Consider the following 69899-nt stretch of genomic DNA (forward strand, 5'->3'; position numbering starts at 1 on the left):
TTCAGCCTATCGGCTTTTCTGCTAATTATCATTAGAACATTTGGTATCTAAAGTTAAGAGCAAAACGTTTTCTGCAAACTTTCAAATGCAATAGAAACATGCAATAGAAACAACACTTAATGCTAGTATCAGCAGAAGATACCTTGACTGTTATCATGAAGCAGGAAACCTCCCTCAGCAGTGTCATGTTTTTCATAACTCCTTTCATACAAAGCAGAGCAGATGTGCTAGGGAGAGGAGGTTATGCTAAGGTCAAGGTACCTGGGTGTGTGTGTGTATATATATATATGAGAGAGAGAGAGAGAGAGAGAGAGAGAGAGAGAGAGAGAGAGAGAGAGAGAGAGAGAGAGAGAGAGAGAGAGAGAGAGAGAGAGAGAGAGAGAGAGAGAGAGAGAGAGAGAGAGAGAGAGAGAGAGAGAGAGAGAGAGAGATTGTTTTATACATTATTCTCACACTTTCTTTCTCTCATCAGATTTGTGATTCGTCTGTTCCTGCCTGCAACCAGAGTTCTAAGTAACACACAGCAGAAGAACATTCCAGATTAAGGTTAACCTGACACCCGGCAAACGCCAAGCGTTCTGCAAGTCGCAGAGACATTAAAGCTTTAACCCTTAACTCAGTGCACTTTCTACAGCTAGAATCAAATCCACACACAATATTGTTTACATAGATAAATGTACAAGGGTGAGTCCACGACTTGGATCACATTTATTACTCAGAGATATTACCAAATTTCCAAATATGTATGAAATAAAATTTTACTACAGTGGGTGTTAAAGTCTACACACCTTTATTGAAATTGTAGGGTTAAAAAAAAAGAAATGATTGCGCTTGTAATACATTACACTTTTTAGATAATGTAGTATACAATGCCTCGACAAAAGGTTTTTTCTAAATAAAAATAAATTCTTTTTCTATATTTCTATTTTCTCATGCTATTCCTCCGTTGACTTGACCTCATAGAGTTGTGCTTGACCTCAATGAAGTTGAAATCATTCTTCATCTTCATGCTTAACAGATGCCTGCAAGCTTAATATTTAAAGCTATTCCTGGTTCCTTCTATCATGACTAGAGCCCCAGGCCCAGCTGCCACCACCATGCTTCACCATGGGCATGTGTTCTTAGGGTGATAAACTGTCTTGTGTAAAACATATTTTTAGAATGATACCTCAAACAGATCTACACTGGTCTCTTCATACCATAATGTAATCATTTTATGTATTTTTCTTACATATAAATAATAGAATTTATTATATATATATATATATATATATATATATATATATATATATATATATATATATATATATAATAAATTCTATGTTATGAACAAATTCTATTCTATATATGAACAAATTCTATATGTTCCCCCCAAAATAAGCAAAATAATAATAATAATAATAATAATAATAATAATAATAATAATAATAATAATAATAATAATAATAATAATGCTAGGTTAGGTAATTTATTAGCTTTATTAATTTAAATAAATTTTACTGAACAGAATATTATGAGGGGGGCACGGTGGCTCAGTGGTTAGCACATTCGCCTCACACCTCCAAGGTTGGGGGTTCAATTCCCGTCTCCGCCTTGTCTGTGTGGAGTTTGCATGTTCTCCCCGTGCCTCGGGGGTTTCTTCCGGGTACTCCGGTTTCCTCCCCCGGTCCAAAGCAATGCATGGTAGGTTGATTGGCATCTCTGGAAAATTGTCCGTAGTGTGTGAGTGTGTGAGTGAATGAGAGTGTGTGTGTGCCCTGCGATGGGTTGGCACTCCGTCCAGGGTGTATCCTGCCTCGATGCCAGATGATGCCTGAGATAGGCACAGGCTCCCCGTGACCCGAGAAGTTCAGATAAAGCGGTAGAGAATGAATGAATGAATGAATGAATGAATGAATATTATGACACACTGAAACAAGACCTATTATTTTAATTTAGGAACATAATGTTTCTTATTTTATATCTTTTTTCTTTTATTTATTTATTTATTTATTTGTTTTATTTTTTTATTTTAAAAGAAATAAAAAAAATGTAAAATTTTGCAGCATTTCTGAGAATGTCCCTCTGCTGCTCTCCACCTGTTGTAAGCATTATGTGTAATGTAGCACTGTGAGGTGCATGTGAAGTGTTGAACTGATTGTTTATTTATTTATTTATTTTCATTTCTTTTATAAGTGTATAATCATTTATGTTCCATGTCAGTAATCAGTTATAGCGTTTTGTTAGCAAACTAAATCTGAATTCCAGCTTTGAGAACCTGCGCTATGGATCTTAATCTGCGCTATAGCCTCTTTAATCCGATTAGAAGAAGAAGAAGAAGATTAAGGTGTTTATTCAGAAGTCATATGACTAGATGTACCCGGATATAAACATAGAAAGAGGAGCTTCTTCCCACAGGCCATCTGAGCCCTTAACCGGCAGAACACCTACAGCCTTGTCTCTATAGACTCACTCACTCACACACGACACCAACTACCTCAGACGGACCTTTTGCACACTATTGCACATTGCACACTTAACGTCCCTTATTTTTTATGATATCTATACTTCTATGCATCTTACCATTTCCTTGTACTTACTACTTTACTTACTTTCAATAAAGTAAAACACATTTCACTACATGTCATACGGTGTATGCTTATGGATGTGACAAATAAAATTTTAATTTTCTATGGTCTTGCAGTTGTTGGATTGTCGTGTGAAAATTGGGAATCCTATTATGGAAGGCTTGTCATGTCACCACAACACAACACTGACTCCTATGATACATAATGATGTTTTATTCTAGTCCTAAAATAAACGAGGCATAATAGAGCTTTGTAGATGGATGAATGGCAATTCATGAACCTTAAATCTCTACTGGTACTCTATCTGCTATGTTGACTCTAAGCAAAGAATGTTTTGGTTAAATCATCCTGCCCTGTAACAGTAAACATATAGAAGCAAAACACACACAGAGGAGTAGTGTAGCTTGGACTGTGAGCTTGTTGGCAGTTAAAAGGTCAGCGATGTTAGTTAGGTAATCCGAGCCACTAAGCACGAGAGAGAGAGAGAGAGAGAGAGAGAGAGAGAGAGAGAGAGAGACAGAGACAGAGACAGAGACAGAGACAGAGAGACAGACAGACAAAGGTTCTTCGTGGGAGTGAATCAAACAAACATGGTAATTGTGGATGCAGATACAAATACACCTGTACCTACATGTTGTTGTTGCTGTTGTCTTTTAGCTGCTTCCTGTTTGGGGTCACCACAGTGGGATATCCTCCCATTTTATTTGAGCTTGGGACCAGTATTGAGAGTTGGCCCCTTGGTGGCTAGGTTGATTCCCTGCCCGGGAATCGAACCTAAGCTACGGCAGTGAGGGTATTCTGGACCGTCACCTGTTCCTACAGAACTTGTCTAAATTTGTTTTACATAAAATACAATGTTTTAAATTTGTGCACTAAAAGATGAATTTCTGGCTTTCCTTTATGTAAAGCAGCAGAACATCCATTAGTGAGAGTTCTATCCATAACAAAAAGGGATTGATGGAGAGAATGGCTGTATGATGCCAGAACTAATTCTCAGGTGTGCACATAGGAGCAAATGGCCAATGACAATCTTCCCAAGATGCCACTTTGACTCCCAGCTTTTCCAGTTTTCCCTTGAAAAGCTTTGATAATATCTGATGATGGTATCATCAGAAATGATGATGACAGTACAGAGACGGGTGCTAAAGAAGCTTAAGCAGAGATTTTTGATAGTGGAAATATGCTAAAGCAAGAAAGAAAACAGGAACATCATCAGAACTAGGTCATTTTATGGGTAGATTATAACATGAGCTCCTCACCTCCTCCCAGCTAATTGTGCACAGGATTTCAATATTCAGAGATAGGAGTGAGATCATTTTCTTAACATTGTATTTGTTGTTTAAGCATGTTATATATATAGATTTTTTTCATGTTCTCTCATACTTTTAGCTTTTTTGATAATGTTAACTATTATTTCACTTTATACATTTTTTAATGATTTATAAATGATCGTTTAAATAAATAAATAAATAAATAAGGTGGGCACATGTGACATCACATCGGCTGATGAGAACGAGCCCAGTTATTCTTCTCTGGTGATAAGGTTTCACCTTTACTCTCATTCCATCCCATAATCTACAGGTGTGTTAAAGTTTCACAGATTCTGGAACACGGCTGATGAATACAATAACGTGGCAAAAATGAGACAAATCAAGGTCTTAGTTTGCAGAATATTAATTTTTATTTTGATGTTTTTAACCAGCAGCCCACAAAAACTGGGGAAATAATAAACAAGTGATTGCTTTTTTTTTTCCTTCAGTTTATAACAGTAATTACAATCACTGTCGACATCTATGGCTTTGGATGCTGTGCATTAACATCTTATTCGATCTCTTTAAAAACACAGCACACTTTCCTTAGTGTGTGTGTGTACTCGAGCTGGGAAAAGTTCCCAAAATACAGCCTCAAAATGCCCCAGACTTTGGACTTGTGCGACAACCAAAAGTTCTGTTTATAAATAGCATTAAAAGCAGTTAAGTTAAACTCATGATAGTAATTTAAGTGCTGACATAATATAGGCAAATAATTTTGCCCTATATTAATAATCTATGGTTTAGAACCATATGTCCTTAATAATGCACCCTTTTTAAAATAATCCACTCAACATGAATGACTTTTAAAACCAATCACTGCTGTGAATATTACTGAGATTTCAGTATCATACGTACCAACGACCGAGTGGTCAGTGGCATTATAGTAACTGCCTATGTGGGGTGTTAACAAAAGTCCTATAATGAAGCAGCAGCAGATTGGCTATTGAACTTTTTCATCCAGTGGTACTGGTGGTGCACTGAGCAATTCACACATGTCATCGATGATCTGCCAAAGACAGCTTTCCAGGGGGAAATCATTGTCCACTAGGTTGACTAGGAAGTAGTTATCGTGGATGTACTGGATAATCATTCTGGAAGGGGACTCATCCTCATACAGCTTCCCCCACTGCTCAATCCACAACGCAAACGCCTCGTCCTAATGAGAAAAGAAAACTGCATTATCACTGGCAAGTGTAGCTACAGGTGATTTCCCTTTCAGATTAGGTCTTTTTTATAGAACAATAAAGATAAGAAGTTATGCAAAAGGTGTGAAGCTTTCAAACTGGGCAGGAGAGTAAAGATGTATGTGACCTTTAAATCTAATAGAAACACTGTCCTGCATTATTATGTTTATAAGCAGTAGGTTATAAACCATAAAGCATATTACGAACATTTGAACACCTGCTCATTAGTGGAATTGCGCAATTAACAAGTCATGTGGTAGCAGTGAATAGATTCTTGCAAAAACTATAATATAAAAACTCTTTGTGGCATTTTGTTGACTTGACCATTTCAGTATTTTAGAAACTGTTGATCTGTGATTTTCACACACACAAAAATAGCTGCTCTTTATAACTGCTGAGCAGAAAAGCAGCTCAGAACACACTAAGGTAGACGGGTCTATAACGGCACGATCCTCTCAGCCGAGCACAGAAATCCGGAGCTACCCGGGCACAGGCTCACCAAAACCTCATTTTTTGCTTAGCCTTTTTTCTAAAATGTTCAACTACAGACTTGTCAGTAAACAGATGGGTTTTTTTTTACCATGTAAATTCTAGACACTGTGGTGCATAAAATTCTCAGATCAGCATCTGGTGAAATACTCAAAGTAGCCCCACCTGGAACCATCCACCAAGCCAAGGTCAGTGTCACAGATCACACTTATCCACATTCTGATTATATGTATTGTGCTGTTATTTGTATTTGGCTGATATGAAGCTACTGATATTGCAAAAAACTATAGACAGACATTTATCCATCAATCAATTTCCATCTATCTATCTACTGTAGCTCTCTCATATATATACACACATATATAAAAAGGGCATTTCACACTATGCTGAACCTTGGGATATCATCATCATTCTATACTTGGGTAGAGGAACGTTTAACGCTTTAGGCTTAGCACGGCTTTTGCAGGGTTAACCTGAAACTCTGGTGCCAAATGTGTACAATCCGGTGTTACAGTTAGATGCTTCACAACAGATGACAGAAACTGAACAGAGCATGCGTCATATCACATGCTTTGCACAGTCACAGAAACACAGCATGCTGTATAAACAGTAGTTGCAACGTTCGAGGGAAAAATAAAACAATGTCAAAAGGTGATAAAACACATCAGCTGGAGCAAACAGGAGACAAGTTTATTTATAGGGTGTCCTGAATGTCTGGATCGCACAATGAGAAATTAGAAAAGGATTTTAGGAACCGAGTGAATGTTATGTACGGAGATTTGAGACAGATGCAGGTGCAGTAAGAGTATTTTATTGACAAGGGCAAGCAGACAGAAATCAGAACTGGAAACAGGCAGAGGTCGGCGTTTAGCGAAGAAAGATGAAAGGGATAATGCAAAATAGACAAAAAGAAATCAACAAAAGATCAAAACCAGGATGTAGTAACAACAAAAATGACTCAGGAGCATCAGGCATCAAATCACTGAACATCACACAAATGCATGCAGTAGCAAGCGGGCAAAAAACATGACACTGAAGCTAGATATCAACAACCTGATCCAACTACGTTAAAAAGATTAAAAAGCTGTGAAAGATCGCGCATGTTCAGGCACACAGAATAGCAGACCGGTCCTTTTTCCCCCCAAACTGATCCAAAAATGAGACAAGCCGTTTATTTAAACTGGTCACATGCTGTATTTATCCAATCCTGATTGTTGACACTACAAACATGCAAACAAGATGTTAACCCATGGTTTAGGAATGTACAGTGTTTTAGTTGACAACAGCCAGGATTAGTTGTTAACCCCGGGTCAAGTATGAGCAGTGAGAAATAGGAAACAAGATCATCCAGGATTCCTTTTATCCAGAGTTTACAAATCACCCAAGATTAACTATTTCAAGTGTGAAAAGCCCTGATAAAATAATCATATATAAAATTGGTCCTCACCTTCCAGGACATAAAGCTGACTGGGTCCACCACCGTGGGTTGAACAATCTCTCTGCCAGGGAAAATCCCCCAGGTTACAGCATTGGGTTGCATATCAGGAGCATTTGTAATATTCTCACCCTGTAAGAAGAGAAAGTCATGTAACGATGATTATATAAAGGTGGAAAACCGTAGTATGAACATGCATCAGTACGGAAAATGCAGAGAGAACGGGAAGTTTGTTTTACCCGCACGTTGACGATGTGATAGTTCACACGTGGCTCATATTTCTTCAGCACTTTTAAAAGGGCACTTGCATTTTCACTTGATGTGAAAAACTCCAGGTAAGCCTTTGAATAAAAAAAAATTAATTTTTTTTTAATAAGAGTCCATAGTTGAAAATTAATATCTAGTTAAAATAATGTAGCTCAATACTCCATTTCCCATTAAAAAAACAAACAAACAATGAAACTGAAATACGTAGAAATGCTACATAATCTGATCACTTTTTCTTGAAGAGTAATGATGTATATGACTTAAAGTAAAGATGATGAGCCTCCAGAACACAGCTATAACACTTTTCATGATTTGGCTACCTTTTGGAAGACGTATCCTCCTGGTGGTCCCCAACCTACGACTGGGTCAGAAGAAGGCTTGCCGTTGATGTTGGGCTGGGAGTTGATTGTGAGGATACCTCTACGATTCACTTTGGCTAATGCATCCTTTAGCATGTTTGTTTCTGGAGCCAGAGGGTCATCATTCCATGGTAGACAGATCACCTTATTAAAATGAAAACAATATAGTGTATGTTACTACTACTACTATTACTAATATCTACACATTTTTAAATTTAAAAACATAAGCTTGTCATTTTTTCAAGGTCATAAAACCTACAGAACTGATTGATAGACATGTGCTTTGTAAAAGACACTATAATCTGTTATAGGTTTTGGAATAAAGGATCTACAATCACGGTCCTTCTACCTTGTGTCCATTTTGGTTGGCCTGTGCTGTAATATAGTTGGTGAAGACTTCATACACACTCTGTTCATTCATTAGCTCCTCTCCCCACATTTTTAACAGGGCTTCTTTTGGGGACTTGCTCTTCAGGTAGAACAAATAGTAGTCAGTCAGTTCACCAAAAGCTGGAGATGAGGAGTTCCCCCTATAACAGAAGAAAGTTATATGTACTGTGTTATAAGTGTTTGATTGAAAGTGTTTTGCTAAATCTATTTCAATTATCATTATAATAGTGCTAAAATATTTAAAACACGTATAATACACAAAAATCCAGGTACCATCTTCCGTTGGGAAAATCATCCCAGTCCTGTGTTCTATAGATGTAGCTTTTGGACCTTGTGGACCAGAAGATTGGCCTGACGTCCTCCATCTTCCGTTTGGGATTAGCACTAATAGCCCAGGGTAGAGGTCGCCTTATAAAAAAGATTACCTCAGAGTCAACAATTTGATTACAGTTATTTTTTTAAACTGTTATTTTCAGGATGAATGCACTATGGAGCTAAAGCGCCAGCTCTGCTTTGCTCACCGAGGGTCCTCAGCCCATAAGCCAAGCTGTCGGAGTACTTCAGTTGTAGCCACCTCTCTGTTGAGTGTATAAAAGTGCAAGCCAGGTACATCACCGCTGTTCAGCAGCACCTTGCACATTTCTACGGCCTGCTGCACACCATAGTTACGGATGGCAGCATCATTGTCTTTGATGGGCTCGATCACTTTCATGATTTCCTCTGGCACCTCCAGCTTTGATAGTTTGACCAGTTGACGTAGGGAGTGATAACCCTGTGAAGACAAAAATGATCCTCAAATACAATCAGGAACTGTGTAAGAACAACTGTAAGACGTGCTATTATAGAATATTAATCAGCACTTTCTGCCCAATCTGATTAGAGAACTCAACAGCACTGTGTTATATCAACTACTGATTCGTTTAAGGAATACATACATAAAATAAGGAATTTCTGGACCCTTCTGTAGATACATCTATATGACTCAATAATGTGTGAATTCATTCAGTCTATAATGCTTTATAGCCTAAGGTACCGAGTCTGATCTAATGAGGGTGAACAGTCACATGGATTACATTCAGATTAAAACTAATTTTAAGTACCTGAAGGGGGAATATTCCAGGCAGAATAGGACACGTGATACCAATAGCTCTGCAGTCCTTAAGGAACTTCAGAAATGTTTCAGCTCTGAAAAAGAGCTGAGTTACAATAAAGTGTGCTCCTGCATCCACTTTCTCTTTTAAGCGTTTCAGGTCCTCTTCGTAGCTATCAGCCTCTGGGTGCCCAGTTGGGTAGCCTGGTTATTATAGAAAACAAGGAGGGAAAAAATATAAAAAATCACTGTACATTTTCCCTACTGATCCAACATATAAAGGGTTTGATCATTAGCTGACAGACTGGTTCAGGTGGTTTGAGATCAGTGAAAACACAACACTGTACAGAACAGAACTCACACTGCTGACCAATACGTACCAGCGACACAAATGTCAAAGTAATCATCGAATTCACTGCGGATGTGCTTCACCAGGTCTACAGCATAGTTGAACCCTCCTTCTTCTTCTTCCCAGTCTGCTCCAATGGGATCTGTATAGATATGTTGTTGTCATGCACTGCGTGAAGGATACAGTACACACAAAAGTCTGATACAACACTTGAGTATCTAACCTCCCCTCAGTGCCATGATGTTCTTCAGTCCTAGGTGCTTGGCCTTGCTCAGATAGAATGTGAGCTTCTCTTGTGTTTGCTTGCAACAGGTCATGTGCAGCACACTCTCCAGGCCACAGTAGTTGACTGCTGTGCTAGCAATCATCATGGATGATGTCTCTTTGTCTGAGCCAGGATCACCTGCTGGATGCCAAGTGATGTCAATGAAGAGAGGTCCACCAGAACCCATACGGTCAAATCTAAAACAGAAAGCAAATTAGCCCAATCAATACCGCTTGGCTAACTAATCAAGTTCTACGATAATATTTATTTTGCTAGTCAAGATGACTGTATACAGTGACGATAAAAAGTCTACACACCCCTGTTAAAATGGCATGTCTGTGATGTAAAAAACATTTTGGGCAAAAGTCTATCAGTTTGGCACCTCCTGACTTATCAATATTTTGCCACTTTTTCTTCCAAAAGCATGTTAACGCTGTCAAATTGGCTGGGCATCTCCTGTGCACAGACCACTTCAAGTCACCATGCAGACTGGAATCTGGAGTTATTCATCATTCTCTTACCCTAACTAAAGCCACTTCCAGCTCCATCATGATGCTGCCACTGCCATGCTTCACTACGTGTTCTTTTAATGATGTGCTGTGTTTTTATGGGCAAAACATTCACAGTGATTTACTGATTCTGAACACTGCCACATTCCTAATTATAAAAAAAATGAAAAAAAAATTCCCCTAAAATCATTCTTTTTGAATTCCACATTAATGTTTGTTGCAATTTTACATCAAAGTTGGAAAAGGCTCTGATATGATTTAATTTTTTTTTACACAATAAAAAAAACCTGCCAAATTAACAAGGGTGTGGAAACCTTTTATATCCACAGTATTATGTAGCATTGCATAAGACTTAAATATCAAGGTAATCACTTCATCTGCTTAGCACCGGTTGCCAAGGGCAAGCATTATGAGAAAAATAAATATATAAACTTGCCGCTTAGGAGCATACAGCTAAAAATAAGGCCTTGTTCTTTCTCTAAGAAACAACATGTATAGCCAAAAGTCTGTGGACACCTGACCATTACACACGTCATTGAAAAGCTCATTCCAAATGTAGTCCCCTTAGCTCTTATAAAATACCACCACTCTTCTGGGAAGGTTTTCCAATAGAGTTTGAAGTGTGGCTGTGAGAATGTGTTCTTTCAGTCACAAAAGCATTTGTGATGTCAGGCACTGATGTCATGTGAAGGGATCTGGGGTTTTCAGTTCATCCTAAAGGTGTTCAGTGGGGTTGAGGTCAGGGCTCTGGTTCGAAGTTGCTGGTTCGAAGTTGGTTCCACTGGCAAGCCTTCTAAGAACCGGTTTGCCTTTCCTTTTTGCTCTATGTTTATGTCCTGTAACTGCTTTGAGACAATGTCACTTGTAAAAAAAAAAAAAAAAAAGCTCTATAGAAATAAACTGCATTATTTAATAAACTGAATTGTCAGCTTTGGATGTGGAAGGAATTGTAAGCTTTGGAGCAGTAGGTGGATCACCTGTAGGTGTGTGTGTGTGTGTGTGTGTGTGTGTATAAGTATATATACACGTGTGTGCGTGTGTGTGTGGGCAGTAGGTGGATCACCTGGAGATGAGATTGACAGCACCACCAGCTGTGCGTGGAGGAAAGAACTCGAGGGAGAACCAGCGATCCCCAGACTCCATACGCTTCCTCATCTTGTCCCTCAGTCTGTCTCCGCGGTCTGTGTCCCCCACAGGGGTCGAACACCTGGAGCTCTCCTTGGAGCTCTCACCGCTGTTACTCGCCCCGCTCGAGTCGCTTTTAAACGACAAGCACCCGTTCTCCTCCCTCTGGTTCACCATCACTGCTACACTGTCGTGCACAAGCGGAAACAATAAACAGCTGAATATTTAGTACACAACTCATCATCTACATGAGAGCACGGGGCAATTAGGAGGTTTGTTACATACAGGAACGTGCTCCATAATGAGCTTTATTAAGCCAGCAGGATTAACCACGTGTTAGAGTAGTCATTAATCAAGAAACTAGTTAACTAAGCTACTGTTTAAACCAGTGTCTCGAGCTCAAAAGCACGTTCGGAAACATGTGCGCTCGTGCACTACAGCCGCGCGACGCCGCGCGTTGTTAGCCAGCTAGCACGAAAAGTTAAAAAGACAGCTGGTTCACTCACCGGAGCACAGTCTATACTATACTGGGGAATAATGACAACGAAGCCGGATATACTTACCGCTAACTATTTCCTGGGTATTTAAATAAATATATGCGAGCTGGAAAGAGTTCTTCGACCAACCGGTCCAGCATCAGCAGAATGGGTCCGAAAATGCTACTACTATAGATAGAGTGGGCGGAGCCTCGGAGCCCAGGGCACGCCCCCTTCACGGCCTGGGAAATGTGCGTGTTTGCGTAAAAACGCAGAGAGGAGGGTTGTGTAAGAGTAATACACACAGATAATAAAAAAGAGTAATATACACAGACACAGGTGAGCTACCGTTAATTATATAAAGTCAATAAACTGTGTCACACAGTGTGTGTGTATATATATGTGCATGTATATATATATATATGTGTGTGTAGTGTGCGTGTATGTATGTGTATATGTGTGTGTATGTGAGTGTATGCGTGTATTTCTTTCAAAGAAGCTATTATAAATTTGATTAACTCATTCAATGTTCTCACTTTTTGTTTTGCTATTTTAAATAAAAAGGATTTTAACTGCTGATGATTAATTGCCTATTATTTACTTGTGCCAAATAACATATAAGAGCTAATCTACACCCACCTCTATTAATATGTTAATAAATATTAATTAATATATAGGTCATACCGCAAATAAAATGTAAATAACTCTGTGAATAAATCAATAGGCTCGAGTTTATAATCATTCTTATAGAAATTCTTATCTAAGGAAAAAAAAATAAACTTGAAATAGTTCTGCGCAAATCGAGCGCAGGAACAAATCACTTGAATCCGCCTTTTCGCGTCCCTGAAGCTCACGTGACACGGGTGGCATGCCCACCAGTGTATGATGCTGAAGATGGCGTGTTGTGGGAGCTGTTTGTGTTGTCAATGCTGTTGTAGAGAGGGAGACACCAGAACACCAGAGGAGCTGGTAGGTTATTGTGCCGTATAGGAAGAAGAATAGAACACAATCTCCGGCATGCTTTTCATTGTTTTGTGGTTAAAGCTAACACTGCTAGCTAGCAGAGATTGTAATGGACGCACCAGCCGCTTGTTTTCTTCCTGCACAACACACCAAGATCGTGGGTTTTCATCTAACAGCAATGATTTGCAGTTTCCACTCTGGACTTTAGTGTGAATGAATCCTGCAGCTTTCAGTTCTCCTTGTGTCGGAGTTATGTAGCTTTACTACAGTCACAAGATTCAGTCTAATATTAAATCTTCTTTAACATTAGGGGAACTTTACCTATAGCCATAAATAGTTTTTTTTCTTAATTTCTGTATTTAAAACAGTCTTTAGAACAGAAACAGAAAGGACAAAGTAAGCCCTTTGTTTAGGAATAATTGACCATCTGGTCCTGTGACACAATCCTACATCAATAAGTCAAGCTGTTTTAGGGCTGAATCCTAAATGACTCCTGATCCCATTCATATACGCACTACTTCTCATATAAAACCTCGTTTAACGTATATATAGGAATCTGCTGCAAACCTTAGGACGACTTTTTCCTCTGAAAAATGGTTGAGGATTAACATATAAACGATGAGAGATTTATTATGCTTACCAGCAACACACCAGATTTTGATCTTTACAGATATGCAGAAAACTGGAAATGTAGTTTTTAGACCAGTGTGATGGATACTGACACATTTCACTTGTTAAATAGAGAAATAAGATCAGTAAGGATTAACGCACGTGCGTACACAGGATGAACGGCTATCAGGACATCAGGAAATGTCACTGCTCGAACGCCGCATGTAATGAATTAAACGCTGAAGGCGTAAGAAAACGAGTCTACAGCAGAGCGTGAGCATGTGTTTCCTTTTAGATCAGTTTTAACTTCGTCCTTTGGCACAAATCATACAGACTTACACTGGAGACTCCTTTTATATATCTTAAATATAATCCTGAACAGATTTAGTTTGATGGTATCTTAAGTCTATAACCTTGTGACAGAGTGTTAATGTATTCATAGGTAGAGATCTATCACAATCTATCAGAAAACACGCTTAAATATAAATCAGCACCCGTTTAGCATCTGATCCAGCAGTAGCACCTTAAAAGTTTTCAATGACCTCTTGACCCGTAAATAAATTAAGCTAATGGTACGTAATTGGAAGATAACAGCAATTCGGCAGAAAATCACTACCCCAAATCATCATAAAAAAGCAGCACGTAGAAGTATTCTGGGTTTCACACTGTAGATGGCAAAGTTTCGGTTAAAGATAGAGTTATTTGTTGGCTCCGAACTAGGCAGCAGTAATAAGGATAATGTATATTATCAATTATTTTTATTTATTAATATAGTAAATAAAAACAGAGCCACGCTTGATCCTGATCAGTTTGGTTGATTATCTAGTAAACAATATCAGTTTAAGTTATGTCATTTATTTTTATTTATTTTTTTTTGGTTTAGATGTAGGTTATTCTTCCTGTCTGTGAGTCAAGGTGTTCAGTTCATGAAGGCATTTTCATCACATGACTACTGTAGGAATAGTTTAGCAGGCTAAGGAAGTTTTACTGTATAAAATGTGCAGCGTTTTGAAAGTCTACACGTGCGATGGTGCGGCAGCTTTTTTGCGCTAGCGGGGTTTTTCTTTTTTGTCGAAAACAAGTTACAATCGTTTACAGCTCTAAGCCTATTCATATACAGTGACATTTCTGTAATATTTTAACTGAATGACAAGGGATAGGGCTTCGAGTGAACATATCCGTTCTGATCGTTCGTTTGGGATTAGTTCATTTATGAAGTTTGTGATGCATCGTGTCGTTTCTACTTTGTCAGACGATCCTGGGCGAAACCAGAGAAGATGAAGATGAAATCCTACCACGGAAAGACTACGAGGTGAGAATACTATGTACGATACAGCTCAATTGAACCTGTGAAGAATAAAGAGACTGTTTGAATGTTTTTTGGTGTATGTTTGCAGAGTTTGGATTATGACCGGTGTATTAACGAGCCTTACGTGGAGGTGTTGGAAGGGATGGACAATAAGGTAGCTATGAATCTCTGACTGCTGTGTGCTGTTTCTGGATGAACTGTTTCTCACTGAAATTATTTCTCTCTCATTTCATTCCAGAAAGCCAAAAAGTATGAAGCTGTCAAGTGGATGTTAGTGTTTGCTATCGGAGTATCTACAGGCCTGGTACGACACGTTATGATACGAATTATACACTAGGTCTAGTGTCCAGGGATGTTCAGGATGTTTTGTTGTTTAAGGAATTAATTATTTTTTATGTATTTTTTTTTTTTTTAGATCGGCGTCTTTGTCGATTTCTTCGTGCACCTCTTCACCCAGCTGAAGTTCAGACTGGTGGGAAAATGTATCCTCCATATAGCGTTTTTTTTTTTTTTAGTGTTTACAGCGTTTATCCGTGTTGCTTTTCGATCATGAACGATCGTGAATCCTTAACGTAATTCCGTTTAGCTGTGGAGGAGTGCAGTGAAAACGGCTGCCTTGCTTTGTCATTGCTTGAACTTCTAGCGTTCAACATGGCGTTCGTGTTTATCGCCAGCGTCCTGGTTCTGATCGAGGTAACACAGCCGTTACACCCTAGCACCGCAATCAGATCTGATGTAATCGGATCACTCACCACCACCACTATCATCATCCTCATCATCATCCTTAGGCTGGGAAATACATGACATCACTATATTAGCCTCAGCCTGAGAGTTAAATATCTAACTGTAATATTGTGCAGTGCAGAATGACCAGGATTAAGTTTTTCATTCTTCACACGTATCTTATATACGGTATTGTGTTCATCTGTCAGCCTGTCGTACTTCTCGAAGAAAAGATTTGAATGCCATAATTGTATTATTTCAGCCTGTGGCTGCTGGATCAGGTATTCCAGAAATCAAAAGTTACCTGAACGGTGTGAAGATCCCAGGAATCGTGCGACTGCGCACCTTTATCTGCAAAGCCGTCGGCGTTCTGTTCGCCGTAGCCGGAGGTAGCGAAAAACACCACGTCGTTTAAGCTGCTGTTTACAACGACATCTGTAATATCGTGTCAGATATTCCTTCATGATTATTTTTAAACTCTTATAGGTTTAATGTCACATGTTTGTGCATTCAGGTTTGTTTGTAGGGAAAGAAGGACCCATGATCCACAGCGGTGCCATTATTGGAGCTGGACTTCCCCAGGTACAAACTAACAAAGGTTTTTATTTGCTAAACCACATACATCAGCTTAATGGTTGAAGTTATTTATACTTAACACCAGAATTGATACAGTAAATCTATTAGTAGTGCACTTGGAGTTGTTAAATAAGGAATAGGATGTTTGTGGTGTTCTAAGGAACCCCGTTCCCACCCTTAAGGTTATTCGTTTTCAATAACAAACATCCCAAAGTGTATTATTTGCCCACAATATAAAAAAAATCTGTTATTTATTAAAGGATGCTACTCTTTATTTGTTTGTAGTCATCTTGTCACTTACTGTATGCTATGACAGCTGTATACAGATGTGCCCTCACCAGCCGTACTGCCACTTGTTCTGTGTCAGAAAACGTAACGTTAATTCCGTTACCTCTGACATTGGAGACTCCTTCCAAAAGGATCTATTAGTTACAATAAGTATTAGCGCTAAAGCTTGAACCCTGACCTGCTGATTTGCGCCATACTGACCAATCAGAATTGAGTATTTAAAGGTTAAGCGATACTAAGAGCAATATAAAGAGAACGGCTATAGCAATCTAACGGAATTCATATTATTTATTGACTTTTTTTTTTTTTTTTTTTTAAGTGTTTTTAAGAATGATCTTGGTTTTTTTTTTTTGGTCAAAAAAACAAATATGCTTCAATTTAGTTTCAGAGCATCACCTTCAGGAGAATCCGCTTTCAGTTCCCCTACTTCCGTAGCGACAGGTGAGAACGTCACCAGGACATGCTGTTACATCATAACAACGTATACACTGCGAGTCTTTCATGCTGATCATATGTTATTGGTTCATACTGCTGTTTTAATGATGTGCTTTTTTTTCTTCTTTTAGGGATAAGAGGGATTTTGTGTCTGCAGGTGCAGCAGCAGGGGTGGCTGCAGCATTCGGGGCTCCCATCGGCGGTACTCTGTTTAGTCTGGAGGAAGGATCGTCTTTTTGGAACCAAGCTCTCACGTGGAAAGTGGTGAGGAAGCGGTTCACCTTGGGAGAAATGCTTAGATCCTGGACCTCCAGTTTGTTGTTAGAGCGTTTGGTTGAAATCGTAATATCAGCTCAAATTTTGAAGACTGATTAACGACGACACGGACAAAAATATGCCGGACGTAATGCAATAATAAATAAATAAAAGAATAAAGACTGAAAATAAAGAATTAATGTTGCCTTTTGTCTTGGCCTGTAGTTGTTCTGCTCCATGTCGGCCACTTTCACTCTCAACTTCTTCCGCTCTGGGATCAACTACAACAAATGGGGCTCCTTCCAGCTGCCCGGCCTGCTCAACTTCGGGGAGTTTAAGGTAAAAGCGTTTAAAAGGCTCTGTGTTACTGATCTCTGTAAAGCTGCCAAGAACCTTAACCCTCTCTGCTACATGGACACCATGTCATGGCTGATCCTACACTCTGACCTAAATTAAATTTCATAAATAAAAAGTAAATTTCGCTGAGATCACGGTCTAGTATGATCTTTTAGACTCCCAGCCACTGGCTGCAGTATCATCGTGTATTCAGACTCGCTCATATACTCGAATCTCCCGACATTTGGTCCGACGATTGGTTTTCTTCACTGTGAATCTCAAGCAGTCATCCCAAAAAAAGTTTGAATTGTAAGATTTCTCTATTGATGTTGTGTATCGTTCCTCTTCAGTGTCCAGACGGAGATAAGAAGTGTCATTTATGGACCGCGGAGGACCTGGCGTTCTTCGTGCTCATGGGGTTGGTAGGCGGCCTCCTCGGCGCAGCGTTCAACTGCATCAACAAGCGGCTCGCCAAATACCGCATGAGGAACGTCCACCCCAAAGCTAAATTCATTAGGTTAGCGTTCTGACACGGTGCTTGTTGGCTGTTATTTCTGTTTTAGCTGTAGTAAATATTTCTAATAACAAATGGACTCTTCCTGGTGTTCAGGGTGCTGGAGAGTCTGCTGGTGTGTCTGGTGACTACTGTGGTGATTTTCATGTCCTCCATGACCCTGGGCGAGTGCAGGGATTTAGTCTCCCCAGCGGCTAACAACACAACAGCGCTAGTTAGCGTAAGATTATATACCCAGAAATCATTTGCATACTTTGATTAAAGCTTATTATTTTCAAATAAATGAAATAATGTTTTTTTTTTTAACTTAATCTTTAGAATTTGACAATTGTTTTACAGATTTATTTATTTATTTATTTTATCAGTTGATATTTTTTGTTAGAAATATATAAATTTTCTATATTTTTATACATAAATATAAAGTTGGATACTGAAAAGTAATAAACCTTTGGGGGGGGCTCCACATTAACGTTTATTTATAGAGATTTTTCTCTTTGACAAGTTAAGATGCGATACATGAATATGTTTAGATGAGAACACAGTCGTTTATCAAAAATCCTTTTTTTAATTTTTTTTTTATATTAAAAATAGGTGACAGCAAATGAGGACGTGAACTCGACGATCCGGCGGTTCTTCTGCTCCAATAAGACCTACAATGACATGGCAACACTTTTCTTTAACCCACAGGAGACTGCAATACACCAGCTGTTCCACCAAGATGGTGAGATACTTGTTAATTATACACATATGTATACACACACACACACACACACACACACACACACACACCCGTGAACTAGCCTTGAGTTACAGAGAACATTAGCCCTGTGAAATTAGTGGTGGTTAAGATGCATCGTTTCTTCTTCGTTATCAATTAATCGCTAATTGACAGTGAGCCGCTGTTGAGAAAGTTAGCTAACAAAACATAAGGTATCATCTTGTGTCCACACACCTGGCATCGAAACACTGAACGCTGAAAAACAATTAAATGAAATAAAAATTGTCAAATGTTTTGTGTATTTTTAATTACAAACTCTCTCTCTCTCTCTCTCTCTCTCCCCCCCTCTCTCTCTTGTTCTTTCTTTCTCATTCTCTCTATCTCTCTCTCTCTCCCGTTCTTTATTTCTCTCACTCTCTCTCTCTTGTTCTCTCTCTCTCTCTTTCTCTCTCTGTTCTTGTTCTTTCTTTCTCTCTCTCTCTTTCTCTCTCTCTCTCTCTCTCTCTCTCTCTCTCTCTCTCTCTCTCTCTCTCTCTCTCTCTCTCTCTCTCTCTCTCTCTCTCTCCAGCCACCTTTAGTCCAGTCACACTCTCTCTGTTCTTTGTGCTGTATTTTATGCTGAGCTGTTGGACATATGGTGTCTCAGTCCCTAGTGGACTCTTTGTCCCTTCACTGCTCTGTGGTGCCTCTCTGGGACGCCTAGTGGCCAACGTCCTCAAAATGTACGTACGTCTTGATCGTGTTTTATATTTTTCATGCACAGACACAGTATAAGGAACAAAAAAAAAAAACCCAAAAAGGACGAGCATCGTCTCATCCTGGTCAAGAGTTTTAGTTAATAATATTTACTTCAAACATCAGAAGAGGGTTAAACGTAAATTCATGGCCTTTAGATGTGGTCCGGTTGCTGGTGTCAGATGGGATGGTTCAGGAAATGTGAATTCACCGCCTTTTAAGTTTTAGATTTTCAGAAACTGCTGGAATGTTCTGCTATTTTCACACACAACAGGCTCTTATCCACTCGTTTAGCCAATTACAATTTGTCCCTTGCTTTCAAGCCATTAACCGACTGTTCACTTGCTGTATAATATTTCCCATCCTCTTGACACCACTGTGACAAGATCATTCATGTTATTCGGTTATTAACTGTCAGTTGTTTTAATGTTCTGGCTGATCTGTGTATAGTTTGGATAAAGGCTTTAGCTTGATTTATTTAAGTGAACAGCCATTTCTAAATTTGCCTCTGAAACCAAACATATTTTTACTGTCGTTTTCATTCGGAAAATTTCGACTAGTTGAAAGCTTTTTCTTGGCCAATTTATAATACCATATATATACTAGATCCCACCCTTAAAGGTAGGGTGCACGATGTTTGAAAAATGCTTCAGAAAAATGAGTCGGGCCGACAAACAAAACAAACGTGTAGCCAATGAGCAGAAAGGGGCGTGTCTTGTCAGTATGCGGTGGAGAGAGTGTTCAGTGCGCATGTGTGACATTAGCAGAAAGCGATTGAAACATTGACATGGTGGATACCTGCCGTTACCTCTGCCTCGGGTTCTAGGTGTTGAACGTCGTCTTCCACGTGAAACGGAGCTATACCTTTCAGTTTACAACACACAGTACTACAAAAACACATTTGACCTGTATTACCATAGTATTACTTATTGAGTTCATTAACTGATGATAAATAATCCCTCAGCCAGCTGCCCCAGCAGGTTCCACCATAATAGTTGCCTGGGTTGCTTATGTATGTGTGGGCGGAGCTATCAAAACAGGGGTGACACCCATTTGGCTTAGGGGTGTGATTGTTTTGGTCATTTCAAATGTCAACATCAGCTTTCAAACATCATGCACCCCACCTTTAATGTCCTCATTATTACTCGAAAATAGTAGAAATGAACAAAACCCATCAGATTTCTTGGTGACCTATGAGGAAATCTTGCGTTGCCTTTACTTCAGATATGACTAACAACCTACTGTATGTGTCAAGATGTTTTTAAGAAAGAGAAACAGAGAATAAACTCGAGTCCAGATCGATTAATTTGGTTTAGTGTAGCTTTTGGTTTGACGTTATCTCTTACTACTTTGGAAACGGTATAAGTTTCTCTTGTGGGCTTTAGGAATCTTGGTATGCAGATATACTCAGGGACTTTTGCTCTGATTGGAGCAGCTGCCTTTTTGGGAGGCGTCGTACGCATGACCATCAGCCTCACCGTCATCCTCATCGAATCGACCAATGAGATCACGTATGGCCTTCCCATCATGATCACGCTAATGGTGAGCACAGAGTCAGTCTTCATCGTCACCTGTTTACTGTATAGAAAAAATGAACTGGTTTCTGAGAATGGGTAAGAATAATATAAGCAAAACCTAGAAATGCTTCAGAGAAGATGTGTGTTTATAAATGTTTTGTATATTACTGATCCATTTATTTATTTATTTATTTTTCATCAGGTGGCCAAATGGACAGGAGATTTTTTTAATAAAGGAATTTATGATATTCATATTCATCTGAGAGGAGTGCCGCTGCTGGAGTGGGAGACTGAAGTAGAAATGGACAAGTGAGACAAAAAAAATACAAATACGAACCATTAAAAATCTTTATTTGCTAAAAACGTGCACCTCAACATTAGACGTCAAAGTAGCACATCACTAAAGAAACCACTACATTTGCAATCTAGCAAACTGACCAATACCACGACACTCTACTAAGAGACTAATTCCCATCCCTTCTTCTGCGCCGATACGGATTACGGGTCGGATCGATACATTTTCTTTTTTTGTGTGTCTCCCTTACTGTCGTTTGGTAAAGTCGCTTCTGTCTTTTCATCCTCGCGGGCTCGTTTGTGGTTTTCCTGGATGACTTGAAAATACTGCTGCATTTTCTCGTCAACTCGCTCGACAAGCAGCGTAGAAGCTGCATAGATATTATGGAGGCGTAGACATACTTAAGAACGCTGGGAAATGAATAGTGGGAAATGGAGTTGGAAAAATAACTCGATGCAGCCTGGACACGAGTTTTAATCACACAATAGACTACAACTACTAAGTATAACAGCAGTGTGCCATCAATCACACACGAACACATGCAAAACTATCACACAGTATATCACAATGTATTCATCGCACAGACCAGTTTTTCTTTAGGCCTATCTGTGCATAATAGTATAACATTAATCTAGAGGTTTGTTGTTGTTGTTGTTGTTCATTATTTTCGTTCTCACTCTCAGACTAACTGCCAGTGACATCATGGAGCCCAACCTGACCTACGTGTATCCACACACACGCATCCAGTCTCTGGTCAGCATCTTGAGGACCACCGTATATCACGCCTTCCCCGTGGTCACCGAGAACCGGGATAATGAAAAAGAGTTCATGAAGGGGAACATCCTTATCAGCAACAACATCAGATTTAAGGTACTGTTTTAAAGTACAGCTGGGTGACGGTTACAGATTACAGTAAGTCTTTCAGAGCTTTTATTTCTTTAAAAGTTCGTCACGTCTTCAGACACAAACATCAACGGTTGCCGTCACTCATCACTGAACACGAATGATAATTCTGTTATTTATTAAAGTATATACTGTAGTGATCCCTCGTTTATTGCGGTTAACGGGGACCGGAACCCCTCGCGATAGGTGAAAATCCGCGAAGTAGGATCGGCCCTAAGTTTGACCTTTTCACTGATGGTCATCATCTTCCTCTGCCTCTTGGCTTCATTAGAGGAACCTTTCACAGGGGCACAGCGCTTAAGAGGAATTGTAAGGGCTTAACGAAAAGATAATTTCGAACACAATACGCGAGACACAGTTGACCGCGGCAACGAGAGTGGCGAGAAACAACAAGGGAAGAAACTGGGAGAGGATGCGATGATACGCAGCCAATCAGCTCAGATCTCACGTGGGGAACCAATCAAAGCCTCTGAGAGAGTTTCTCTCTTTGTCTGGCATCCTGGGCAACTGTTTTTATTTTTATTTTTCGACAAATATTTTTGAAAAATCAGCGATGCACTGAGGCCGTCAAACTTGAACCGCGAAGTGGCGAGGGATTACTGTATTATTATAATAACGATAAAGGATGGTGATGAAGATCTTTATTCTGTCGCACACGTTATTATTTAACAATACGAGTCCACGTCACTTTCATACAGTGCTGTTTTTGTCCACACGATGGAGCAAGCGACCTGCATTTCAAATGACTTGGTTCACTTTCATGCTGAAGAGTTTTTGTTCTCTTATGGAGGCAGTGCTTCAGTTAGAGCTGTGTTAGTTACGATTATGCGTAGTGACATGTGGAGCCTGTAAAGTAGGAATGTACACAAGCACATGTGGACTGACGTGATGTTCTACCCGACAGTCAACAGGCTTCTGCTTCCTTCATGTTATTACATGATCAATTCCATTATGTAATGTTGATTTTTTTCTTCACTTTAATGTGTAATAATCTCCGGGTTATAAATATGTAAAAGGATAAAAAGGAAGTTGTCTTTTTATATAGAAAACAAGCGTGTTGACACGGGCGGGGGAGCAGAGGCGAAGGTGCCAGTCGATGAAATCGTACCCTTCCAGTGAACTACGTAACATGTGTGATGAGCAGGTGGGAGTGGAGCTAACTGAGGAAGGTCAGGACATCCTGCAGCAGATGCTGGAACGAAGGTAAGCAGTCTGTGTCACACTGTAACGCCACTTTCTGTCAAATCAAGCTGCCGAAGATTAATAACTTGCTACTTCCATTACTCTTTAAAGGAATAGTTCAGTAACTGATATCTGATATAAAGCGTCCCTTACTTTTGGATCTGTCAACTGGTCAACTAATACATCACTTGTCACCGCAGCGGGGACGGCGACTTACGTCAACAAATAGTGAGCCGACAATAATTCAGTTTAGATGAAGTCAGTTGTGCAGTCTGCTGCACAAAGTGAAATCCCACACCTCCTCTTCATTTCACTATTATAGATGAACCTAGAGGTCTGTGAGAGTTCTGCTTTTCCTAATCCCGCTCACAGCCTTTGTAGGAATTCTGTCCTCCTGTTTATTGTAGAATTTTGACCAATCCTCTTTGCTCTCACTGTTATTTTTGTTCGCGTCCTTCCGCAATATTTTTAACATATAAATACTATTTTTAAGTAAAATGCCGTGATCGTATCAGGACCTTATGAGGAACATTTATTAAGTTCCCAATTTACCATAAACATGGGAACCACGTTGCTCTGTGTATCATGTATTGCGCTTTTTTTTATTATTTATTTATTTATTTATTTTAATTAATTTATTTATTTTTTCCTTTATAGCCAAATCTACATGTTATTTTTATTACGATGTTCAGTGCAGTGATTTAGTTCTTTTTGTCTTTAGGACTTTAGCCTAAAGAAGCATTTTGTTTTAGCTAGTTGACTAATAAATAATCACAGCCACTTATTTGAAGCAGAATTTAGAAATCTCGATTGATCAAACACACAGATCAACGCTGTCAATTCTTGCAGGTGAACCTTCAGAAAAGTATTGGCAACCCTGAACATAGCTTTATGTTAGAAACAAACACTTTAATATTTCTACTCTGTTCATTTATTCACGTCCCCATTTGTTAAACTGGTGTCATGGAAACGGACACAATACCAAAAAGGAGGTTTGTTTGTTTGTTTGTTTGTTTGTTTGTTTGTTTGATCACATGGTAAGGTTTCGCATAATCCGACAAGAAAGAGCTCGGCTCTGAGTAATCTGATAAGTAACATATTGCAGTCTGAGCTCTTAGAGAACCAGCATAATGTTTCACCAGAGCATGCAGTTTGTTACGGCTCGTTAAACAGTGTTCTGCCTTCAGGGACTGCACCCTACTTTCATCTACTGCTAGTTTTACATTCATATCGTCTGCCTCCTGAGGCAAGCTCGCATCTCCAAACGGCAAGCAACTGGAAACAAACAGAGATGGTGGATGCTCATTGTTATCAATCACAACATAGCTGGATGAGAATTAGCATGCTAGAGCCAAAAAACACCTTCTGCACTCTGCATAACGTTTACTCCATCATGTAATCTGCTATTTCTGCCATAAAATCCATTAAAATAGGGATAATTATTCTAAAATCAGCTTACACCAGATACAGAAACTACTCTTTATGTCAGTGACTGAAATAAATATACAGTGAGTGAAATAAATATACAGTCAGTCACACGCAGTACTTGGTACATGTCATGCATATGGTGTTTGTGTTGTTTCGGACAGACACGCGCCGTACCCGAGTCTGTACCCAGACCAGTCCCCTAGTGAGGAGTGGAGTATGGAGGAGAGGTTTCGGCCGCTCACCTTTCACGGCCTCATCCTGCGCTCGCAGCTCGTCAACCTGCTCATACGTGGAGTGTGTTACACCGAAAATCAGTCGGTCAGTGTTTACATCTCAGCTCCTAACTTCAGTATCTCCTCCATGCTCACATATCGCCTCCATATTCTCAACAGCATAGAGTTTAAGTATTCACTATAATCACAAGCATTTATATATTGTCACCACCATGATTACAGTCACCACAAAGTTCAGCTGTAATCTCTATTAACTACATAAGTATGATCACCTTTACCACGTGCCAGTGTTGGTTAGTGTTCTCTCAGTCTCCTGGCTATAGATAGCTGTGGTGTTGGGGGGGGGGTTTGTTTCCTCTCATTCAATCCCATTAGCTGACAATTTTCACGTCTCATTTCTCTGCCACAGAGCGCTTCTCAGCCACGGCTCTCTTACGCAGAGATGACGGAGGATTACCCACGCTACCCTGACATTCATGATCTAGACCTCACCCTCCTCAACCCACGCATGATAGTGGTGAGTCTGTTAGGAGAGGAGGTCTCCGTGCTCACGTTCAGCTCGTATACTCCGAGGACAACGGGGGAACGAGAGCAAGCGCAAAAGAGAAACCTAAACATAGAGAGAGACATTAAAGACATTGTTAATTAATAACTAATCAGTTATTAATTAGTGTCGCTGTGCCTTTTCATCGAAGCGGCTTTTTAACTTCTAATAGTTTGTTCCCTAAACTCTCAGAACTAATTAGCCTAATTATTTCCACACAAGCTCCATTCCTGTCGATTGCTCATGCCTTTCTCTGTTTAACCGCAGGATGTGACTCCGTACATGAACCCGAGTCCATACACAGTCTCTCCGAACACGCACGTGTCTCAGGTCTTTAACCTGTTCAGGACCATGGGGCTTCGCCACCTTCCTGTGGTCAACGCAGTAGGAGAGGTACATTTCCCCAAGCACTAATAATCATTAACGATGACACACACAAAGCCTTGTACGCATCTTTTCAGTTCCTGATTGCGATCATATACAGTCGCTGGCCATTTTAATAGGAACACTGGTCATTCGTGCAGTTATCCAGTCAACCAATCACACTGCAGCAGCACAGTGCGTAAACTGATCAGATAAAGATTCTACAAACTTTACAAAATTCTTTGTTTTTGTTTTGTTTTTTTTGTTAACTCTCTTGTCTTAGTGAACTTGTGCTAGGTGTATCCTCAGAGGTCTAATACTTGGCTGACCAAAGTGTAACCCTGTGTGGTCTTTTGCTGTTGTAGACCATATCTCCTCTGATGTTGATGATTATCTCCTCTCACCAACCACATGTTTTGCTGGTTGGTTGTTTTGTTTGTATTATATATCATACACTGAATATCCCAGGAGATTAGCAGTTTGTGAAACACTCAGACCAACTCATCTGGCTCTAATGTGAACATTTAATGCGAACGCTAACTGAAGCTTATGCATTGCACCGCTACCACACGATCGGGCGATCGGATACGTTCCTGAACGAGCAGGTGTACGGGTGTTCCTATTAAAGTGCATGTGTTTCTTTGTACTTATTTTTACACATGACAAATACTTTGTGTTCTTACTCTTTTTCAGATAGTGGGGATAATCACAAGACATAATTTGACTCATGAGTTCTTAATGACGAAGCTTAGACAGCATTCCATCACCATCTGAGAGGAGCACTCACATCATCTGGTATCAGCCGCAGCTCAGATGAACCCGTGTGTGTGTGTTTGTGTGTGTGTGTGTGTGTGTGTGTGTGTGTGTGTGTGTGTGTGTGTGTGTGTGTGTGTGTGTGTGTGTGGGGCTCTCACTGTTAAGCCAATCCTGGGTACTTTCTGGACCACAACAACATGGTAAAGCATGTTCGTACTGACTGACAAAGACACACACACGCACACACACACACTGTCAGACTGTATCATACTAATTCAAAAACTGAATCATGAAACTCCAGCCACATTCCCATGTGTGAGATCTAAACATTCGCCTTGCTTTATGAACCTCACTGTAGCACTTTTTTTTTGTTGTTTTATTATTGAACGTTGATTGTTTTTGTTACCAGACTTTAATTTTTTTATTTTTTATTTGTGTCAACATGTTCTTGCACTAACTGTTCATTTCAACAGGAATGTAATGTAAGGCCAGAAGAGAATATTACAGTATGGCATTATACTAAACAATTCCTCATATCCCACTCTGCAGTATTTCATATATGAGTCAGTGGTGTTGAATTGGCATGAAGTCTGAGATAATATCTCATCTCTTTTTTTTTTCTCCTTTTTTTTTTATATTAAATGAATACGGCAGCATTTTCCGAACAACTTGCTGTCTAATCCCATGTATGTGTGAAGACGTCAGACAATAAGTTACGCTTGGACTGTTTTCCTGTACTGAGAACAGAACGAAATAACAAGCCGTTGCTTTACGTAGGTGTGTTGCAGGCATGAGGAAACGGAATGATGACGAGCTTCTCGTTTTTCCTCACGCGACTTCCTTTCGCTTTTCCGTATTTCTTTTGCAGATATCGACAGACGCTTTCACACACGTACTGTACACGGCTCTGCATGTTCAGCTCTCCTTACTGCTCTCACTCTCCGTCCTTAAATCTCCTCCTGCGTTCACTGTTGGGAAAATCAAAACATTGTTAATTAAGAGAAATTATTTACCTCTTCTTCCCCTAGACTCCGCCTTCCCGGCTCTTGTCCACGCCATCATGATCACATCATGAAACGTGACATAAACCTATATAAACATACATCAAGAATGATTCCCAACAGGCATCAGCTGACATAAGGACTGCTAAGTCCAGAAACAAGATCTAAATCAAGAAAGTTTAGGATACTTTACAAATCGACATGCATTACAGTCATAATACATGCATCAGAGTTTCAAATATCAGCTTATTATCAGTTCTAGAAATATGATGACACTAATTCTCATTTGTTTTTGTTTTTTTTTGTTTCTTTTTATATTTTAGACCCACAATTGCATTAAGTTTAATCGAACTATAAGATAAAGATGTTAAGGCAACGCAGTGCCATGACACTTGTGTATATTTTCTCCGACCGTGTTTGCGTTTGATGTCACTTTAATCAACCTGACCAAGTCTGCACTCATCATGACAACTCAGGTGTGATTGACATCAAACTTGACAAAAGTAGCCTTTATGACTGCTGTGATTCTTTATATACACAGGAGAAAAATTTATTATGGTCTCTGTGTTGGAGGGATGGCATACACACTTCACTTCCTCCTGTAATACAGAGCATAATTAGCCAATCGGTGATGCAGCACGTGCAAGCGGGCGAAAAGATCGTGTGCTTGTTTATTACAATAAAAAAAAAATACTAATTCCCTATTCTTGAAATTACGGCTTTGAAATGTACGGAAAATCTTAAATAAAGCAGCGTTTAGCTTCGTAAACATAGAGTAAACTTTTTTTTTCTCTTTCTCAGTACAGGAGAAATGCCAGTGTGTCCACATACTGTACTCTTCACACATTGTAGCTACAGGGGGATAAAGTAATCAATAAAGTAATCATTTAAATCATTTAAAAATGATTCCATTTAAAGTGTACAGGAAGAAATGACAAGTTTAGTTCTCTAAACCCTTCAAGGGACCAGCTTTAGTTTAGTTACAATCATTCTCGGGGACTTCTGGACCACCAGAGGAAAAAAAAAAATGTTGTCAGAGGGACCTTTCTCAGGGTGTGTCTGTATTGATGAACCGATCAAACTACTACAAAATGATATTAATGACATGTCTAATACTGTGATATAACAGTAGAAAAGCATCCATGTCATTAACATCCATAATGTGTATAATGTTTGAGATTTCTGGAATGAATACACTAAGCATTGCTTTTTTAAATTACTATCGTTATTATTATTTTTTATTCTTTTTTTTTTCTGTATTTAAGATTAAGCTTCTGTGAGATTTATTTGCCGAACGAATGTTCGCCTTTTAAGCGCTTTGTTACGGATCATATCAGTCAGTGTGAGTAAGAGAAAAGCTTCAGTGCGAAAAGTGCAATCTCTGCTTTTTAATCTATCGCTCCATCCGTGATATTCCGAGTGTTTGTATTTTCCTTAAGCAGATGATGTATGTACACTGTAAAGGTTTTAAAGGAACTTTCCCGTGACTCCTCTGTTACATGTAAAAGACTGGAAGTCTTCCCGCTGTCCTTTATACCTTTTTCAACCGCACTGACTTTCATCCATGATCAGTATAGTATTAGTCTTACAGTATTAAACCGATCAGTGGGTCTCAAAAGCAGCAAACAATCTCTGCCCGATATTTACAACACTGGATGATTCAAGGTTTATTCTTAGATTTAAAAAAAAAAAATCAGTATTATAGTCGTTTGCTTGAGATTTAGAGATTTTAGATAGTAATAAATTCACATCTTCAGATGTGTTATGGATTTTTTTTTTTTTTTTGATTTTTTTTTTTGATTAGTAATGATTTTTACCCCCAGCCTTTACTTTCATCTGTACACTCATGCATATCTACATACCATGTCCGTTTTATGAGGAAATAATTACCATTTCTAAACATTTGACGATCACAAAGACCTGACCGGCTTTTTATCCAACACCCCATTTTTGTTGTTTGTTGTTTTTCCACGTGTCCTGCCTTGGTTTCTCTGTAAATGACACATTGAGAGTGATGCAAAGTCCTGTGCCTTGACCTGACTTCTAATAAACATTACTGCAAGCTCCTGAATGAAGACTAAAGTTAATTGCTTGGTTTTTTTTTTTGGTTTTTTTAATCAAATGTCTTGTCAAATATTGACATGGTCGAGTGTTCCTTAAGTCAGAAAAAAAGACAGTTACAGGTTAGTAGATAGATGTAACATCTAAAACTGACTGACCGACTCAAAGTCATGTTTCTGAGGATGTCTTCAGCTGCTTTAAATCGGTTTTCATCATGTAGGTCAGTATCTAATCAGTGGTCAGAGATCCAAATTATATGATATCGTTTGAAGGAAAGTAAAGAATCGGGATAATAATGATTGACTGCTTACCACAATAAATGAGATAGGATGGTAGGGTAAAGTTTTAAATTGTCAATTAACACTAACGCTGCATTCCACTTACCTTGCAAGTAAAAAGGTGAAGTAAATATCAGGTTTGATCTCGAAGCATTCTAGCTAAAAACCTCTGTACAGATGGGTGATGTGGACGTTTCCATGTAGGTCACTTTTTCACAACAACCCATACGTGTAGATGTTTTATGTAATGTTTATTTTTTTCTCATCACTCTTGGTGTTATAAACACATGAATGTCTGTATATAACGATCTATCTAAAGCAATAATTGCATATTAAATATATAATACAGTATATACAACATAACTCATTCAATCATAAAAAAGTAATATTTTATTTACTGTTAATGTTGTGGGCAGTTGTGTTGAATTATTTTTTTTTTTTTTTTAAAAATACTGCTATAAATTCATAAACATAACTATAAGATGTAAGTAAAATTAGAAAATAGCTATTCCCAACATTTAAATTCTTAAGGAAAAGAAAAGAAATAAACAGAGAGATGGAAATCAAACGGTTTATTCACCACTTATCTAAATTAAAGCATTAAAAAAAGTCATTAATTTTGTTGAACTCAGCAGTGCTTGTGATCTACATGAACCTGACAGCAGCAGCTCCAGCCTTAACGGAGGTGGATGTGTCAGACTACAATCTAAGACATAAAGACTAATGTCGTGTCAGTCAGTAATCAGACTTCCCTCACTGGAATATTCCACCGTGATCCGATTTGCCTAAGATCTCTGACTGACGAGAACAGAGAACTAATGAGCTTCTAAAATGAAGCTGCTTTTGCTTTGCGTCATTTTTTTTTTTAGCACTTGGAGCATGTAATTGTGGTTGAGGTTTGAGTAGGAGGCCTTAATTGATATAGATAAACTTGAATGGACAGTGGAGACCCAGTGCCAAGCAAACACATATTTGTTATGAGATCCGATTTATTCATGCTGTCATCATGTATTCAAACGACGGGCATATCAGCGAGTAAGACGCTAATCCGCATGAACAACTTCCTGGAAATTTCTAGCATGGGAACATTTTTGGATGAAATGTGAAAATAGTCTACACTTTCTAGGCAGCAATAACCGAGATAGTCAAGACATATAAACATCCTTCAGCTGAATTATCAGGTATCAGTTTTACATTTTACAAAGGAAACTGTTTGATAACTCGAGCCAAAACCTCGATATCCAACCTGAGGATATGTGTACAGGTAATCCATTAGCTAGCTGAGCAAGCTAGACTAGCTAGTCAGATGTCTTGATTATATGAACGTATACGGTATAAAAGCTCTGTGTTAAACTTAAGATGTTACTTCACCTATAGTTACCTGCTGAGTTAGATATACAGTACTGTGCAAACGTTTTAGGCAGGTGTGAAAAAATGCTGTAAACAAAGAATGCTTTCAAAAATGGAAGTGTTAAACATTTATTTTCATAAATGAACAAAATGCAATGAATGAACAAAAGAGAAATCTAAATCAAATCAATATTTGGTGTGACCGCCCTTTGCCTTCAAAACAGCAGCAATTCTTCTAGATACACTTGCACACAGTTTTTGAAGGAACTCGGCTGGTAGGTTGTTCCAAAGATCTTGGAGAACTAACCACAGATCTTCTGTGGATGTAGGTTTCTCACATCCTTCTGTCTCTTCATGTAATCCCAGACACACTCGATGATGTGGAGACCAGGGCTCTGTGGGGGCCGTGCCAACACTTCATGCTGGTTTGAAGGCAAAAAGTAGTAACACCAAATATTGATTTGTATTTGCATTTTGTAAATTGACAGAAATAAAAACTCATTATTTATATTTCTGAAAGCATTCTTTGTTTACAGCATTTTTTCACACCTGCCTAAAACTTTTGCACAGTAGTGCATTGTGTAATAAAATATAATTGCTGCTACAGCCTATGTGTGAAAGCAATCTTTGCATTTTTCTTACAAAACAGTATGATTTATCATCAGCTTGCTACTGAAACTCTAATAGCCAGCTAGCACTATATTTCTTTATAGAAATATTAACATACAAGAACATTTCTGATTTATTATTCATATTAACTGTATAAGTATATGAAAAGCTCACATTTCAGTGTTTATTCTCTAGGTTTTTCACCACACACGTTTACTCTTGTGTCATTTGTTTTAATTAATATTAGTTAAATGGTCCCTGGTGGTCCAGTGACAGGATTCTGTGCTGTAACCACTCGCTACCTGGTGGGAGACAACCCACCCACCGAGGGGTTAATTCTCAGTGCTGGTCCCAAGCTCAGATATAATGGGGGGGTGATCAAGAAGCGCATCTAGCCTAAAACCTGTGCGTAAATCAAACATGCTTGAAAAAAATTGTAAACTATTACTAAAGTAGTAAGACTATAGAATAATAGAAGTAAGTGTGTTATACCCTTTCCACCACTATCTATGGGACAGGAACAAATGTAGCATGCCAAGGCATTTGAACAAAGGACGAATAAAGGCAGATTTCCAGCAGTAACGACGACACTATGACTTCAGTATCAAAAGCAGGTGGTGGTTCACCATGTCTCTGGACTCCTTCATCAAGTCGACCTTAGAGCTCCGTAATTACACACATTACACCAATCTTCACCTTCAGCAGGTGTGGGGTGAGAATGCCAAAAGCTCCACTAGAGCACTTTTATGATGTAATTGGACAAGACAGCTAATACCGCTTTTTCCCCCTGTGTGCTGGTGAGGACTTATAGTGTTGGTGAGGGTAATTTGAGAAGCTGGAAAAGATGAGCCATTGACAGTCTGTTAGAATTTGATGAGGCGGCTGTGTGCAGTCGACGGAAACACGGCAGCTTTTTAATCAGGGTCGTCCGACACGACATACTCTGAGAACCAGAGCATTATTAATGTAATCAAAGTGTGGACCCTTAGAGGCTAAGATAATAGGATTAAAGGCAATGCAGCTCAGGCTTTTCAGTAAAGGTTAGCGCAGGTGTCAACAAGCTCAATGCTAATGACCTCCTGCTGCGGCACTGGTCGTTGATCTGTTGTAGCTTTGCACTCTCTCATAAACCTCATCCATTAGGCAGGTTTTCATTAGTCACAATTTAGCGATATATCCACTAATAAGCTTGGTCCATTAGGCAAGACTTCATTAGATACTTAGGATGAGTAGGTGGGAGTGGAATTTCCGAACACGCTTTCTACCTGCTGGTATGTTTTTAATGTGATAATGTGCTAAAGTGCCTGGATTTGAGTCCAATGATATCGTGACTAATTATAGGTTCATGTATACAGTATATAACTTATAGAGGACATGGTAAGAGATCACTTCCTGAGAAAATATTTCCGAACGTTAAATGAAATCTTTGAGACAAAAACATTTTTCAGACTGAGACAAAATAAAGGATGTATTTATTTATTTATTTATTCACACAGACATTTTAAAGTCACTTTGATTTGACTGGAAAGAGAAACAGTACATACATGTAGATTATTGACGTGCATATAAAAGGAAACAGACAAAACAAAGAATGTTTTAGATAAATAAACTCCAGCTGGTAAGTACAATGTGAATACACAGACAAAACGATGTGACCTTTATAAAATTGAAATCAATAAAGCATCCGTTAGCTCTCGGTTCTGTGTGTTAATAAACGGATCTTCAGACAGAAACTATGCTCAGATTTAAATCAATCTTAGAAATCTTAGAACTATTAATCACTGAATTACATTCACACATTCACACCAATACCCTAAATGTATGCGCGCCCAGTCCGACAGTTTTTCAGCAGGTTTTTCTGAAGCACTGTTTCTTGCATGTTGTCCTCATGAACTTCAAACAGATCCAGTCTCTCGGCAGAGCCTGACAAAACATTTAACCTTTCATAGCATTGCAGCCGAGAGTGCTGGAGGAGCCGATGCGGTCCAACCTTCCGCCGAAGCAGCCAGAGAAGTTCTTGCTCTTTGTGGACAGCAGGAGATCCATGAGGTGCTTCCTCTGCATCTCGAGTCCCTCATCAGTGTTGCTGTCCTCAATCGGTTGCTGGTCCACCCTGCCTGGAAAAGCCTGGCTTTGGCTTAGTGCTATGTTCCTGTCCTCATAATCCACACCACCTTCTGTATCCTCTTCAGCTACCAAGGCTTCTTCAAGCTGCTGGAGCAAGTTCTGTGGAACACATCATGAAGAAGATTAATGGTTTAGTGGCTGTTGGGTCGAAAGTTCCCTATGTTTTCAAGGCCATCTTGATGTGTCTTGCTAGTGCAGAAGCAGCAACTCATGTTTGGCACTGGTTTATTCATGTTCTCCAACCACCTTTCATTGATATTATTTTAGTTAAAGCCATTAAACTGGTGTACACTACTTTGATGTACATTTTGGGTAACTACAGATGGACAAATTTAGTCTCATATGCTCATATTGTAAATCTGTCACTATTTCATCAGTCATTTAGTCAAGAGTTAAGTAGACGAATCATCAGTGTTTCAGCTCAGGTTTTAAACATACCTTGATCTTGCCGATGCTGTTGGCAGTGTTGTGCCTACTCAACACATGAGCTTGTGCAGCTAGCTCATGACAGAGCAGGACCAGGAATCCTGCTAGAATAATTCCTTTAACCATCCCTGACTTCCTTTGAGGCTTGACTATAACTTTCTGTGATGGCTGTGTGCTTGGCTCTGTCTTTTATTGGGACAGTCAGGCATCTAGGACTCACCCTTTCACAAGCCATGTGAAGTGCATTCCAACACCTCGCCTCCGATAGGTTCTTGGGCTAGATTTCCTTTTAAGTGGCTGTTTGGTGCTACGTGATGTGCCTTTGAGAGCGAGGTTGTGGTGGGCGACGAGTCAGGCACAAACAGTCAGTGACCTCAGGAACAGTTTTTGAGGGCAGGAAGAAGACGTGACACCCATCATCAGGCATTCATCCACTACACATGCCTTGCGTTGTTGGAGCATCAGGTCAGAACTGATAACTTCAACCTACACTAAATATAATGTTTGGATGGTCAGACCATGCGTGTTCCATATTTAGACTGAGAAAACCTTATATCTCAGTAATATGTTAAGAAATCTTTTTACCTTCATGCTTGAAGTAAAAAAGTGCAATAGTTTGCATCGATACTGTAAGTCAACAGTAGCTGATATTGTAGGATATAAGGAAAAAATCTAGCTCAGTTTTTTCTTTGAAAACTGTTGCAAGGGAAAAAATGAAGATTAACAGGCATTGACCATTAAACTGTTAAACGCTTTATCTATTTGGAAATCAAGAGCCACAGGGGAGTCCAGCCTCATCATTATAGTCCTTCTACTTAAATTCTTGAGATTATTTTCACTGTAGTTACCAAATAATTTATACTGTAGCACCTAATGAATAATATGTTGATAAATGTGCTCAGTTAACAGTGGGTTTAAAAATTGTGGCATGAATTTAAGAATAATAAGGAATTGCTAATAATGAATAGTTTCCTCGTAATGGTCTGTTAGATCTGATCTTACCATTGACTGTAGCTGTAAATATTAAGACAATACCTGTCATGCTTATTAATTAACATGAGGGTAAACATGAAATTGGTAAAATTTAAACCAAGGGAGTTCATTTTAAACTCACAAGTGTCATGTATTCCTCACTCCAATAAATACTTCCAGAGTATTTCTTGAGTAATTCATAATAGTTATGAATGTGAATAGTTATGCATCGTGGTGTCAGGCTAACTAAATCTAGTAAAACTTTAGTTTTTAACTTTTGTCTTGTTAACAAGAAAGTTGTGTTGTTTGCCAAAATTACTGTTGATTGGATTGGACATTAGTAATTGGAGGCCTGAAAGATCCTGAAATTGAAATCTTTGTACATTGGGGTCTGATTTACAACAACAAATAACATGATGTCCTATGATGTCTGTCTCTGTCCAGTTTTCACTTAATAAGGCTAACCAAATGCTGTAATCTCAGTTTTGAAGCATTCATTGAACTTGTTACAGGTTTAAATTAATATGAGGTGCATGGAGTACAACTAGATTAAAACTAAAGATATGAGGTAAGACAAAATCTTCCATTTATCCTTTATTTATTATGAGATAAAGTAAGTTGATTTATTTGTCTTCACCATGTAGAATGTTGTAACTTTTTAAGAGATGAGATTCCTGCAGCAGCATTGGCCTGGGGATTACGCTCTCCATGGTGCTGAACAAAATAATGCAACACATTTGCATATATAATTGGAAATATTGTGACAAATTATTCAATTAATTAAAAATTATATGATTACAAATTAAACAATAAATTATAGGCAAGAGTTTTGTATTTTTTTCATCATCATTTATTGAGTATTTCATTTACATATACAACTCACTGTTGAGAATAAATAAAGAATGCATATAAATATACATTTATATCCAGACAGATCAATAAATATTTTAATAAATAAGTACACATTTAACAATTTAATCTTGAAGTCATCTCAGTCAATGACAGCAGTTCTGCTTAAGACCTCATTTTCTCTGTGGTTCTGGAAAAATTAAGAACAAAATAAGAATAATAAGCGATTGAAAAGCGATAATAAGCGATTTCTGTAATTCAGAAAAAATTGTGTTTATCACCCAATGACAGCTAATCTCAGAGCAAGTACACAGAAAACAGTGGAAGTATGTGGAATGATAATGTTAACTTACTCTGGTGTCTAACAGTGTTGCAGCCCAGAGTCGACATGGAGCCGATCCGGTCCAGCCGGCGGCCAAAACAACCCGAGTACTTCTTGGAGCTGGAGTCTTGGCGAACTGTCTTCAGGTCCCTAGCAGAAAGAAAGTCCCTAGCAAGCAACTCAGGCTGAGATACAACTTCATCTTCATTAACCCCTGTTTCTTCCACTTCCGGTTCCAGTGTTTGAACAGGAGCTGATTCTTCCAGTTGGCTGAGCAGAAGCTGTGAGAGAATAATCATATCGTACAGTTTATACAGAGACATATTGCATATTCAGCATTCAAAGAAATAATAATTATGAGGTTTTTTTTTAATGTGCCTACACTTACCTTCAAGATGTCCAGGTCTTCTGTGGTCAAGGCTGTACTTTGTAGCGGGTGGGCGCTTGTGAGCGCCAAACTTATAAGCAGTAAAAAGCCAACAGAAGGAATGTAAAATGTCGACATGTTCTCTGTTTCCTTAAGATTCCTTAGGATCTGCTTGCTTTAATGTGATTCCTTAAGCTTTTAGCTTTTGGAAGCTGTGTCCGTTGTCTGTGTATAATAGCTTCAAACTGTGAGATGGAGCTCTTTTATACGTTAAAGTCTGACTCACAAAAGTTATGTGAGGAATTAGAGGCTGCATTCCAACACCTCATGTGATAAAGCTGTCTGTCGGAAATAACTCCTTTTAAAGCTTCATTGTAGCTGATATGAGCACTATGACATCCCGTGCAATGCGCTGTGTTTAGATACCGAGCTTGGGAAAGTGGTTCCCTGAAGTTACGTACTGTTAAGACTCATTGTGTTTATTTTGGTGACATAATGGCACACAAATAAACATATAGGTCTATGTGTGTGCGTGTTTGTGTGTATATATAATACTGTAGGCTTTATATATATGCACAAACTTATAGATCTACGTATACTGTATGTGTGTTTGTGTGTATATACTACTGTAATTATGTATATATAATACTGTAGGATTATATTCCTACCTACTGTGTTAACAGTCAGCTCCAGAATTATTGGCAACCTTCATAAAGATCAGGACAATGATCTGACATACTCAAAGTGTAATACACAAATTTTTTTATGAAACCACATGACCACTTTCACCCCTTGAAAAGTATTTGAACAAATAGTCAGTGATCCTGTGTATATTTGACTTCCTGTGTATATTTGACACAGTGTAATTATAGATGACACACAAGCCAAAATTCCCTGTCACTCATCATCAACATGGGAAATATTAGAAAATACACTAATTAAACGAGACAGTAGTGTGTTATACTTAAACAGCTATAGAAATGACAAGAACATGTCCATGTACATTGTTAGAGCTATAATTATGAGGTTTAACACAAGCAGAGCTGTAATGATCCTGCATACTTTGTCCCCATGCTGTTAGAGATTTACAGAAAACTGTATCTCGAAATCTTTCATTTTATACCTCCCCATACCAACAAACTGTCATCAGAGTCCCAGGAGACTTGTTTCTATCATCTAATCACAAATATGAACACGTGGTTCTAACCAGGTTCTATATTCAAATGAGACAAATACAAAAACTTTTTGCCAAGAAATACTTAAAATGGGATTTTTTATAAAATGAAGGAATCTTGAGGAGGATTGGAGTATGGGGCTGATTTTTCCTCCAAAGGCCTGAGGTAGGACACCCTGACAAACCAAAAGCTTTTAAATGATAATCTGGTTGCCTCTGTCAAGAGTTTACAAACTGGGTCACGGCTTTATCTTCCAGTAAGTAAAATATCCAAAACATATCCAAATGCCCCATAGATGCAAGCATTTGACCTAAACCTCACAATAATCCTGTGAGGTTAGCTGCAGATGAGTGAATCAGGGATGATCTGGATTGAGTCTGAATTAATGAGTGCTCTCTGGCTTCTTGTTCTCAATTCTTCTATATTATAGCAGACGTTTCTGTGCTGTAAAGTTTGCAAAAGAATGTTGAACGAATAGTTTGATGGAATATCTCTCTCTCTTGCAAACCCACCGGTGTTTACTTTTCTTTATAACATTCTCCATCCCCAACTCCAGTCTTCATCTGTCTGTTCTCCAATTAGTGAATAATTACTTCAGCCACAGTTTAAATAATAAAATATCTGAACTGAGAACTTATTAGTCTTATTAAGCTGATCTCTATTTATATCTTGAAATCAAATGAAAGAAATATCATGTTTGATAAATATTTTAATTATTAAACCAGGACTGTAATATGGGGCAGCATACTTCATAGTATAGTATAATGGTTTCCTACATGTAATGTTGGTAAATACGAAGGCTACATCATGTGTCCATGGTCCGTTGGCCTTTTTTTAAAGCCTTATTATAATTGTATGCTTGATGTACGGCTATTAAATCAGTATGGGTGGTGATATCTTTTTTTCTTAGCTTCCACCCTACAACAAGACATTTTGCCCTGTGTCATTTTCATCTGCACCCGATATGAGTTAAACAAGACTGACACACATATTATGCAAAATATTTATTCATTATTCCACACCATTGAGTCTATAACATGAATTTGGACAACAAATAAATACATACACACAAGAAGCAGTAAAAGCTTTAGATGACCAGCTTTAAAAAACAGATTATATACAATTCTACACATTTACCACAGAATAAATAACACTCAGCAGATGATGCGCTGCGCACAGCTGTAAACATGGCCATATTTTAAAATAAAGTTACGTTTAAAAAAAAAATTATAATAACAGTAATAATAATAAGACATGTGCCCTGCCCAAGGATTTCAAGTAAGGAGTTTCAGTGCCCTGTTCCAGTATAATCTGCTCCTGTAGTGAGGAGAAGAGAGTGGAGAAGAGGGCATGAAACAATAAACGCATAAAATACGCACATTAAGGATGTTTGATATATATGTATTTATTATATTTCTCAACAAATGTAAGTGTAAAAATACACTGGATGTACCTGACGCTTCTAGCATCCGAGACCACTGAATGATCCGATGCGCTCTAGCCTAACACCAAAACAGCTCCTTAGGCCACCTTTTTTAAAGCGACTGCGTTTGGACACGGACAGGATGTCCCCGATGAGGCGATCCAGCGCGTTCTCTTTAGCAGCGAGCGCGCTGCTGATCTCCCCGACGGTCCAGTCGCTTCCACTTAGTGCACGACGCTCCGCTGTCCCACCTCCCCGCTCCGACTCCGACGACGACTCCGACTCCGGTCCGAGGAAAGGCGCGTTCGCAGTTTGGTCCTCTCCAAAGAGCTCCTTAAGGCTCTCCTAAGAAAATAAGTTATACCGTTTTAAACCATGCACAACACAGAACCAAAGCTTATATATTTGCCAAATCCAAAAAATACCCCACTAGAGATGTGCAAGTATGATGACCTTAAAATGATTGCGTAAAAAGCAAAGCAGAGAATTTAATAGTGCGCTGCGCACCAGGCTTTTGCTCACCTGTAACTCGGAGAGCGGTTTGGCCCCGATAAAGTTCAAAAGCAGGAGCGAGGAGAGGCAGAACACGCAAAAGTTGGCGGACATGTTGCGTTTGCTGTGGCTACGTGGCCGGTTTCTGAGCTTTCCTCCTCACGACAGATGCCCGAGCGCAGTCTCCAGGTGCGCGCTTTATACCCTCACTGCTTTCGTCACGGGCTGCCAAAGAAACCAAACGAGCTGTAAAGTATAATGGAAAGGAGGGGGTGAATCAGGGCAAATTCGTTGTCATCCCAACTTCACATCCACTGACTGGGCTCGAAGTGCCAAATTACCAAAGCTAATGTCAGGGTTGCAACATAATACGCATCCTTTTACATAAAGCGCCAGACACTGAACTTTAACTTCATGCGCTTCATATATTTTCTGCATCTTTAAAAAGGTCTGAATAGCCCAGTAATTTGAGAAAACTAATTTGGAAGCAAGAGTTACACATTAAAGGACCATATAGTAGGAAAGGCTTACAAAGAAACAATACGTTCTGGACAAAAATCCTCCAACTGCTGAGCAAAGTGCCCCTGAGCCTGTAGGAGGTGAAACAAGTTGATATTCCAAATGGTTAACATCTAAGAAATCCACACATGCATACACGTTTTTTTTGTTTTGTTTTTGTTTGTTTTTTTTTTTTTGCAATAAATATTGAAAGTCTTAGCTAGAAATAATTTTTAAAAAGATCTCTGGAAAAGTTTTGTGCAAAAACAACACATTTAATAAAATATCATGGTAACAGTTAACCATGATTATTAAACAGAAAAACAACAAATCCACATGTAATCTATTTGTTTTTGAGTAATAAAAAAGATATTATAATGTACTTTTGTAATGTAGAAATCACCTCACATCCATGTCCTTCAGCCTGTCTGTGCACTGAGGTCATTTGCTGTAAAATAAAAGATTATTTAAACCCATAAGGTGATAAACCCATCACCTTAAAAAATTACGTATAGTAAGGGATGCATCAATGCAATTACTGCTACATATAGTAAGGGATGCATCAGTGCAATTACTGCTACATATAGTAAGGGATGCATCAGTGCAATTACTGCTACCGGGGACTGTGTACATCCTAGTGTTCACTGATGTGTCAATATAATGACACCTAAAAACGGCAGTCATGTGGACATACTGTATTTCATGATTAGCAATGAGGATGAAAACAAAGAAATGAACTATGAGAAAACTGCAAGAGTCCTGTACTGCAGCATCTTCCTGCAATATAAGTAACCTGACAAAAAACTTAACAAACACTAGTGGTGTGTATTTAGTCGAGTATATTTATTACAGTAGGAGCACCCAGGCATCTGTGAACTGATGTATTTAGAAGACAGCACTCCTCTGAGCATGTTACAATGTTCTGTGATGCAGAAAGTCATTGACCCACCGTGGTTGGTAGGTGTTAATTGTATGATGGGGATAGCTGGGTGGTGGGTGGGAGTAAAACGGGGACAAACCTGAGGAGTGCAAGGTGCTGTAAATTGCACATATTCACAAGCATGGAGCAGTGAAGGGAAACTGTCACAAGAGTATGCGGTACACAATGAGTATGAATCAATGTAGATGTAAATAACATCTTAAATATGAAACTCAGCACAAGGAGTTCATTGCAAGTTGCACAAAGCACCAATCAACATAAATAGAACTAAATCAAATGTTCCATGATGCTCCTGTTTGCTTTATACTAATTAGATTGATCATCGGTGCTGGTAATGAAGACTACCAATAAAAATGTACCTGGATTCTTTCTAGCATTTAAAAAGGGCAACTCATTATACATACGTCATGAGGGGTTCCATGGGAGCCATTAAAACTATCATAACCATAAACAATCAGAGAGCTTCAGCCATCAACAAGAGAATGCCTCCATAACCCGTGGTTACTTCTGTTAATCAAGAATGTCTGTGTGATGGTGTGGACGAGGTGTGGGAGTGTGTGTGACAGAGTGTGAGGTGTGTTTTCGCTCAGGGATATCCTGAATCTACACATTTCACCTGCTCACCTCTGTCATGCCCTGGTACAGATCACTGAGCACAACTCATTGTCGTGATTAACAGTCTTAGAGATAATTAAGATTTTAATAGCAGGCCTGAGTTTCACATATCCCTTATCCAAAGGACATCCATTGGCAAATGTCACATGAGGAATCACTAGAGAAGAGATGCTTTATATATAGATGTGAAATGCATTATGGTTCATACTGTACCATGGAGGAAATAAAACAAGCACTAGAAAAGAATACTCTATCATTTCTAGAATTTAGACTTTATATAATCTTTGGTACAAGGAGAAATGTGCCAGATGGGTTTCAAGCCATTTCACCAACAGTTGTTCTGTAGGTGCCAACAGACACTATAAAACTAATCAGTCCCTGTCTGCCTCCACATTGTGCTTCAGTTCAGAGCTAGCAGGAGACCATCGCTCATGCTGACTTTCTCTGGCTTAGTCTCTCACGCTGGATGGCAATGGGCCTCAGGGCATGAATACTGAGACTGAAACTCTCACACTTTCCACAAAAAAGCCAAGAAGACATAAAACTAAAAAGAAAAAAAGGAAAAAAGAGCTGCTCTTATATAGGCTAGCTATAAACAACCAAGAAACGGGAATATGATCCAACCTAATCATCGAATGACTGAGATCCTTATAACAAAACATCACATATCAACATTTTTGTGTGTTAGAGACAGATCATTAGAAATACTACTGCTACATTTCCTAAATTTCATCTATTCAAATCCAATATTTACTATTAACACATTAATAATCATGTTGTATCAGTTCCATCCAAATTTTACTGTACCAGATCATGTGGATTTCTTACAGATCTGAAGAAGCGATGATGATATGCTTGCATTTTTGTTTTCAAATAGATGAGTGTACAGTAGATAACACTCATACTGTAGGTACAGCTCCAGAAAGGCTCTAGAGCAATGTATACTGTGTTCGGAATACTTGTGCAGTTCACAATAGAGGTTACATCAGTGCAGGATGAGTTATGTAAACGCCTGTGGTTGAAACGTATACAGATTTAATGATACACTAGCAGGCTACTGGAGCATTCAGGCCAAGTTGACCAGATTCATGAACAACTACATAAACAATCACAGGCCATTAGACTCCTTATCAAATCAGTCTGATGGCACTTAACCTCATTTCATTCCACTCATTGCACATTTTACACAAGACTAATTGTTACATTAGATGAATGTTTAGTACTGTTTGAAAAGATTGTTTAATGATGTATTCAGTGTCACTGTGTTGATTATTGTATACTATAGAGCATTTCATTCTTAATGTTGTATCTGAATGTGATCAGAGGAATGACAATTAAGACTCGACTCAGTGTGATGCATCTATGATATTATTTGACTCCATCCTAACTTAAAACATTTGGCAGACACCCTTATCCAGAGCAACTTAGATTGATACAAGTGAGCAATGGAGAGTTAAGGGCCTTGCTCAGGGGCCCAGGAGTAATAGCATGGTGGCACTGGTATTCAAACCCATGACCTTCTAATCAGTAGTTCAACATCTTAACCACTGAGCTACAGTATCACTTCCCACACTAGCTATCACAAGCTGTTTTTGTGGTTGGTCATAACCTATAGTTCAAGTGCCGTACTATTCTGGTTCTATATCACTCTATCTAAGGATCAACATATGGCCAAAAATGACTTGCTTATTGTGGCATTACAATTTTCCTTTACAGGAACTACGAGGTCCCAACATGTTCTAGCATGACAGTGCCACAGTAAAGCATAAAGCTTTGCTCCTCCAAGCCATGATTTACCAAAATTCAAGTAGAAGAATTTATGAGTGAGTGTCACAATCAGAGCCCTGAACTCACTGAACACCTTTCTTCGCTGAACGTTTCTTTTCCTCACATAACATCAGTGCCTAACATCACTAATGCACTTGTGGCTTTTAAGGGTCATTGTGTCAAAACATTGGTGCATTTATTCAACTGGATCTCAATTCCACTTTAAGAACAGATTAAGAATTTATAGAAATGAAGTTTAGTTGATTTACGCTATGCTTTGTTTGTTCAGGAAGGAACTAACAAACTATGAAAAAATGCAGTGGAAGTCTTAATCTAAAAAATGAGAACTCTGACCCTCTGGATTACTCACACATATTTATGTCTCAGAGGAATCTCACAGCTGATAAAGGCTCGGATGTTCTGTTGCATGTGTCTTTTCAGCATGATGAATATGTCATCAGCATCTTCTCACACTGTTGGATGACACAGGCAGCCTTATCACTGAAGACCCAACAAGAATGCTCGACAGCTGACGTCCCGAAACACCGTTCCAGCATTTTCATTTCCAATTCAGAAATCATTGAAGAATGCAGTATCATCTGTTTAAGCTCATTTTTAGTTTATTTTTGGTTTGGCTGAAGTGTGGAAGTTACAACGTGTGTGATGACCAATTTAATGGCAATCACATCCGATTTATAATCTTCAAACTTAAAACCAGTATCTACTTGTTTCCTCTGATTATATCGCAGTCAGGCATACGTGTGCCCATAAAGAAGCAAATACACATAGCATGCAGTTTAGTTTAGTTATTTCAGTTTATTTCCTAACTTCTTGGTATTTACCAGGAAAAAGTCTGACAAGAAAAGCAATTCATTTGGTAATTAGTGGAGAAAAAATAGATCAGTACCAGGTACTTCTAAACGGCTTCGGAGAATTAATTACTTTCAGGTTTAAAAGGAATCACGCAAATAATAATAAAAAAAATAAAATAACATTTACTCACTATTTATTCCCCAGTAGCAAAAACAAATATTTAAAAATAAAATTCTGTATCATTTCCTCATTACACATTCATAAATATATTCATTTCATGTTCTTGAAAAAAATGCTGAGCAATTTCTGAAGACTGGACCCAAGCTGTTCATGGTAATAAGAAGCTCATTTCACTACAATGGATTTCAGTGTTAAATATTGTCAGAGTCATGTGGGAGCTGTAGGCAGGTAGGACAGGTACTTTTATAAAATGTTTCTGTCTATTGTAAAAATCGACCTCTTGTCCCACTAGCACTCATAGTGCTTCCACAGGCCCTCAATTACATCATAACTGGTGGGTCAGAAGCTATCTGTCTCCTGCGTTACAGCCTGCTGAAAGGCCTCCATTTGACATGTGTGCCATAACCTCCTTGCCTCTTACAGAGATAACACTATTTTAGCGGAACCGAGACTTAATTAGATATATTTAGCTCCTGTAATGGCTATATTTACCTATTGATATGGGAGCATTGTGTCAACAGTAAAGCACAGAGACGATTTGCTCTTCTTTATTTGGAAAAAAAAAATTCAAAATAGATAAACACCATCGGATTTAACGTACGTATATATACGTAAGAGTAAACTTTGCCAGAATCACAATAGCACCCGATCAAAGGCCAATTCTAAGCTGTGATATCTCAAAACGGTTTAATGTATTCAACTGAGAGTCAATGTCTGTTCCATTCCCACAAACAAGACAGTGTTAATGTGGGAAATACTCCACGAGATCAGGGGCAGATAACATGTCCATGGAGTTTTAATGACCCTCGAATGGGGTTGTTCTATTTTCAGGGCCACCTTGTAGCTTTTAAAGAATATATATCGACAAATGAATAAGAGACGAATGACTCATTCTGAAAAAAAAAAGTCTTTTGGTAGCATATGTTTGACGCTCCTCTGATGTCTGACGTTACCGGCAGCATTTTAAATCAAGTAATTTGTGTATTTGTTTGTTTGTTTGTTTGTTTGTTTGTTTATGTTCTGTAAAGCTGCTTTGTGACAATGTCTATTGTTAAAAGTGCTATTCAAATATACTGAAATTGAAATTAAAGAAAAAAGTAATGACCAGATTTGTATCTATATTTTATATGTCGATTGGTATTTTTCTCTGTTATGATGTTTAATAAATCACGATCCGACATGTAGATTATCTTGTAATCACACTGATATAATAAAGGGGGTCTTTGGTGTCATGCATTGCCAGTTCTGTAAATCCTATATCCTGTTGTATACCCCAACACAACATAAATCCATTAGTGCTTCTTTAAGAGTCATTAAATTGTCTTTAGTGCTCCGCATAATCTCAGTGACAGATATGAATGGCTGATCGTAGGGCTCGAGCCTCCCTACCGTGGCTTATGTCGAAGCAGCAAATGTGTTCCCTATCACACAAGTCCCCTTACTTTTCTGTCATTGTGCTTTTGTAATTCTACTGTGACAAGAATGCAGCAAAATCTGCATATCCATGCATCTACAGGTGGTAAATGACTTAAAACATTTTCATTTAGGTGTTACTCAGCTCCATGGCAGTCCCTCACAATTAGTCGTGTTCATACTGATTTTACAAGTGTACAAAATAGGCCATTGTGGTAAGCTCATAATTAATGGATGTGTATTGTTCTGTTGATGCATAAACTATGACTGTGTTTCTTTGAAATTTAGCCAAATGTCCGGCAGTGCCATTCAAACACAAAGCTCAGCTGAACAGAATAAAGATGAATAAGATTCAGAGAGAGAGAGAGAGAGAGAGAGAGAGAGAGAGAGAGAGAGAGAGAGAGAGAGAGAGAGAGAGAGAGAGAGAGAGAGAGAGAGAGATCTGCATATTTGGCTCTTGTGTTTGTCACCTTACCCGTCCCACACCACTGCCATTTTTGGGGTGGAATGTGATGGACACCTTCATGCAGCATGGTCACATAAAAGACATGGATAAAATGCCACAGCATGCGTTACAGGATAAAACCATTTGTAGCTTAAAGGTAAAACTTGGATATTTTCATGCATCTCCTTTGTATCAGTTTAGCCTGTGCCAAGGCCTAGGGATGTTAAAGATGTTGATAATAAACAAGGTGAAATATTTTCATCGTAAGTGTCTTTAAATGGAACTTTAACCATGAAATCAGAGTTGATTTCTGGGTAGCAACTGATGGTCAGGGACCATGCCTTTGTCTCTTGATAGCAGAATCACCATCTATCACCACAGTGACTAATTTACTAAAGGTTGCCAGATTGTCTATAATCAAACCTAGACTTTTTAGCTTTCTGAATTCGCTTTCTCTAATTATTGTATCAGTGTGAAGAGGGAAGGAGGTGAAGTCTATTCCCGTGACAGCTGTATTATCTTTCGGAATGTGCTGCTAGTCATTTCCAATAATGATCCTGGCAGTTTCCACACCTCCAGATAAGTGAGTGTGACTGACATGCAAAGAGAGAGAGAGAGAGAGAGAGAGAGAGAGAGAGAGAGAGAGAGAGAGAGAGAGAGAGAGAGAGAGAGAGAGAGAGAGAGAGAGAGTTTGTCATGTTTGTCATGTGACTTCCAGTTTCCTCACTTAATAAGATTAGGTCCACAAGGTAATCCTTGCCATATATAATATTTATTCATATTTATTATTCAGAGGGATGTGGTAGCCTAGTGGTTAAGGTGCTGGACTACTAATCGCAAGGTTATGAGTTCGATTCCCAAGTCCACCAAGCTGCCATTGCTGGTCCCCTGAGCAAGGCCCTTAATGCTCAGTTGTATAAAATGAGATAAAAATGTAATTTGCTCTGGATAAGGGTGTCTGCTAAACCCTGAAATTAATGTTGCCTTTCATGTCATAAATAAAACATAAATATGCTCCCATTAATTACCATCTAAATTTAATATTAAATTATTCTTATTATTTAGCTCATATTAATTCTAAATGTATATATAATGGTTACATTGTTCATGTTGGTTAATTATGTTACATATTTTCGAATGCTATATTGTTTTTAAGATTATATTTATCATTCATTTATGAAAAACTGTTTTATTCAATTCTATTCGATTCGATTCAATTCTATTCGATTCGATTCTATTCGATTCAATTCTATTCGATTCTATTCAATTCTCAGTGTGAACTACTTCCAAATATTCTGGCTAAGCTTCAGTTTGAACCAGAATTACAGAATTACAATCGTTAATCCTAGAATTCTTTTTTTTTTGTCTTTTTTCACGTCCTAGCACACAGACATGTATTATCTTACATCGCCCCCTAGTGTACAAAAAGAGAACTTGCTGGAAACTGGGACCAAATTCTCTAAAGCTAGTTATAATACACAATGTATAAATAAATAAGAAAATATAATATGTTGCTACTAATTCATTTGGGGTGAATCATTAGTTTTACAAATACTAGTCTATATTAGTAAAATTAAGTGTACACTTAATCATTCCAATTATTTTATTAAATACTCAAAAAAAAATTTTTTAAATAAACCCCATCATGAGAAAAGGAATATATTTGTCAACAAGTTAACAATTTATTTGCAATAAACTTTTTTAAATTTGTTTAATGTATACGTTTTCCTTTTATTCCATATTTCATAACTGCTAACATTTAAAAGATGATCTTCAGTGAGCCTTTAGCTTGTAAAAACTGTATTTGAATGAAAAGCACAAATAAGTTTGTTTTCTTTCTTTTTTTTTCATGGTTTTATAACCTAATACTTTGCTGTAAAGTCTGCACAAGTTGTGCTAAGGATGAAACTACCACTACTAGTTTATATGACTAAACTAATACAATCTTCTCAGCAAGACTCTAGTTGTAGCCATAAAGGACTAACAATATATATACAAAAGCAAAATACTCTAGTTAACAGCACAACTTTCTCTTCCCTTTATGAGTTAACAATCCCCCTGTTTAGGTGCTCATGGCATGGGCCAGATGGCTGTAAATGTGCCTGCTGTGAAGTGGAGTGTGCTTTAGCCGTGCAATTATCCCCAGCCTTCATCTGACTAAAATACAATGGCTCCTTTTGGGCAGCGGCCTCCGTCTTTTCACAGCATCTAAATAAGGGGGTATGTCTTCCAAATTACCCTCAATGTAAGAGCTGGGATTTCTCCATGGAATTACACCCCACTTTGCCTAATCAAGATCATCTGGTGCTCTTTGATGATATGTGCTGTGAAACTGTGGCCTAAGACCATAATGACTGCGGCACTACATTAAAAACTCAGGACTCCCAGAGGATTGGAGCTGTGTGTTTAATTTGTTAAACACTAAGGTATATATGGTTATTTGTAATGTACAACATAATAAATTACCATCTACAGTCTCTCACAATCACATAGCATTAACAGACGGTCAAAATATTTGAAAAAAAAAAAGAATAGAGGAAAAGAGACACACTGAACAATAAAAGAAACATACATTCATACAGTCCTAATTACAATTAAGTATTGTTTGATTGCTATTCACATCCAAACAATAATCCTGTTTTCCAGAACCTGAGCCTAACAAAAACCTTAAATTCCCTTTTGTTTGTTTTTTCATTTTAGAGTTTTGCCTTATCACATAAATGTTGACCACTGTGATACTGTGCTTTCCTCTGCACTTGCATTCAAATGCATGTTTTTTCTGATATGAATTAGATTGGAACATTCCCAGCCAACATGTCCATATGTCAGAGTTTTGGCCTCCACTTGGCCACTGAAATAGGGACCATAATATCCTATTTTAGGGCTAAGTGGGATAATACGGGTCTCCATGGTCTCTGGTCCCTCATGGGCTCCTACCCACTCTTAGCTCATGTATATTTTCACAAACAGCCCAAATGGGCTCCAGAATTACCCCAGGTCCATCTGGATCCCTACCAGGGCTAAATTTAACCAATGGGGCTCCCAAAAAGACACACTGGTAGCAAATAATTTGTACCCTGCATACCATTTTTGCTTCTAACTGTTAACCAGGTTATATAAATATCCTGTCTGTCATGAGTTAACACTTTAAAGTCCAGCATTGTTTCTGTGCGTATCTGACAGTAAAATGTCACATTTCACTAATAAACCTTTCTCAAATTATAATACTGATAAGCTACAGGACGTACATGACTGGGAATCAGAAGGATACTATAATAATGGCTGTCAAGTTTGCATTTGAATTTTATAAATGGCTAAGCATATTTAAACTATGTAAAAGATTCTCTGAACCTGTTTGTCTAAAAAAGGGGAAAAAAACACCACGTGTGAAATACACAAGTCCTGTTCAACACTTAGTTCTGCCTAGCAGTGTGGAACGAGGCCTGGTAGTGAGGTTTCTCTGTGTGTTTGTGGGTTGGTGGAATTCTCCTCATCCTGAAGAACCCCCGTCATAGATCCGAGGGTCCCGAAGCCGCCAACACTGTTCTCCACCTGAGCCGAGACACGCATTGTGACCTCCGATGTCTCTGGTATGTAAATAGCCTCAGGCTGTGATACTGGTGTGGTTCTTTCACTCACACTCTGTACTGTGACAGCGGACTGGTCAGTCCACATGCGGAAGAAAAAATACATAGAAGTCAAAATGAGTTAGCAAAGAACTGATTTCATCATTTCATGATATTTAATGTCCAAAGAACAATAGTGAATCACATGGTCACTCCCTACAGAAAGGTTTAATTATTGATTCCTTCTGTAACTGCTTCTTCCTGTCAGGGCAGTGATGGGACCAAAGCCTATCCCTGAATCACAGGGAATAATGGGATGGTACACCAGTTCAATATTGACATCTGCTTTAGGAACATCTGCTTTAGTTGAATCTAATGAAAAGTTATACAACAGTGGAAACACTCACCTGAACTAGGACCTACTACATTTGACGTTATAGAATATGACATGTGCAACAATGCATATTCATTCATAATACTATTTCATACAGTAATTTTTTATCATATATCTGTACTCACATTTGCCACTGAGACATTACTCCCTACTGGGGTCCTTTTCTTTCTGGCAAGGTTCGGGTTCCAGTGGCACACCAGACTGTCATTCTGAACGCTGTAGTTTTTGTTGCCAATCAACCAATAGGTGTTCATTTTTCCTTTCCCCTGAAAATAAATCTGAGAATCTTAGCTTTTGGCATTCAGTGGTGACAAAAAAAAAAAAGGGATGTGATAGTCTTTGTCTTAACAAATAACTGAGTTTGCTGTTGGGCAAAAAAGATTTTCACCTTCACTTCAATCTCTCCCCGTAACTGGAGCTCATATGCGTTGTCTTTCATCAGAGCCAAATAAGTAGCAGAGCTGGTGTGAATCTTCTGAGCTGGAACAACAACAGCCAAAAGAACAATTTACTTCACTTTTGTTTTCTTTTCTTTCTTTTTTTTAAGCTCAACTCAAATTCTTTTCCTTTTATAGTTCTCTACTTATATAAATCAAAAATCAGTTGCTGTGATCATGCATAAAGCATAATTATCTTAATGTTAATGTTAAAATGTTAACATAATTGCTAAAAGATATCACTGGGTTATGAGAGTAAAGATGTTACCAAAAAGAGCAATATATATGTATATCGAATGGATAGCATGCCATTCAGGATTTATTGCAGTTTAATTATTTTAAATACTAGCCTAGTTTTCAGTTGGCTAAATCATTATTTTTTTTTACATTATGTGTGAAAAATAAAGTCACACATAACAAATACCCGAAGCGTTTGATGCTTAATATAGATTAATACGACACTTATAGAGAGGTCAATGTTTAATTGTACATCAATAGTGTCAACATTTACGGTATGTCATGTTATTTTGTCATATCTGTATACAGACCTGTCTAGGGCAGCACTGGTTTTATTTAAGAAACACTTCTGCTGATTATTTATGTCCCTTTACAAATCAAATTTAAATGTATAATAGCATGGTTTTCTTAAAAGGTAGGATTTTGTTATTTTAAAAGTAGTCATTTTAGACATTTTTTTTTACATGTATATCCTTCTGATAAACACATTTAATAAAAGGGCACATGGGTAAGCAGTAAATGAACAGATGCTCTGATGACTTAAAACAAAAATAAAGAACGTCATGCTCATGGCTGAAATGGCGGTCTGTGTCTATGGTGATGTAGTAACTGAAAATATTCATGAACATCCCCTGTCGCAAAAAGCAGTGAGAAAACAAGCCTTTCAACCCCGGGTAATAGCTGCCTTTATTTCCACTCAGGTTTTAGATCTTGATGGTGGACTATACAGTATATAATTTATCCACTGATAGTAAGGAACGTTTCTGACTAGCTATTAAGTGGATGAAAACATGTCGATGTCAAAGTGTTATGATAAAGACACATACGCAGGCTGGTGGATTCCATTCGAGAGGCTGTGTTTACTGTGTCTCCAAACAAACAGTACCTGGGCATCTTGTAGCCTACAATTCCAGCTACACACGGTCCTGTAGCACATGGACCACAGACGGAGTTTCATTTTTTCCTAGAATTAAAAGCTCAAAACCCTTTTAGGTGAAGAAACTTCAAGAGCATATAATAGAATTGACTTTCAATATTGATATCATCAGTGTTCTCTTCATTTCATAATATAATCCTTGTGTTCTGTTGTAGACAACATGGCAATATTAGGAATCTTTCATCTTGTGACCATGGCTTAATTTCACTTTAATGCTACGATGAGAATGTATTTGATAGATAATATACCTATTACTATTTTAATTGAAATAGCATTATTAAACGCACTATAACGTTACATATTACTATGCCGTTATTAAATTCTCAAAACACAAGGGTTATTCAATAACAAAACCCATGGAGGAAACGACACGCAGAAAACGCACACCTGTATGGATCCCTGCTCGAAGCTGAAGCCGTTTGTTGGGCATGTGGGGAATGGAAACTTGCCTCACAGCAGCCACCAGGTCTAGAGACATCTTAGCAATCTCATCAGCGTGTTTATCCCCATTTCTCTCAGGAAGCCCACTCACTACCATGTAGGCATCGCCAATAGTCTCCACCTGTTACAGAAAAATACACTGTGATGAACATCATGAAAAAATACAGTCAAATTTATTTTTCCTTTGTTGCGGATTACCTTGTAGACGTCGTAAGAGTCGATGCGTGTATCAAAGCACATGTACAGGTTGTTGAGCATTTCCACCACTTGCAGAGGCGTGCACGAGGCTGAAATGGCAGTGAAGCCCACAATGTCTGAGAAGAAAATGGTGACCTGAAATAAAACTGTGTGTTAGTACTGACCATGTATACAGTACATTTTTAGTTTAAACATTTAATTCAAGCTTAATTTAAATGTGCATCGACCGTCAGTTCAATACTAAAAAGAATATTTCCTACGGTAGCTACAAGAAAGAAAGGCATGTAATAACTGTCTGTGTTTTGCCTGTTGTTTGTTGTTTTGTCTGTTTTTTCCTGTTGTTTTGTCTGTTTTTTCCTGTTGTAGCCTTATTAAAACATACAAATCAAAACTAAAGTCTTGAGCACTAAAGCATCAGTTTACGGTAAATTCAACATTTACTAAATATTAAATTGAAGAACCAACATGCTGTAACAGAGAAAATGATCAGCCAAATTTATCCTCCATGAGGGACACACAATTTGCTTCTCTCCACCATAAGCTGTTTTATCTCCTAATGAATATGTAATACTGTAATTATAGGCAATTACTACAACAATAAGAACAAACAAAATGGGTGCATGTGCTCCTTCTGTGTCTACCGATCTTACCAACATGTCTAATGAATGTGGACTGAGCTTTCTAACATCAGTTTGATTTGTTAAAAGTGCATGACTAGTGTTAAACGCTTTTCTTTTCGTTTTCTGGTTTAAACCTGTTGAATTGAAACTGTCGCTTACACTCTCATAGCTCTCAGCCTCCACATGTCTGTTTTTGCGAAGCTGCTTAGCTACGGACTTGGGCAGCATCTGATGGAGGAGATCCTCAGCGAGCTGTCTCTGTTTTTTTAAATCTTCTGTTTTCTCCTTCAAGGTCTGTGCGTAGTCCTGGATCCACCCCATCATCTGCTTAAAGGAGAGCAGCACAGTGGGGTAGATGAGGCATGCAATGGTCAGCAGGCAGATCTTCAGGCTTATGCTGGATGAGACATTTCTGGATTTCAGCTTCAGGGCTGACGTGGTTCTTGTAAGAAAGCAGTTCTGGATGTTTCTCAAGGCAGAAATAAAAATTTGGGCCCCTTTCAAAGAGCAACAAGAGTTATACAGGAAGAAGTCTTTCAGATTGAGCTCCTGGTCCACATTCTCCATCCAGCAGCTCTGAAAATTTTCAGATATGTCTTGGAGGACCATCAGTGTGGTTAAAGATTGTAACCATTTATACTGAATGTCTGGTCCACCTTCATTCAAGATCCACTGATAGTTCAGCTCTTGGAATGTTACTAGAAATCTCAGCGTGATCATGTCTGTCCAGTCCATACTGTGCTTCAGAAGACCAATGTCCACATCTCTTATGCCTGATAAGTCTAATATTTTTTCAATCGCAGGAGTGAAAATCCATGTCCAATTGCTGCATGTTGGATCGTCTCCCAACATCACACTAACAAACTCAAAAATGTCAGACTGCAGCCGCTCACAATACTCGGCGTGCTCTGTGCCGCAAGGCTGCCCTAAGCCATCCGTTTCCACACCCGTACAAGTGGCACCGATGGTTGACAATTCAGGAAGTTCAGGAGTTGGGAACGTCTCTTGATCGATATTTTTACTCTCTCTCGATGAGCATGAATTTCTCATCATCTGGAGCTCTGCGATGATTTGGATCGTGGCTTGAATTCTGCAGGAGGTCAGTTCAGTGAGGCAGTTCTCAGTCATCTGCCACTGATCCAACGAGGAACTGAAATCCATGGCCACAGAGCAAAACAGAGCCAGGAAAGAGATGACACACGCAACCAGGATCCTTCGAACCGTCCGACTACAACCGCTGCAACCGCAACTGGGGAGAGAGAGACTGTGGAGCAACGAAATTTACAGTATGAACTTAATATACTAATAAACTCAGGCATTTATCATCAATGAGCTAAAAAATATATATTAGTAATGTACAAGTGATGTGTTTCCTACCTGTTTATATATTTACAAAGACTAGTTAAAATGATACCTGCACGTATTACAGTCTTCCTCAGTCTCCTCTGAGCTGTGTGTTAAGAGCTTCTCTCTGGCTTCATGTTTTCTGCTGTGAATTTTGGTTAAGGTGCCTTTCAAGGAGGTCGATGACAAGGTGCTGGATGCCAAACAGTCCTTCTTCATGGACTCCAGTGATGACATGAGACAACTCTCCTGCGTTTCAAAGTTTGCCTTATTTCTTTATCTTTTAAAACACGGCTTCGACAATAATTACAGTATTTTGAGAAATATGTCGCCTTTTCTTGGACATAATACGGATTAGTGCATCTTCCTCTCCTTTAATGGACATTAACGTTACTCTAACAGTGACGTATCTGATAATTGCTCCAGGCTGTATTGTGATTGGTGGATTCATTCGCTCCCTATTAAGCCTCCGATTCCGGTTTAAACCGGTTCTAAAGTCGGGCTTTAAATCACATACCTACATTCATACGTACACAAAATACATTACTCTGCTATCTAAGTCTCGTTTTCGTTCACTTTTAGCATTCACTTTGAACCAATAGCTTCATTTGATTTCAACTCGTTGTCTTATGAATATTTTGTGCATTATTATTATTATTTTTTTGCTGTAATAAGACACGCGTTAATGTGTTATGCGTGGATAACAGAGATATGGCAACATGAGCGATGACAAAACAATATAGCATATGTTGTATTTTTGCACGAAAAAGACACCCAAGTAAGTTTTTTCCTCTACATTTAAACATGCACGTGTTGCCAGCATTAATGTATCCAATGTTAGATATTTAAGCTCGTATGTACGTCGCTCTGGATAAGGGCGTCTGCCAAATGCTGTAAATGTACCTGTTGTATTTTGAAACTGCATTACAACAAGATCAGTGCATTTTAACTTAGATTTAAGTGCACATATAAAAAATACACAATATGAAAACTAATATTGTTTCATGTTTTATTTATTTATATATTTTACAGTTAAATAATTTAACGGCAAACGTTTATGCCGTCTTCTAATAAGGGAAATTACTTTTTTTTTTTTTTTTTTTAGATTTTGCTAGAGCAGTGATATCGGATGTATTTTTAAGTTGTCATAGCAACACTCATACAGTGGTGCACGTGCTGGGCGGTAAGGGATGACGGATCGCACGTGTAGATACAGCTAGGGTAATGTTTCACTGAAATTCCCGTTATTTTTGTGAAGGGGGAAATGAAGAAAGGAACTGAAGAAATGATTGTAGGAAAAGTTCTCGTCTGTCATCGTCATGTCAGTCATTGCGTCTCACAGGAGATGCTGCGCGCGCCACTCTATAACCGTCACGTGGCTCCTGTTCTTTGCTGCGACAACAGACGCGTGTCACTCCATAAAGGGTCCGACTTGAAGGGTCGGAACAAATTACCTTGCGTGCCGGGTTGAATAGCCCGGGTATAGAGCATCAAACGTCTCCACTATTTAAATGACACGGTTCAATTATCCATTTATATATTTTGTAGGATATGTTATGTTATTCAGATGGTTTATTAAGTAATTCACTAAGTAGATTTTTTTTATTAATTAAAATAAGTATTAAATATTTTGGAACACCCAATGGTGCTGCTATTAAAAAAAGTCATAAAAAAGTTTATGGTTAGGGTTAGATTATCAAGTAGGCCACGCCTACCCGATGACGCAATATCTGTTACGCTGTTCTGATATCCCTGGAAATAAGTGCATCCCGTCAGTTCGATGCATAACCTTTACTCCAAACTTTATTTTTTTATCGTCATGATGCAAAGAATCACATGAAGCTCAACAGAAAAACATCATTCCAATTTTCCACAAACAATACATTTATTATAACCAATTTAAAAAAGCAAACAAAGTGTAAAATAATAAACCCAATGAAAAAAAGTTTCCCTCCCCCCTCCACACCTCACTAATACCCAGTTTACAGCATTAATCAAATCTTTTTTTTTTCATTCTCCTTCATTTTTACATTTTTTTTTGCATCTGCATTCGCAAATCTATAGTCTACCATAAACCATTTTTATATGTGCATATTGTATAGAAATACATTTATTGTCGATGATTAGTGCCGAAATGACTTTAAAACATTTACCTTAATTTAGGAAATCCTAAAAGGTATCGGCATCTATTACACTTGGGCAAATTATACAACAGACATCATAAAACTTCGAAGTGATTGTATAAATCACTATAAATTGTGTCAACGGAAGACTTTAATCGCATGTACAAGCACAGGCACAACATGTTCAGATTTTACTGTCTCTTAACCCTCAATTATTAGTACTACATTTTAGTCATCCTTCATTTTAAATATCCTTTTCAGTCTGATATTTGTTTGACACTGATCAACAGTAAGGAGCGTGTAGTAGGTTCTAAATATAAGAACCTACTGGCTTTTCTTTATTGTACATCTCGGCATTGGATACACCAATTAACCTTCTAAATTTCATCCTGACTAGCTACTACTACTTACTGTAACTCTCACAATTTAGTTATGTCTCTGTCTTTTCTTTCTTTAACAGTGTAGTCTTTAGTGATTTGAGAGAAAATTAGCATCGCAACAGCTCGGTGCTTGAACTTTATCCTGCTTCACTTACAAGTCACTTAATATTAAAAGTAAATCAATAAACCCTGAACTAAATGTAAGAACATAGAACAGACAAAATATCTATGAAATCAAATGAGAAACAAAGGTTTAAATTTAAACATAGCCATGTGGAATGTTAGCATTTTGTAGACAGTAGACCATGTCACGGAATCAACGAACAAACCCGGTCTTTAATCTTTGATGCTAAAAGTACAACAAGCACAATTAACAGTTTCTTTCTGTGTACCATTTACCTTCAGTAAAAAAAAAAACTAAAATAGTAACTAAATACTACCTAAAATATTAGCATTTCCACAAATTTAGCTCTGCATTATAGTTTTCATTCCTGTTTTTCCTACTTAAACAGCACCAATAGAGCAACATGGATTTTGCTTTAATTAAAATAAGTAAATAATAATATCCATTAAGTAAAGTTTGACTAAGTTGTAGAAATAAGTGGCGAGGCAAATTTGACTCGTTGTCTTCAGGACTTCAGGAAGGGCTTCACCTTAAAGATCGACACATTACCTGATGGAGGTCAGACGACATCCTCATGCTGGAGACAGATATTAAACAAGTAGGAATTAGACATTTTGTGGCTTTTTCACAATGTCAGTGCACTAAGGATAACATTCGTTTGGAATACTTGAATACTGAATATTATTCAATAGAAATATATACTCTCTGGCAACTTTAATTAGAATAAAGTACGTCTATGCTTTCATGCAGTTATCCAATCAGCAGCACAATACATATTATCATGCATTTTATTAGATTACGAAAAGTGACTATGGTCTTGGCATGGTAGTTGGTATCAGATGGGCTGGAAGTAGACCATTATTCTCTGATGTTTTTCTGCTCAGCACGGATGTAAAGAGTGAGTATTTGAGTTACAATAGTCTTTCTTTCAGCTCGAACTTGTCTGGCAATTCTTCTACATTTAAACGGTTGGATGCTTTTTGTTTTTCACACCACTTTTGAATAAAGAGTAGACAATATTGTTTTGTGTGAGAATATCAGGAGGAGCAGTGTATGAAAACTCAAACCAGCTTGACTGCCACCAACAAAATCACTTAGATCATATTGTTCTCCATTCTGATATTTGATTATTACCCGAAGCTCTGAAACTGAATTGGAGAGGTTTTATACACTGTGCTGCTGCCTCATGTTCATCTGATTGAATAATTGCATGAATGTGAAAACTGCATTCGTTTCTAATAATGTGGATAGTCACAAGTGTAAACAAAATCAATATCTGTTTTTTTTATACATATTGTAATGAACTGTATTTTTAATACGTGAACATACATATAGGAGAAAGCTTTGTTTTTAAATGAAATCAGGTTTGCCATTATTTTTAAATATGGAAGTTTGGCAAATGGCTTATCTTTATATTACATATATTTCTAAGTTTTTCTGGATCATATATTATAAGGGAAAAATAGATTAACTTCAGCACCCTTAAGGAATTCTGTCTGTTTGTGCCTCTTGAGGAAATTTTACAGCTTCCATGTGGAGTTCATTTCGAAAGCCATTAACCACCCAGAGAACGCTTGAGGAACCCATTTTTCTAAAAGTACTCTGTGTAGTTCTGAAAGTTCTACTTATGGTTAAAAGGGCTGGGCAATATAGATCAAAAAACTTTTCCACAATATATATTTATAAAATATGCTTGTATGGTACAGGCATGAATATCATCTATCGTCTTTTGTACATTATAATAATGATAACATGCACCAAGTATAATGTATTGCAAATTGTCTATTTTATGCCTATACAGTGATGCCTCGAGATATGAGTTTAATTCGTTCCATCCATCCATCCATCCATCTTCTACTTATCCAGTTGTTTTGTTTATGTGATTTGAATATGAAAAAATGTACAGTACGTGTATTTATAAATGACAAATATTATATAAAAACAAACAAAAATAAACTGGTTTTACTTTACGGAAGATGCGCACGGAGGTTGAGGGAGGAGTAAACAGGCGGAGGAGGAGGAATTTTGTCTCGTACGTACACTCACTTTCGTTCACTTACTCGCTACTTTACACTTAAATGGAACTTAACTAAACTTCACTAAAATTAACGAATCTAAATCAAGCATCGTGTTAGTTCAGGCATCACCGTAAATTAATCTCCCTTCCACCACCAACCCTCTTTCGTTCTCCCTCTCTCTTCCCCTCCTCCCCCCACTCTCTCCTTCCCTCCCCTTCCCCCTCTTTCTTGCTCTCTATCTCCCCTTCTCCTCTCCCTCTTTCTCTCTCTCCTTCTCCCTCTCCCCCTTCTACCATGCTTTCCTTCTCTCCACTTCCCCCCTCTCTCCCTTCTCCCTCTATTTCTTATTCTCTCTCTCTCCCATTCTCTCTTCCAGTCTTACTCCCCCCTCTCTTCTACTCCCTCCCTCTCCCTCTCTCCTTCTTCCCTCCTTCTCCCTCCCTCTTTCTCTCTCTCTCCTTCTTCCCTCCTTCTCCCTCCCTCTTTCTCTCTGTCCCCTTCTCCCTCCCTCTTTCTCACCTTCTCCCTCCCTGTCTCTCTCTGAATGGGATGCTACAGTAGTTCCTGGATTTTGACATCTCTATGTACTTCTAGCCTCCAATATCTCAGTTAACAATAATCACATTTGCGGGTCTCAGCAGAAACATCAATGACAACGAGCAAGACCTCTGATTCGTTAATTTAATTATAGTGAGTCAATATAAAAACACAAATCAAGACTCAAACAAATGCAACACCACAAACCACCAATGATTTCCAAGCTGACACTAAAGGGGAAAAAACAATAAATAAAACAACAATAAAGCGAATAATAATATTAATAATTAAAAAAAAAAAAAAAACACTTTCAACCTGAAATTTTACCTATAATGTATTTATATAATGTGAAATTTTACCTATAATGTCTACCAATGCAGTTTCACATTTATAAACTAAAACAGATAGAACAAAGTCAAAAAAATTTTTTTTTCTTTTCCAATTGCTTTATACCACCGAGGAATAATGGAATTCTTGGCTTGGGTTTGATGGGGTCCAGATTTTCTTTTGACCAAATGAAATGTTTGCATATAATATATTTACAATCCCATGATGAATTATGAATCTAACGTGTGTTAGAAGCAAGACATTGGGTTTACATGGTTTGTCTATTAAACCATACAAGCAGTGGGTTTAATTTGCATCAAACGTTTAAGATATGAAACCTGATTCTAACCACTGACCATGTGAGCAAGCTTCATTTTCCACTGCTGTGGCAGTAGGTGTTTGGTTAGAGCTCTTCAGTTTGTGTTCCTTATGCACAGTGGTTAAAAACAATGGTCTAAACAGAACAAGACACCTTAAACACCTAAGCCAAAGGAAAGAGGTGGAGTGCACAGACAGAGACCCCGTTTACCAGCTTAGAGGAAGAAGAACTTGAAGGCACCAGTGAAGAATTTATGCACAAATTTCTTAGTATTAAATAAAATTGATTGAACTACTTCACAATGTTCTGACGTGTGAAATGTATAATCTACACGAGTAAAGAAAGAAGTTGAGTATTTCCAATTAAATGTGACAGAAGAACGTTGTGATCTCGCAAACAAAGATGGATTTGTATAAAAAAATAAATATTTCATTTATTTTTATGACTCGCAAATCATTATTAATAGCATCAACAATAATTAAACAAAAAAAAAAAACAAAGAAAGAAAACTTTCATTAGGATCTTCAAGAACATCACACAGCTGTGCCAGCCAAAATTACACTGGTGCTTTCAGTTAAGCAAGGAGTTTGTGTGGGGGAAAAACACCCAGGAGGATGATTGTAGAGTTGTCTTCCCCTCTACTTTACTCTCCAACAAAGTTTTGAGAGTGAACAGGTTCCCGACACCAACCATTTTGATCAGTACTTTTATTAAGGAACAAAAAGGATTTGGGGAGTAAAAAGAAAGTGACGGAAGAAAAATAAAGGAGATCCACAAAACACCACCACAAAGCTGATGAGGGATCCCTGATGGATTTATACCTTGCTCCTGAAGAGTGGCTTGGCGCCGGGGCCGCAGTACTCGTTGTAGATGAGCTTGAAGAGGAAGAGGTGGAAAAGGGCGACAAGAGACGCCACGCTGAACCAGAAGAGAAAGGGCAGACCTGGGTCCTGCTTGGCCATGTGCTCGTCGTGTGCTAGGATGGTCTTAACGTGCAGAGTGTGGCGCAGATCCTGCAGGTGCCTCAGGTCTGTCGAGATGTATAACAGCGGCGTGAGAGGCTGCGTCACTAAAACGGGAAACACGTGACCCCGAGGCTCAGACGTGAGCTCCACGGGCTCGTTGATGCACCCTGCCTCACAGGCGTACAGCTTCACCGGCTTCTCTTCGTCCTGTGGTTTAACAGAGACGTGCAGCGAGGGCCGGCCATCCGCATCAGCCAACACAGAGAGGCTGATACGGTCACGATGGTAGCGCAAGCCGCGCAGCGAGTAGCTGTTATGCAGGACGCTCGGCTCGGCCTGGAACTGCAGGTGGTTCTCTGTGAACTGCAGGCCACCAAAGCTGAGCGTCACGGCTTGCATCATGCCATGAGCACCTGCTGAAACCAGAGCCTTGCAGGCACGCTTTTGGAGGGTTAATGTCCAGAGATTAACAAGTTGCAGGAGAGAAGCAGTGCCACTCACACGCTCGGGCCACAGGTTCTCGGCATGCATGGTTGCATGACCGCTGAAGCAGTGATCTGCGTAGTTCAGGCTTGCCTCCAGCTTATCGCGCTCCTCTGCACTGAGGCTGCTTTCCAGCAGGGGAGCTGTGGAGGAGGAGAGGATGTAGTACAGTGTAGTGTTGACCGTGCGGCTCGATGGCGTGTGAGCATCAGTGATCTTCCTAATCTCTATACCTATGAAAACAAGACAAGAAAGAATCTTTTAGCAGGACTGAATTTTTGTATTTGTGTGTCAGTGTGGTTAAATAATTATTTTAAATGTTTTTTTTTCCTGACATGATACAGAAATGAAAGTTTTTTCATTTTTGGTAGAGTGATATCTTATCTCATGCATAGTATTTATATGGTTGAAATGAAATGATCAAAATAGAAACATGAAGATTTAGCCATTTTGGTTGACTTGCCAGATATGAAAAGATCCGCCCAAGCCTGCTGGTGCTCCTGAACCAAATCTTCCAGTTTTGCTCGCAGCAACTCCACCATCTCTCTTTTGATGTCATCTCGAAGATTGCTGAAAGTCTCGTCCATCTTCGAGGGCTCGACGGGCTCAGATGTGTGAATTACGCTCACTATGTTTTCGGTATGCTCAGATTTCGCAGGAACCTGAAAGCGTGGGCTCAGTCGTTTCGTTCCCACAGCCATCAACACCGTTTCCTTCTTTTCTGTAAGAACTTTACCGGTGGACAGCATGAAATCTTTATCTTCTGTCTTTTCTGTAACACCCCTAAAAGATGGTGATTCCACAGACACCTCGACTGATATTGCTTTGTCTGTTGGGTTGTTAATGTGAACTCGCTGAATGTAGACGTTAGATCGGCTACGGTGTGCAATGTGTTCCTCCCGAATGACAACGCAATCCTGAGAGGACTGGGAAGTATCGAGCAGGATACACCGGGAAGAGAGCACAGAGCCTTTCCGGTACCACAACATTTTTGCCTGTGCCTCTGAATGCTTTCCAGCTATCTGCCATCGCACTATGGGGGAATATTCCGTCAGGTGCACTGGGGCTGAACCCGGCTGAGAGGACAACCTCACCCAAAGTTTATTAGAATCCACGTCCACCAAGACTTGTCCGTTACCTGTTACGAACGGTACAGAGACTTTCATCTGCGGCGTGCTCATGATGCCCTCACCACGGTCGACCTGCGTTGTCCATCTGTTAATATCAGTCTGCAGACAGACCCCAGCAGTGCCTCCGGGCTCCCGGAAGAATCCGGTGAACTTGAAGATCCTATCAGGACTCAGGTACCAGTAAAATATTAAGAAAAGGAGCAAAACAACCAAAACACGTCTGGCCCAGCTGCTTGAGAGCAAACCAGGAAGTCCCTTTAATCTCTGCTGGAGCCACATGGTGTCTGCTTTAGACCTGATATCTTTTGAGTAATCACACATCAGGTGATATTGATTTCTCTGGATCAAAAAAAGAATATAACCGAGTGAGAAACGACTTCCTGAGTATGCGAAGTGGGAGTGGCACAATGTCTGAATGCTACTTTAATTACGAACCACTTTGCTATTATTTCATTACCACGCAATCGGGAACTGAAAGGCTGAACGTTAACAAGACGTTTGGAAGGTTATTTGTAATTAAAAGCTATAAGTCAGTCTTGCTCTAGTCACTTATGTAACCGAGTAAACAAGTCATATTTCTCACCAACAAGCTTTGTGCTACATCGACAACGTCTTCTTATGGGTCCTGAATTACCGAATGTTAGTTCTGAACGCCAATTTGTACAATATCGACCAGTGAAACAGTAAAACTTTATTATTTACTTATCGCGCTTATGAGTCACCTGACTGACCTGGACGTTACTTATGCAGTTAGCATTAAAGCTAACGTTGTCTGTTCGAGATAACCTTAAAAATATCTCGACTCGCTCCTAATAACGGCTGATTGTCTTACGATTCTCTGGATTTACCCAATTTTCTTCCTCACGTAAATCCACGGAAACTCCATTTTAAGCTCCATGTCAGCTATCTGGTTTGTCAACCCACCAAACTTGACATTTTGGTTTGTTTAAGCTGCCGTAAAGCAGGCTGACTCGTTACCGGAAGTGTCGCGATTCAGAGCTCTAGTCACGATGTCTCTGATCTCAGATCAGCCTAGTCTTTCACTTCAGACCTTTTACACCCTGGACACAACATCTTTCAGCTCCTCCCTTCTGGCAGGCGCTACAGAGCTTTGTTTACCAAAACTGCCAGACACAGGAACAGTTTCTTTCCCCAGGCTCCTCATCACCCTGATTAACAACTCACCATGATTATATTCCCTGCTTCATATCTATAAGTACTGCATTACCAGAACTGTCAGTCATGACATCATCCGTATATGTAACACACACTTATATACTGCTGCAGTATATTGTACAAAAAGCATAATATTGCCCAATACTGTTATTTGCACTACCATGCACTTCTCACACTTTATGTACATAACTGATCAGCCATATATACTGTATTCATATTTAATATTCATACCGTCTATACTGTATCACATCGTCTGTATTGTCTTGTCTTGTATAGTATAGTGTTATTTATATCTGTATTGTCTTATATAGTATAGTGTTATTTATGTCTGTACTTTTGAGAGTCACAAACAGCTGGAACTAAATTCCTTGTGTGTGTCAACACACTTGGCCAATAATCCTGATTCTGATTCTTATACCTGTGTTTGCTTGTTAATGATCACCTGGCCAAATAATTATTTCCTTTTCTATTTTGGTAACTGATTCACACTTGCCACTATAACATGTATCTACTCTCACTATTGTTTTACCTTCACCTAAGTATGTAGTATGCAATCTTCTACTGCTTTCAGCTCCTTGACCACAATCCAGCACTGGAAAATGGTGATGATGATGTTTATGACATAAATGGGTCAGTCTCCAAGGAATGGCAACGAATCACCAATCCCCACAGAGTAGATATATTGAGTGCTAAAGTTTTGGGTGAATGTGTATTAACGACTTATAACAACAAAATCTACACTACGCCCTGATTATGGCTATATCTAATATAAATCAAGTCGAGTCAAGTCAAGTCAAGAAGCTTTTATTGTCATTTCAACCATATATAGCTGTTGTAGTACATAGTGAAATGAGACAACGTTTCTCCAGAATCATGGTGCTACATAAAACAGACAGGGCTAAGGACTTAGTAAGTAGCTTTAGCCACATAAAGTGCAACTGTGCAACCTGGTGCAAACAGTGCAGGACAAGAGAACAAGACAGTGCAGACGAAACGTTACAAGACAATACAAAAAAGACAAAAAAGACAATACACAAAAGACAATAAACAGAAACAGAAAAATGTATAGGATTCTGCAAAAACAGCAAACCAGTGAAATACTGTACAGTATGTGCAAAGCGACTGAAATGTTAGACAGTGTGTGCAAAGAGCAAAAAAGTAAAAAGTGTGCAAAACAGCAGGTAAATAGTTGAATGTAAGCAGCATGTAAACAAGTTGATGGATGTATATTGGAAGAGTGTGTATTTGGTGTAGGTCTGTGTAGTCCATACAGATGATGTGCGTGTGTATGTTGTGCTCAGTACAATTCAGTTCAGTTATTGAGAAGTCTGATGGCTTGTGGGAAGAAACTGTTACACAGTCTGGTCGTGAGGGTCCGAGTGCTTCGGTGCCGTCTGGAAAAAGGTACAGAAGCATTCGGGACCCTCACGGTCTTGCGATCTGAGATGGTACAGTTCCCAAACAAGACAGTGATGCAGCTGCTCAGAATGCTCTCTATGGTCCCTCTGTAGAACATGGTCAGGATGGGGGAAGGGAGATGTGCCTTCCTCAGCCTTCGTAGGAAGTAGAGACGCTGCTGGGCTTTCTTGGTGATGGAGCTGGTGTTGAGTGACCAGGTGAGGTTCTCCTCTAGATGAACACCAAGAAATTTGGTGCTCTTGACGATCTCTACCGATGATCCGTCGATGTTCGGCGGAGAGTGGTCGCTCTGTGCTCTTCTGAAGTCAACAACCATCTCTTTAGTTTTATCAAAATAAAATTTATAAGATATAGTTTTATCTAAATCTGACAGATGTTTTATCTACTTTATGTATTCAATTTTATACTAATTAATAAATTGCTTGATTGTTTGTCTGACAAAAATTCACTAAATAACATTCTTTTCTCAGCCTCAAACACCTAAAAAGCATCTGATACACTGTTCACTTTTCTGGGCACAAACATCACAATCTTGAAGGTTCTAATATCACTCCGCATTCACAATTTTGTTGTAGAAATTAAATACATTTTTGAACACTGCAAGAAAACCTTTCGGAGCAAGCTTGAACACCATGATTTCAAAGTGTCTTCAGAGTGATTTTAGAAATTTACATAACAAATATGACACCCTAGGGAGTTTGTAGACATGCTCCAGGATAAGTCAATAGTTGGTTACTTGTGATGTAAGTAAAGTAAAGTATTGGAAAGTACTTTACTCTCTCTAGTGAAATTTAAAGGTCTGGCCAGAGCCACATGAAGCTAACACATGTCCCGGGGCTGATGAATATATGAGGCTACATCTGCACTACAGGACTACATAAATGTGACTACATTAAACATTAAATGTAACAGTAAACCAGGATTTGAGCTATTCAGGAAGAACAGTTGTGAAGAGTTGAGAAAATAAGTACAATTACTTTGTTTTATAACAATCAAATATGTGAAATTACTTTAAATTGAAAATATGTACAATAACAAGTTCAAATTTTAAGCATCTGTTCTTTGAAAAAAAAAACTTTAGAAATAATATTAATATTAATTATACGTGTATCACAGAAATTAAACTGTCAGTCTTAGCTTTTCTTCTGGAACCTAAATAAGTATATGTACGTTTACTTTTCGCATTTAAAAAAAAAACAAAAGATTGTTTTTTTTGTTGTTTGTTTATTTATGTGTAGATGATTTTGACATGTCTTTTTTTATTACATAAGACAACCATCTAACACACCTCTGATTGTATCCTGTTTATTATTCTCGCTTGTGCAGTTAAGCTTTGAGATGCATTAAAATACCACAATTTAATATTGACATACAACAACCCCAATACAATCTGCTGTGGTGACACTTTTCCTGATTTTCAGCTCATTTCCCCAGTAAAGATTTAATCGTTAGATACAAATAAACCTGCACATCAAGCAGTGGATGGTGGCACGTTTTATCTACAGATTTCATGTCTACACACCAGGCGAAATAAATCTTAGGCTAACTTATCACCAGACGTGAGAAATAAGTACAATTTAATTGTGACTAAACTTTAAGTCTGGTTTTTACAAGCTTGTGTGTTTCTTTAACCTAAAACTTTAGATTTTTACTTAATACATTTTGAAAAATCTCCTATGAGAAGCACTGCAATAAAACTGCTGTTAGTTAGCCTTTGATAGGTTTTTCTCACATTTTCTCACTTTCAGTAACTATATTTTTCTTTCACATTTGAATTCAGTTTAAGAGGTAATCATTTTCTGCTTTAACTTTAGTAAACCATTTGAAACTGGTGTAACTGCTGAACCCCAGCATGATAATAATACATCATAAACTTTACTAGCTATTTTTTTCTCATGTGACTAACTAGCACTAACCATCTCAACCCTATCAATATGGTTATTTTCCTGATTTTTGTTTAAAAACAGGGTTTGAATGTATATCACTACTTAGATACAAATCCGAAGTCCTTACTGAAGCATTAGGCCTAAAGAAATCACTGTATCATGTCCTGCCCCTGCTTTTGTAGCTGCATGCTAATATAGCGTCGTAGCTAACTGGGCAGTCTCACTGGAAAGGGTGGGCTCACCTCTGTTTATATAAGTTAGCCTAACTTTTACTCGAAACCTCTAGAACCCAGGACGCATTTATTTTCGATAACACCACGATTTTTTTTTATTTATAAATATGAAGACCGAAACGCTAACATTTGTGCTTGGACTTTTATGCATGAGCGTATTTTCTCCGTTACACTGTGAGCCAAAGGGACCAATTCCTGAAGGTAAAGCTAGGATTTACAGAGCATACAGAAGAGAGCTCAATGTTAGCGTGTGTTAGCAAATGTAGCATAAACAAACAAATCATAGCTTCGAACTGGTGTGTATGAATGTAGAGGTTTGTGGAAATGATAAGAATGGAGCTTGTGATAAAATCCTCTGTGTGTGTGTGTGTGTGTGTGTGTGTGTGTGTGTGTGTGTGTGTGTGTGTGTGTGTGTGTGTGTGAGAGAGAGAGAGAGAGAGAGAGAGTGTGTGTGTCGCTGACGTGGAGTGTGCATGCCAGAGCCAGTTCAGTTATTTTACAAGCAGCGGCTGAGATTTTTATTATATATATATATATATATATATATATATATATATATATATATATATATATATATATATATATATATATAGTTTTTTTGGTGTTTGTGTGTGTGTGTGTGTGTGTAAAATAGCTCAGATGCTCAATCCAGTACTTTCAGATTGAATTGATTTATAACTCTGTCAGTATAACAGCTAAATTCATCCTTCCGGAATTCCAAACACAAAACGAGTTTCCTTTTATTGGTGATTTTTTTTCCTCCAAGTTCTAAAGTTTTATCGAAGCTAATTCTTATTAAAGGTAACTTCAGTATTAGACTTACTGTTAGAAGTCACATAAAGAAGATCCGCTTTCTTTCCTTCGTTTTTTGTTTCCCTTTAAAGAGCTGAATGCTGAGTAAACAAAACATGCATTTGCGCCATAAATGAAAAAAAAAAAGGTTCCTCTTACAGTTATATATCCGTTTATGACACGTTTCTAAATGTGTAGAATGTCGTGGTAAAGGGGAAGAAAGAGGTGGATGTTTTATTCCCCATTATTCACGACCCCCGAGGCACGTAGGCTGCAGGGCTCCTCATTTCATTCTCACAGCTCCATTTGGACATGAAGAAATGATCAAGTTTTATCAGGTTTTTGCTCTTAGTTTTAGTCAAGATTTGCAAATTCATTCAAAATCATTCATTTACTGGACACTTTAATCTTAAAACTTCATACTTAAAACATGATTTCTTTTTTTGGAACTGTATAAGTTTGTAAGACTGGATGTTTATTTTTATAGCAAACTTACAAACTGGTTGGCGGTAAAGCATATATATATATAATTATTATTATTTTTTTTTTTGTAACTTAATTTGGGGCCCCATGTGATTTATCCTTATTGCAAAGCAAACACTATTTGGCTACTATTACTACTACACTACTTGTCAGCGAACCCCTAGACAGTTATAATAACAGGTGTAATAAAACGTCTGGAGAGCTATATTTGTATATATTCATTGGTATATAATATTAGGGAATTGTTTCACATTGGATCGGGCTATTACATTTCAGTAGGATGTCTGCCTGATTTGACTAGTTATGTCAATGTTAGGGCTCTGAGATTTAAACCCATCATCCTCCTTTGCATTAATTGTGGTTTAAGGAGCTCGTTCAGGGGCCCAAACGATGGGATTTAAACTTGTAGTCTTGTGGTCATAGTTTAAGCACAGAGCATTTAGTTGGTGAAGTGTACATTATCATCCATTTGTGGAAAAACTGCTATTTTCTTAACAATCCTTTTACCAAACGTCACATAGAAATTTGAAAACCTCAGAATGAAGTAAAATGAAGAAAGCTTCATGCAGCTGGAGTTTTACAAGGAAAGGTTTTTTTTTTTCATTGCACAGAAAGCCACTCTGTTAAATTAAACCCAATAACACCTATGCACACAGAGTACTTTTATCAGCAGCATCTTATGTCTTTACTGTAGGAATAATTTCATT

The 69899-nt window shown here is 38.4% G+C and overlaps 8 protein-coding genes across 15 annotated transcripts in view; 2 read left to right on the plus strand and 6 right to left on the minus strand.

Annotated features, from left to right (window-relative positions):
* Window positions 1-4225: 4225 nt before the first annotated feature.
* Window positions 4226-12064, minus strand: mthfr (methylenetetrahydrofolate reductase (NAD(P)H)). Of its 3 annotated transcripts, none has more exons than XM_027167524.2 (12): window positions 11906-12063; window positions 11281-11529; window positions 9667-9905; window positions 9475-9585; window positions 9105-9298; window positions 8526-8776; window positions 8278-8412; window positions 7964-8144; window positions 7576-7758; window positions 7228-7329; window positions 7001-7120; window positions 4226-5036 (listed from the first exon to the last, which is right to left on the minus strand). In XM_027167524.2, exons 2-12 carry the CDS (start codon window positions 11517-11519, stop codon window positions 4821-4823), a joined length of 1971 nt encoding a protein of 656 aa, XP_027023325.1. In that variant the 5' UTR covers window positions 11520-11529; window positions 11906-12063; the 3' UTR covers window positions 4226-4820. The 3 variants fall into 3 exon arrangements, with proteins under 3 accessions (XP_027023325.1, XP_027023327.1, XP_027023329.1); XM_027167526.2 differs by having other exon boundaries at window positions 11281-11524; window positions 11906-12031; XM_027167528.2 differs by lacking the exon at window positions 4226-5036 and adding an exon at window positions 6692-6773 and having other exon boundaries at window positions 11906-12064.
* Window positions 12065-12661: 597 nt separating this feature from the next.
* clcn6 (chloride channel 6) lies at window positions 12662-29576 on the plus strand. Of its 2 annotated transcripts, XR_007137772.1 has the most exons (24): window positions 12685-12787; window positions 14643-14702; window positions 14788-14853; window positions 14938-15003; window positions 15115-15181; window positions 15286-15392; window positions 15685-15811; window positions 15937-16004; window positions 16669-16727; window positions 16853-16985; window positions 17202-17315; window positions 17663-17829; window positions 17923-18046; window positions 18418-18547; window positions 19113-19266; window positions 20665-20821; window positions 20999-21105; window positions 21775-21961; window positions 23040-23197; window positions 24766-24922; window positions 25247-25354; window positions 25649-25774; window positions 26438-26578; window positions 26627-29576. XR_007137772.1 is itself a non-coding variant. In XM_027167534.2 (23 exons), exons 1-23 carry the CDS (start codon window positions 12701-12703, stop codon window positions 26516-26518), a joined length of 2610 nt encoding a protein of 869 aa, XP_027023335.1. In that variant the 5' UTR covers window positions 12662-12700; the 3' UTR covers window positions 26519-29576. The 2 variants fall into 2 exon arrangements, 1 of the variants encoding a protein (XP_027023335.1); XM_027167534.2 differs by having other exon boundaries at window positions 12662-12787; window positions 26438-29576.
* A 3683-nt stretch (window positions 29577-33259) lies between these two features.
* Window positions 33260-34547, minus strand: nppa (natriuretic peptide A). The gene is made up of 2 exons (XM_027167490.2): window positions 34365-34547; window positions 33260-34025 (listed from the first exon to the last, which is right to left on the minus strand). The coding sequence occupies exons 1-2, from the start codon at window positions 34476-34478 to the stop codon at window positions 33735-33737; spliced, it is 405 nt and encodes a 134-aa protein (XP_027023291.1). The 5' UTR covers window positions 34479-34547; the 3' UTR covers window positions 33260-33734.
* Window positions 34548-36171: 1624 nt separating this feature from the next.
* nppb (natriuretic peptide B) lies at window positions 36172-37107 on the minus strand. The gene is made up of 3 exons (XM_027167157.2): window positions 36884-37107; window positions 36527-36776; window positions 36172-36363 (listed from the first exon to the last, which is right to left on the minus strand). Exons 1-3 carry the CDS (start codon window positions 36998-37000, stop codon window positions 36347-36349), a joined length of 384 nt encoding a protein of 127 aa, XP_027022958.1. The 5' UTR covers window positions 37001-37107; the 3' UTR covers window positions 36172-36346.
* Window positions 37108-39053: 1946 nt separating this feature from the next.
* On the minus strand, window positions 39054-40179 carry nppal (natriuretic peptide A-like). Its single transcript, XM_027167478.2, has 3 exons — window positions 39983-40179; window positions 39491-39805; window positions 39054-39354 (listed from the first exon to the last, which is right to left on the minus strand). Exons 1-2 carry the CDS (start codon window positions 40064-40066, stop codon window positions 39500-39502), a joined length of 390 nt encoding a protein of 129 aa, XP_027023279.1. The 5' UTR covers window positions 40067-40179; the 3' UTR covers window positions 39054-39354; window positions 39491-39499.
* An 8816-nt stretch (window positions 40180-48995) lies between these two features.
* LOC113655969 lies at window positions 48996-55513 on the minus strand. 2 transcript variants are annotated; one of them, XM_047822895.1, is made up of 8 exons: window positions 54868-55513; window positions 53613-54702; window positions 52834-52968; window positions 52582-52756; window positions 52085-52183; window positions 50972-51063; window positions 50709-50849; window positions 48996-50283 (listed from the first exon to the last, which is right to left on the minus strand). In XM_047822895.1, the coding sequence occupies exons 1-8, from the start codon at window positions 55032-55034 to the stop codon at window positions 50047-50049; spliced, it is 2136 nt and encodes a 711-aa protein (XP_047678851.1). In that variant the 5' UTR covers window positions 55035-55513; the 3' UTR covers window positions 48996-50046. The 2 variants fall into 2 exon arrangements, with proteins under 2 accessions (XP_047678851.1, XP_027022666.2); XM_027166865.2 differs by having other exon boundaries at window positions 48997-50283; window positions 53613-54717; window positions 54868-55512.
* Window positions 55514-56582: 1069 nt separating this feature from the next.
* On the minus strand, window positions 56583-64194 carry kiaa2013 (KIAA2013 ortholog). Of its 2 annotated transcripts, XM_047799845.1 has the most exons (4): window positions 64052-64180; window positions 62537-63542; window positions 61447-62306; window positions 56583-58001 (listed from the first exon to the last, which is right to left on the minus strand). In XM_047799845.1, exons 2-4 carry the CDS (start codon window positions 63522-63524, stop codon window positions 57984-57986), a joined length of 1866 nt encoding a protein of 621 aa, XP_047655801.1. In that variant the 5' UTR covers window positions 63525-63542; window positions 64052-64180; the 3' UTR covers window positions 56583-57983. The 2 variants fall into 2 exon arrangements, with proteins under 2 accessions (XP_047655801.1, XP_027023057.1); XM_027167256.2 differs by having other exon boundaries at window positions 62537-64194.
* Window positions 64195-67886: 3692 nt separating this feature from the next.
* The window catches only part of plod1a (procollagen-lysine, 2-oxoglutarate 5-dioxygenase 1a), an 11992-nt gene continuing 9979 nt past the window's right edge, over window positions 67887-69899 (plus strand). For 2 of the 3 annotated variants that reach the window (XM_027166943.2, XM_027166942.2), the window contains exon 1: window positions 67888-68118. In XM_027166943.2, the coding sequence (XP_027022744.2) occupies window positions 68025-68118 (94 nt within the window). In that variant the 5' untranslated portion in view covers window positions 67888-68024. Of the gene's footprint in view, window positions 68119-69899 lie in introns of all 3 variants that reach the window. The other variant, XM_027166941.2, reaches the window with a different exon arrangement.

Source organism: Tachysurus fulvidraco, chromosome 14 (genome assembly GCF_022655615.1).
Source record: "Tachysurus fulvidraco isolate hzauxx_2018 chromosome 14, HZAU_PFXX_2.0, whole genome shotgun sequence".
Taxonomy (NCBI): Eukaryota; Metazoa; Chordata; class Actinopteri; order Siluriformes; family Bagridae; genus Tachysurus; species Tachysurus fulvidraco.

Coding starts and splice junctions, on each gene's coding strand:
- mthfr (XM_027167524.2), bottom strand. CDS start 11,519: ATGGTGAACCAGAGGGAGGAGAACGGGTGCTTGTCGTTTAAAAGCGAC. Junction 9,299..9,474: donor CTTTGACATTTGTGTCGCTG/GTACGTATTGGT, acceptor TATAATAACCAG/GCTACCCAACTGGGCACCCA. Junction 8,777..9,104: donor CTGGAATATTCCCCCTTCAG/GTACTTAAAATT, acceptor TTGTCTTCACAG/GGTTATCACTCCCTACGTCA.
- clcn6 (XM_027167534.2), top strand. CDS start 12,701: ATGATGCTGAAGATGGCGTGTTGTGGGAGCTGTTTGTGTTGTCAATGC. Junction 17,316..17,662: donor TCAACTTCGGGGAGTTTAAG/GTAAAAGCGTTT, acceptor GTTCCTCTTCAG/TGTCCAGACGGAGATAAGAA. Junction 25,355..25,648: donor TCAACCCACGCATGATAGTG/GTGAGTCTGTTA, acceptor GTTTAACCGCAG/GATGTGACTCCGTACATGAA.
- nppa (XM_027167490.2), bottom strand. CDS start 34,478: ATGGTTAAAGGAATTATTCTAGCAGGATTCCTGGTCCTGCTCTGTCAT. Junction 34,026..34,364: donor ACAGCATCGGCAAGATCAAG/GTATGTTTAAAA, acceptor TGTGTTCCACAG/AACTTGCTCCAGCAGCTTGA.
- nppb (XM_027167157.2), bottom strand. CDS start 37,000: ATGTCGACATTTTACATTCCTTCTGTTGGCTTTTTACTGCTTATAAGT. Junction 36,777..36,883: donor AAGACCTGGACATCTTGAAG/GTAAGTGTAGGC, acceptor ATTCTCTCACAG/CTTCTGCTCAGCCAACTGGA.
- nppal (XM_027167478.2), bottom strand. CDS start 40,066: ATGTCCGCCAACTTTTGCGTGTTCTGCCTCTCCTCGCTCCTGCTTTTG. Junction 39,806..39,982: donor AACCGCTCTCCGAGTTACAG/GTGAGCAAAAGC, acceptor TTATTTTCTTAG/GAGAGCCTTAAGGAGCTCTT.
- LOC113655969 (XM_027166865.2), bottom strand. CDS start 55,034: ATGTCATCACTGGAGTCCATGAAGAAGGACTGTTTGGCATCCAGCACC. Junction 54,718..54,867: donor GAAGACTGTAATACGTGCAG/GTATCATTTTAA, acceptor GTTGCTCCACAG/TCTCTCTCTCCCCAGTTGCG. Junction 51,064..52,084: donor AATGGAATCCACCAGCCTGC/GTATGTGTCTTT, acceptor TTGTTGTTCCAG/CTCAGAAGATTCACACCAGC.
- kiaa2013 (XM_027167256.2), bottom strand. CDS start 63,524: ATGTGTGATTACTCAAAAGATATCAGGTCTAAAGCAGACACCATGTGG. Junction 62,307..62,536: donor GGCGGATCTTTTCATATCTG/GCAAGTCAACCA, acceptor TTGTTTTCATAG/GTATAGAGATTAGGAAGATC.